This window comes from Felis catus, chromosome A2 (assembly GCF_018350175.1).
Source record: "Felis catus isolate Fca126 chromosome A2, F.catus_Fca126_mat1.0, whole genome shotgun sequence".
Taxonomy (NCBI): domain Eukaryota; kingdom Metazoa; phylum Chordata; class Mammalia; order Carnivora; family Felidae; genus Felis; species Felis catus.
The window spans coordinates 57558348-57619295 of record NC_058369.1 but is presented as its reverse complement, the minus strand read 5'-3'; the positions used below and the strand labels follow the sequence as shown (position 1 = coordinate 57619295).

The 60948-nt window shown below is 48.8% G+C and overlaps 1 protein-coding gene, 5 long non-coding RNA genes and 1 pseudogene across 8 annotated transcripts in view; 3 read left to right on the top strand and 4 right to left on the bottom strand.

Moving 5' to 3' along the window:
- Positions 1 to 263: 263 nt before the first annotated feature.
- Positions 264 to 1455, top strand: LOC101087720 (annotated as a pseudogene).
- A 1783-nt stretch (positions 1456 to 3238) lies between these two features.
- On the bottom strand, positions 3239 to 11654 carry LOC123383798. Its single transcript, XR_006594009.1, has 3 exons — positions 10708 to 11654; positions 5390 to 5509; positions 3239 to 4475 (listed from the first exon to the last, which is right to left on the bottom strand). It is a non-coding gene; the product is annotated as an uncharacterized LOC123383798 (long non-coding RNA).
- A 72-nt stretch (positions 11655 to 11726) lies between these two features.
- Positions 11727 to 13000, top strand: LOC101089681 (MAP/microtubule affinity-regulating kinase 3-like). The gene is made up of 2 exons (XM_006929034.5): positions 11727 to 12392; positions 12495 to 13000. Exons 1-2 carry the CDS (start codon positions 12030 to 12032, stop codon positions 12984 to 12986), a joined length of 855 nt encoding a protein of 284 aa, XP_006929096.2. The 5' UTR covers positions 11727 to 12029; the 3' UTR covers positions 12987 to 13000.
- Positions 13001 to 18931: 5931 nt separating this feature from the next.
- On the bottom strand, positions 18932 to 28751 carry LOC123383790. Of its 2 annotated transcripts, XR_006594000.1 has the most exons (3): positions 26337 to 28751; positions 25328 to 25423; positions 18932 to 19440 (listed from the first exon to the last, which is right to left on the bottom strand). It is a non-coding gene; the product is annotated as an uncharacterized LOC123383790 (long non-coding RNA). The 2 variants fall into 2 exon arrangements; XR_006593999.1 differs by lacking the exon at positions 18932 to 19440 and having other exon boundaries at positions 24862 to 25423.
- An 11257-nt stretch (positions 28752 to 40008) lies between these two features.
- LOC111558930 overlaps positions 40009 to 60948 on the top strand; it is a 47712-nt gene continuing 26772 nt past the window's right edge. The window contains exons 1-2 of one of the 2 annotated variants that reach the window (XR_006593995.1): positions 40009 to 41446; positions 43105 to 43288. This is a non-coding gene — a long non-coding RNA (uncharacterized LOC111558930). The remainder of the gene's footprint in view (positions 41447 to 43104; positions 43289 to 60948) is intronic. The other variant, XR_006593994.1, reaches the window with a different exon arrangement.
- Positions 43414 to 51081, bottom strand: LOC123383795. Its single transcript, XR_006594006.1, has 2 exons — positions 48159 to 51081; positions 43414 to 46973 (listed from the first exon to the last, which is right to left on the bottom strand). It is a non-coding gene; the product is annotated as an uncharacterized LOC123383795 (long non-coding RNA).
- Positions 54132 to 59694, bottom strand: LOC123383789. Its single transcript, XR_006593998.1, has 2 exons — positions 54724 to 59694; positions 54132 to 54354 (listed from the first exon to the last, which is right to left on the bottom strand). It is a non-coding gene; the product is annotated as an uncharacterized LOC123383789 (long non-coding RNA).

The window sequence follows — 60948 nt, the reverse complement described above, 5'->3', positions numbered from 1 at the left end:
ATTTTTTTTTTTAAAAAGACAGAATTAGGAATAAATGAAGCCTTTAGGAGAAAGGCAGGGGGAAGAAAGATCAATGGTGGATGATCTGAGGGGGACCCCTATGTTGGTAGGAACCTTAGAAGAGGTCATTGATGATCAAAGATGTGCCATTGTGTCTACATCTCTGGACTCAGAATACTATACCAGCATTCTTTCATTTGTAGACAACAGTCTGCTGGAACCCAACTGCTTGGTCCTGTTCAACCATAAAGTGCATGGATGACATGGATCCCCTGGTCACCGCAATGAAGGTAGAAAAGCTCTTCCAGGAGACCTATGCTGTTATTGGCGGGTTGGACAACCAAAGCCAGAAAATTATGGAATCTGTGAGTTTACTTTTGCTCATCCTGAATATTATTTTTAAAAATGGGTATGAGGCCCCTGAGAGAGTCATCCTTTTTTTTTTTTTAATTTTTTTTTTTAATCTGTATTTAAGGTTGAGAGAGAGACACACGCAGGGTGCGAGTGGGAGAGGAACAGAGAGAGAGGGTGACAAAGAATCCGAAGTGGGCTCTAGGTTCTGAGCTATCAGCACAGAGCCTGATGTGGGGCTCAAACCCACGAACCGTGAGATCATGACCTGACCCAAAGTTGGATGCTTAACCGACTGAGCTACCCAGGTGCCCTGTTCTTTATGCTTCACCTGGCACAGGTAAAACCTTACTAGCCAAAGCAGTAGCAAACCAAACCTTAGCCACTTTCTTGAGAGCAGCTGGCTCTGAATTACTCAGAAGTACCTAGGTGATGCACCCAAACTCATACAAGAATTGTTTCAAGTTGCTGAGGAACATGCACCATCCATCATTCTTATTGATGAAACTGATGTCATTAGGACAAAGAAAATATTACTCAAATTCTGGTGGTGAGAGAGAAATTCAGGAAACATTATTGGAACTGTGAAACCAGTTGGGTGGATATGATTCAAGGGGAGACATGCCAATTACCATGGCCACAAACCTAGTAGGAAATTTAGATCCAGCAGTTATCAGACAGGGCCACATTGGCAGGGAGAGCCAATTCCCTCTGACCAATGGAAGGACCAAGAAGTACGATTCATACAAGCAGAATGATGCTGGCTGCTGCTCCCATAAACCCTAGACGACTTGATCATAGCTAATGACCTCCTTGGTGTTAACATTAAGACAATCAGTACAGGAAGTAATCTGATGACCTTGAGAGAACATAGAATGAAAGTAACAAATGAAGACTAAAAAAAAAAAAAAATCTAAGAATGTTTTTATAAAAAACAAGAAGGCACCCTTGAATGGCTCTATGTTTAATGAACCACAGTTGCCTTCAAATAAATGATTAAGAGTATTCCAGGGGCACCTGGGTGGCTCAGTGGGTTAAGCATCTGACTTCAGGTCAGGTCATGATCTCATGGCTCTTGGGTTTGGGCCCCATGTTGGGCTCAGTGCTAACAGCTCAGAGCCTGGAGCCTGCTTTGGATTCTGTTTCCTCTCTCTGCCCCTCCCCCGACTCATGCTTTGTTCCTGTCTCTCAAAAATAAATAAACATTAAAAACCTTCTGGAAAAAAAAAAAAAGGAGTTTTCCAGCCCCTCAGAGAGATATGACTAGGGACGTGTCCCAAAGGATACATATTCCAGTTTATCTTTCTTATTAGCAGAACATCCTATGTACCTTTAAAAATGTTTTTTATTCAAGTATAATTAATGGACAGTATTATATTAATTTCAGGAGTATGATATAGTGAGTCAAAATTCCTGTACATTATAGGGTGCCTGGGTGGCTCAGTCAGTTGCACGTCTGACTTTGGCTCAGGTCACGATCTCATGGTTCGTGAGTTTGAGCCCTGCATCGGGCTTGCTGCTGTCAGCGCAGAGCCTGCTTTGGATCCTCCGTTCCCCTCTCTCTTTGCCCTTCCCCCACTCACTCTTTCTCTCAAAAGTAAACATTAAAAAAATTCTATACATTTCTCAGTGCTCATCACATCAAGTGTACTCTTAGTATTCTTCACCTGTCATCCTGTGTATCTATTTGAGCATGATGTATAGGATGCTCTTTGGGCTGCCTTCATCTTTTGGTCGTGTGCAATGTTCTCTTTCAAATAAAATGTGCCCTTTCTCAAAAAAAGAGAAGCCTGGGGCACCTGGATGGCTCAGTCGGTCAAACGTCCAACTTCAGCTCAGGTCATAATCTCACGGCTCATGGGTTCAAGCCCCACATTGGGCTCCATGCTGACGGCTTGGAGCCTGGAGCCCGCTTTGGATTCTGTGTCTCCCTCTCTCTCTGCCCCTCCCCTGCTCACGCTCTGTCTCTCTCTCAAAAATGAATATTTAAAAAAAAATTTAAGGGAGAGAAGACCAAGGCTTTACAACGGTTTTATTTTAAGAAATCAACAGTTACCCAGGTTTCATCAGTCTTGTTGCTTTGTCATCTTTAAGGAGTTGTCATCATCTAAATAGTTTAAAACTGATTGCCAACACATCCAATTCTAGCCAGTAGAAAGAGAGAAAAGGAGGTACACTCCTTATTTTTAAGATATGGCTTAGAAGTTTTTCACCCATTGGCCACCCCTAAGTGGCTTTATTCTGAGCATTCAGATAAAAATTTGGGAATACTATTACAACAAAAGAGACGCCAAGATATTTGCCTTCCTAGAGTTTATATTCTCTTTGGGGGACACAAGGGAAAAACAAGTAAGATGTCAAGCAGTGACAAATGCTAATAAGAAAACAAAAGCAGAGTAATCCTTCTTCAAGTTCTCCAGAAAGGCCTCATTGAGAGGGGGGCATATAATCAGAGATCTGAAGGGAAGTGTGTTCCTGGAAAAAGGAATAGCTAGTATAAATTCTTTGAAGTGGGAATGTGCTTGGCATGTTTGAGAAATAGCATGGTGTGGGCAGTGCTCCTAGAATTTGTTCAAGTCAGACAAGTGTAAACCAGATCAGGTAGAGCCCCGCAGACTAGGGTAAGAATGATTTTTAATTTGAATGAGATAAAAGAGCTCAGCAAATTTCTGTGTGACGTGATTGGGTTCATATATATATATATATATATATATATATATATATATATTTTTTTTTTTTTTAAGTTTATTTATTTATTTTGAGAGAGAGCCCACGTGAGCAGGGGAGGAGAAGAGAGAGAGGAAGAAGGAGAGAAAATCCAAAACAGGGTCTGTACTGTCAGCACAGAGCCCGACTCGGGGATTGAACCCACGAACCATGAGACCACCACCTGAGCCGAAATGAAGAGTCCGATGCTCAACTGACTGAGCCACCCAGGCACTCCGGGTTTATATATTTTAAAAGATCACTAATTTAGCGCGTAATAAAATCTGCACACTGTGGATCAAAGACTTAAATGTAAGAAGTAAAACTATAAAACTCTTAGTAGAAAATACAGGACAAGAGCTTCATGACAGTGGATTTGATGATGGTTTTATGGATATGAAACAAAAGGCACAAGCAACAAAAGAAAAAATAGACAAATTAGACTTCATCCAAATTTAAACATAGAATTGCCATATGGTTCAGCAACCCCCCTTATGGGTATATACCCAAAGAACTGAAAGCAGGTATTCACACAAATATTTGTACACCACTGTTCATAACAGTATTATTCACAAGAGCCAAAAGATGGAAATAACTGAATTGTCCATCAGTGAATGAATGGATGAACAAAATTTAGCATATGCCTACAATATTATAGAATATTACTCATCCTTAAAAAGGAAGGAAATTCTGACACATGCTAGAACACCGATGAACCATGAGGGAAGTACACAAAGCAAAACGAGCCAAAAAGATGAAAGAACAAATACTTTTTACATTGGGAGGAAGAATTCCTCCTTTACCCTTCTAGGTTCTTTGGCTGGTAAGTTGATATAAAACAGGTTAACAGGAGGAAAACATTTAATGACATACACACAGAAGTCCCGTCAGAATATGAGACCCAAAGACAAGACCATCAGATGAGGCTTACGTGCCATACTGAATGAAGAAATGGGATAGGGACCTGGGGCTTCAAAGGGAAAGTGGGTGACAGGACAATAAGAATGAATGTTTGCCCTGCCATCCACATAGGTCTTTCAAGTAAAAATTTATCTCTAATAATAGCTCTCTTTTTGGGCCAGGTCCCCTATCTAAATTCTTTTAGGTGATTAGGGAGAACTGAAAGTTTTTCTTGAGTCTGCCTTCAGCTCAAAATAACCCACAAGACAAAATGACATATTTTGGGGTCACGTAATTTGCTCTTCCCCTCAGTTCCACCTTGGAAACTTCCCCAAGAAGTTTGACAATCCTGAAGTTGAGTTGGTAGATGGCTCCATCTCACTGAACCAGTCTCTTAGTCCTGAGAATAAGTCTGTTCAGTTAAACAGTTGTACTTCATTTCAGGAGGTGTTGATTCAGGTGGGATCCCAAAGTTAGGGCTATGGTGCAAACAGTCAGGTATTTAACAGGCGGCATTTCTATGGAAACAAAAGAAAAACAATGACCAATGATTGGAGCAGACTGTTATCCCAGTTTCTGAGTTCTGAAGGCAGTGAGTCAGGAAGATTTCTAGATGCCTTGCTCAAAATATCTTCAGTTAGAGGCACTCTGATAGATTTTTCTGGTTTGTAGTTTGTCACTGGTGGTCTTTCTGAGGGGCCACACTGCAACAAGCATGAAGATTGTCCATACATGAGCAATTGTGGTGACTTCTCTGAAATTTATATCAAGTTGTCCAACTTTAGCTTGCATGGCTTTAGAAAAATGGCAGTTTTAGTTCTCAAGGATTCCATGTCAAAAGGGTGGGAGAAAAGCTGGAAACATTAGTCTGGAGATTTGTAGTCAAATATTGGAGGAAACTAGAAAAATTAGGATCTAGTCCAGTTTACAGATAGAAAACAAAATCTCAAAGAGAATTAACAGCAGTAGAATTTGATATCCACAAACGTGTGTTACTGAAACATAGTTTTTCTCTGTACAGTCACCCCTATTTTTATCAAAGGCAGTCACAACAAGGCTAATTCATCTGCAAATCAAGTCTAGTTTCAATCAACTTGGCCTCATTATTTACATAAGTGCATCAAGAATAGTGATTGATCATATAGGCTTCTTAAAATCTACTTTGCTGGAACTTTTCATAAGGAATCTCAGATTGGGGGCACCTGGGTGGCTCAGTCAGTTAAGCATCTGACTTTTGATTTTGGCTCACCTCATGATATCACAGCTCCGTGGTATGGAGCCCTATGTCAGGCTCCATGCTAATGGCATGGAGCCTGCTTGGGATTCTCTCTCTCCCTGTCTCTCTGCCCCTCCCCTGCTCATATGTGCACTCTCTCTCTCAAAATAAATAAACAAACTTAAAGAAATAAAAATAAAAACAAAGGAATCTCACGTTGAGTTTTTCAAATCTTGAGGTTGGGCACCTGGGTGGCTAGATGGTTAAGTGTCTGACTCTTGGTTTTAGCTTAGGTCATGATCTCACGGTTTGTGGGTTTGAGCCCCACGCCAGGCTCTGTTTAAAAAAAAAAAAACAACACGGTATATCAGTACATATCAGAATTTTATTAATTTGATACAATTTCTAAAATACTTTGTTAATAATATCAATAACATACAATATAATCTAAGAACGTTTATCATTACTTATTTGACAATCCTTCCCTTGTAAGTTAACATATCAAATAAACCCAATTAGTGTACCAGCTCTCTTTGTATAAGGAGAGAACGAATCTTTTGAGATATTCCAGGGACCCTCTAGAAATTTTCAAAACTTAGTTTGAGGTCAAAAAAGATTTTATTGAGAATTTTATTTTGGAAACTTTGTCAAAAATATCGAATGGTTTGAATACTTGACCAAATAGGATCACAGATCACTATGAAATAATACTTAATTATTTATTCAACTGAAGTGACAAAAGATTTTAAGGACAAATACAAAAATGGTATGCAGTTATGAGCAAAACCAATGAAAGATCTGATAAAGCACAGAAAATTATTTTGATAAAACACAGAATCTCTGCTTTCTAGGCAGATTATTATAAAAGGTAAAGAAACTTCTTTTGCAGTCTGTTATCAAAAACAAATCAAAAGTCCAAGAAAACTTTGCCCTTTTAAAAGCGAGAAACCCAATTCTAATTTTGCACCAGCTTACTTTTGATATTAAAACTCACTTAACTTGGGGCAGCTGGGTGGCTCAGTCGGTTAAGCATCTGAGTTCGGCTCAGGTCATGGTCTCGCAGTCAGTGAGTTCGAGCCCTGAGTCAGGCTCTGTGCTGACAGCTCAGAGCCTGGAGCCTGCTTCAGATTCTGTGCCTCCCTCTGTCTCTGCCCCTCCCCCACTCACACTCTGTCTCTCTCTCCCTCAAGAATAAATACACATTAAAAGAAAAGAAATTTAGAATTTTTAACACTTAGAAATCTTCATTTCTTGTGAGAACTAAGAGTAAGCACTAGTGAATTGTATTATACTAGCATTGTTTAGATTGGCAAATTTATGAATATGTTTTATAATCTATAGAAACATATGCTTCTTTTCTTTTAATGTTTATTTATTTATTTTGGAGAGAGAAAGAACGGGCAGGGGAGAGACAGGGAGAGAGGGAGACGGAGAATCCCAAGCAGGCTCTGTACTGTCAGCGCAGAGCCCAACACAGGGCTGGGAACCACAAACCGCAGGATCATGACCTGAAAAACCCAAGTCGCACGCTCAACCAACTGAGCCACCCACGTGCCCCTAGAAAAACATATGCTTCTTCACAGTATAATCTCAACATTACACAACACATGTTTACCAAAAGACCCAAATATCTTTAGTTCCTCCATAATACTATTTTAAAAACTCAGCTGAATAAGATTTGAACATCTAATTGGCAAGATTCATGAGTAGAGCAGCATCCAACAAGGTATATAAAATGGAAGGCTTTTATAGACAGAAGAGACAATTAATATTTGATATTTTGTCTTATTTGGAAATGACCTAGATATTTAATGACTATACATCATTTAATTTAACTTAGCAAAACCTCTAAAGTTTTAAGTTACCAACAAGATTTGGAGGAACTCTTTAAATAGACAAACAATAAAACATAAATATTGTTGAAAAGTTCATTTATAAATGTTTATCTTATATCTATGTAATTCACTTGTTCTTAACAATTATGTTTAGACTACTTGGGAAAATTTCCTGAGACATTAAACAGCTAGCCATCATCGTAAGTTATCTTTTTTGCTGACAAATTCTGTACTAGAGGTTACTTGAGCTCATTTGACTTTTGGTAAACCTAGGTAGAATAAAAGTCTTATATTTTATGCTGATAGCTATGAAGATATGCCTATTTTGATTAAACCAACAAACTTAAACTAGCTTTAATACCAAATATTTTTCCAGGGGTGCCTGGGTGGCTCAGTTGTTTAAGTGACCGACTCTGGATTTGGGCTCAGGTCATGATCTCACAGTTTGTGGGATCAAGCCCTGTGTCAGGCTCCACAGTGACAGTACAGAGCCTGCTTGGAATTCTCCCTCTCTCCCTGCCTCTCCCCTGCTTGCACATGTGCTCTCTCTCTCAAAATAAATAAACTTTATCAAGAAAGCAAGCAAGCATTTGGATTACTCTCTGTTATATTTCGAAGAACTATAAGCATTTAGTTTTCTGTAAGCCGACTAAATAAAGTTCTTTTACAAATTAATTTTGGTAATACCATTCACAGGGATAAAATGCTACAAATCTACAATATACATATATAGACACATCTAAAAATACAGACTGGGGTGCCTGGGTGGCTCAGTAAGTTGAGTAACAGACTCTTCATTTCAGCTCAGGTCATGATCCCAGGGTCATGGGATTGAGCCCCACGTAGGCACAGAGCCCCTCTGCTCAGCACAGAGCCTGCTTAGATTCTCTCTCTCTCCCTCTGCCCTTCTCCCTTGCTCATGCTCTCTCTCCCTCTCTCTCTTAAATTAAATTACAGACACAGAGAACTTATAGTTTCACTTTAAAACTTTAGCCATGAAATAGGTATGATAATGTAAAATTCACTAGTTATAAAATAACAATTGGAATAAGTTCTAGGTGTGTCTGCGCAGATGGCTAAAACCTTTTAGAGGTCACTTAAGATTTGTATTTCTTCTTTTTTTTAATTTTTTTTTTTTTGGTCTATATTTGAGAGAGAGAGACAGAGCATGAGCAGGGGAGGAGCAGAGAGAGAGAGGAAGACACAGAATCTGAAGCAGGCTCCAGGCTCTGAGCTGTCAGCACAGGGCCCAACGTGGGGCTCAAACCCACAAACTGTGAGATCATGACCTGAGCTGAAGTAGGATGCTTAACAGACTGGGCCACCCAGGTGCCCCAAGATTTGTATTTGTTCTTGACAAGTAATCTTCTTTTTTTCTTTTAAAATTTTTTTAATGTTTATTTATTTTTGAGACAGAGCATGAGCGGGAAAGGAGCAGAGAGAGAGGGAGACAAAGAAGCTGAAGCAGGCTCCAGGCTCTGAATTGTCAGCACAGAGCCCGACGTGGGACGCGAACTCACAAACTGTGAGATTATGACCTGAGCTGAAGTTGGACGCTCAGTCGACTGAGCCACCCAGGCGCCCCGTGTTCTTGACAAGCAATCTTAATGCAAGTTCTCTCAAGAACTTTGGCTTTCTAAGGTCAGAATTTTTGCTGTACTTGGGTTTCAGGATTGGTAAAAAGGAATAGATGGAGTTTGAAATGCTTTTAGAGCTATATTTCTCGTTTTGCAAAGATTTGTAAGATAAGGACAGTCATCCTCAATTCCTCAAAGAATTGGTTTATAGCCTGGATAATGAAGGACTATACATCTATATTATAATGTTTTTATTTTGTTTTTAATGTTTATTTATTTTTTTAATTTTTTAACATTTATTTATTTTTGAGACAGAGAGAGACAGAGCGTGAACGGGGGAGGGTCAGAGAGAGGGAGACACAGAATCTGAAACAGGCTCCAGGCTCTGAGCTGTCAGCACAGAGCCCGACGCGGGGCTCGAACCCACAGACCGTGAGATCATGACCTGAGTCGAAGTCGGCCGCTTAACCGACTGAGCCACCCAGGCGCCCCTATTTATTTATTTTGAGAAAGAGAGAGAGAGTGCACATGCACAAGCAAGGGAGGGGCAGAGAGAGAGAGAGAGAGAGAGAGAGAGAGAGAGAAAGAACCCCAAGCAGGCTGTGCACTGTACGTGCAGAACCTAATGTGGGGATTGATCTCACGAACCGTGAGATCATGATCTGAGCCAAAATCAAGAATCAGATGCTGGGGTACCTGGGTGATTCAATTGGTTAAGCATCCGTTTTCGGCTCAGGCCATGATCTTCTGGTTCATGGGTTCAAGCCGTGCTGGCTCTGTGCTGACAGCTCAGAGCCTGGAACCTGCTTCAGATTCTATGTCTCCCTCTCTCTCTTCCCCTTACCCCCTTGTTCTCTGTCTCTGTCTCTCTCTCAAAAATAAGTAAACATTAATTTTTTTTTTTTTAATTCAAGAGTCAGATGCCTAACTGAGCCACCCAGACACCCCTAGAATGTTTTTTCCCCGCTCTGGGTGCATAATTTTATTCTAGCTTAGGAAGGGCCTAAAAAAAAAAATTCCTCCTTTAAAATACAGGCATGCCTCGTTTTATTGTGCTTCACTTTATTATGCTTTGCAGATACCACAGTTTTTACAAATTAAAGTTTCATGGCAATTGTGCATTGAGAAAGTCTGTCGGCTCCATTTGCCCACTTCACATCTCTATTACATTTTGGTAATTCTTAAAATACATCAAACTGTCTCATTATATTTGTTTTGGTGATCTGTGATCAGTAATCTATGATGTTACTATTGTAATTGTTTGGGGACACCACAAAGTGTTATGTGTGTTCTAACTGTCCCGCTAACCAGCCATTCCCCCCCCATGTCTCCTCCTCTGATCTCCTCATTCCCTGAGGCACAACAAAACTGAAATTAGGTCAATTAATAAGCCTATACTGGCCCCTAAGTGTTCAAGTGAAAAAGAGTCATATGTCTCTCATTTTAAATCGATCAAAAGCCAGCAATGATTAAGCTTAATGATTAAGGCATGTTGAAAGCCACACTAGAGGCTGGAAGCTAGGCTTCTTATGCTAAAGTTAGCCAAGTTGTGAATGCAAAAGACAGGTTCTTGAAGGAAATTAAAAGTGCTACTCCAGTAAATGTGTGAATGATAAGAAAGCAAAACATCCTTATTTTGATATGGAGAAGGTTTTAGTGGTCTGGATAAGAGATCAAATCAGCCACAACATTCTCTTAAGCCAAAGCCTAATCCAGAGCAAGGCCCTGAGTCTCTTCAATTCTGTGAAGGCTGAGAGAGGTGAGGAAGCCACAGAAGAAACGTCTGAAGCTAGCGGAGATTGGTTCATGAGGTTTAAGGAGAGAAGCTGTGTGTGGTTACCATGGGATTGCTTTTAACATCCTAAAGTTACAACATTGTAATGTCAATTTATACCAGCTTAACCTCAATAACACATGAAAACTCAGCTACTTTAAAGCCCTGACCCCGCCTTCTGTCCGTTGTTAATGTCACAAAATCACATCTTTATGCATCTTGTGTCCAAAAGCATAGATGAATAATTAGGTTTTTAAATATATCAGTCTCTTAACATAGAGAACAAAAAGTAGAGCTACAGACCAAAGTCATAACAGTACTAGCGTTCACAATTGTCTGTCTGTTTACCTTTACCGGAGATTATCTCTTCAGAAGGCTTCGAGTTACTTGTTCAGTGCCCTTTCATTTCAACCTGAAGGACCCCCTTCACTGCAGGGCCGGTCTAGTCATCAGGGCAAGGCTTTCAGCTTTCGTTGATCTGGGAATGTCTTCATTTCTTCCTCATTTTTGAAGGACAGTTTTCCCAAATGTAGGATTCTTGGTTGACAGCTTTTTTCCTTCAGCGCTTTAAACACATCAACCCATGCCTTCTAGCCTCCAAGGTTTCTGATGAGAAATCTCCTCACAACCTTATCAGTGAAAATATGATGAAAAGCAATCTTCCTCTGAGCTTTATAGATGTTAATAATGAGCCTTATCGTGTTGTACACAACACAACATTTCCTTATATGTTGTAGCACCATTTTGAGACCAGGAACTGGGTATTTTAAGTGTAGACATTATGAGGTCTATACAAGCCAAAATTACAGTTTTCTAAACTTGAAGTGAAAGGCCACTGAACCATCTTATAGATTTTGATTTCTAACAAAGTAAATATCAATCTTGAAAAGCCCACACAAACAAACAAAACGCCCATTGGGGGTCTTTTTTTTGTTGTTGAGTAAAGGGGTTTTGGGAATAAAAAGTGAGGAAACCACTGGGGTCTCAGACATCCCCAGCCATGATCGCATAATTGGCCCATTTCTTGCTGTGCCCTCACATGTGCCTTCACATTGTGAAGTCATGGCAAGACCTGTCTATATAAGACCCTGGCTCGGCTGGGTGTTTGGTCTTTACAGCCCAGGAAGCTTTGGTGACCTGTCGGCCTTTGACCCTAGCTAGTTGGATTTTGACTTCTCTTTTTTTCATTTTGTTTATTTTTTTATTTTCATTTTTCTTTTTTCTCTACTCCTTTTCTCTCCCAATTTTTTTTGCCTGTTTCTGTTTTTACTTTTTCCTTTTTTTCTCCTTTTTTAGTTTTTCTTTTTCTCAATTTTTCTTCATTTCCTCCCTTCATTTTCTTTGTGTGTGTGTGTGTGTGTGTGTGTGAGTGTGTGTGTGCGCGTGTGTGTGCGCGTGTGTGTTTTTCATTTGTTTTTTTGTGTCAGCGTTTTAGTACAGTTAGTATAGTTCATATTGTTAGTATAGTTCATAAGCATAGTATTGTTAGTATTGGCAAATTTTGTAGGTTGGTATTGTTGGTTAGCATAGTCCGTGTAATTAGCATTATTTAGTGTTAGTATAGTTAGTAGGTCACCATCCTTCAGGGGCGTAAGGCCATTACCGCTGGTGAGGAGGACGTCTGTATTTACGAGATCCCCGAGACCACCAGTGAGGGCAGCGTCCCCACGATGAAGCTGACCCAGTACATCCTAACCGGGAAGCAGTCTGATGTGAAGTTCATCAGGAAAACCCAGGAGGACCCCGCTGGCCTCCGGGGACTTTGTCGTGAAGTCCAGAATATGAAGACCTCAAGTCACCCAAATATTGTCAAGTCACTCGAGGTGATCAACAGGAAGAAATCGTTAGTCCTCCTTTCAAAATATGTAAGCAGAGACAAGCTGTGTGACGATTTTACGCACCATGGCCAAGTGACGGAGGAGGTTCCAGACAAATTCTGCCAGCTGTTATCGGTTGTGGAGTACTGCCACCAACAAGGTATGATCGGCGGGGATCAGAAGCTGGAGACACTGCTTTTTGACAAGAAGCTGAAGGTAAAACACACGGGGGTTGGACTGAGCATCCGGTTTGCTGGCTACAAACTCCACACTTTCTGGGACAGCCCCCCTTATTCTGCCCCGCGACTCTTCCTGCAGCAAAGGGAGCACACCCCTTCCGCAAACACTTGGAGCCTGGGGGTGGTTTGGTACTGCTTGGCCACCGGGTTTGAGCCGTTTGAGGGGGAAGTCTTCTGGGAAGCGGAACGAAATATGGAAAACAGGGAACACAGTGCTTGGATTTTCATGTCCCTGGGGAGTGAAAACCTGTGGTACACGTTGACAACCATCCAGCCCAAGATCAGCACACCAACCACAGTCCGCTCCTGGAGCTCCATCGCAACCTGTTCCAGCACAGGCCTGTCCTCAGAGCAGAGTAGTCTGACCTCCGAAGGGACCAGCATAGGGACCACGATCAGCGGGCCCAGATGCAACTCACCAGCCACAAACTCCGACACCAGCAGTGAATACAGGCAGCCAGGGAGGATGTCCCTAGAGCCAAAAAATCGGGTTCTCAAAACTCTTGGTAAATTCAAAAATTTATTCAAAAAACACAATAAAATAGAACCCCAAAAAACTGCAAATAAATGAGAGCCATAAGAGAGCCACGTGTCCGTGCCTTTATTTTATTTTGTTTTTTAACTTTAAAGGGACTTAAATGTTTGTTTTGAAACAGAAGGGACAGTGCGAGTGGGGGAGGGACAGAGAGAGAATCCCAAGTCTACTCTGTGCTATCAGCTCGGAGCCCGACGCGGGGCTCCAGCTCACAAAACAGATGGTGGGGACCAAGAGTGGGACGCTTGAGCCACTGAGGCCCACCCAGGAGCCCCGTCCCTGCGTTTTAAGTGCAGGGAACGATGCTGAGCTCCAGGAAGCCCGGGGACATGGCACAGGAGATTGGCCAGGGCGACGGGTGGGACCAGATCAGCTTCACAGGCTGGAGGAGTGTCGGTGGGATAGTGACCTGCTGGATTTGGAGTTGTAGGAAGCACAAGGTGGAGGTGGTGAAGTGTTGGAGTGATGGGGGTTTCGTGGGTCTGGAGCCGATGGCCAAGGAAGAATTCGTGAAGAAGTCTTTGGTGCAAAAAGGTGATTTTATTAAAGCATGGGGACAGGTCCCATGGGCAGGGAGAGCTGCACTGGTGTCGTGACGGTTAGCTCATTATATACCCTCAGGTTGGGAGGGGGTTAGGGAGAGAGCCAGAATTCCTTGGAGACTTACTCTAGGACTCAAGGTTCCAGGACCTTGAGGGGCTAGGTGTGGCCAGGAAAATGCCATTTCTTGCCGTTTAATGAAACCTCAGCCATGAGACCCTTTAGATGGATCTGGGCAGGCCATAAGCGTGGAGGATGATTGCCAGCCTATATGTTGCGGGGGTTGAGATGAAGTAGATTTGCAGGGTCCTCGAGGTTGGGATCATGTGAAGCTAAGGTTCTCTTTTGCCCCCACCAAAATGTCATCCTGTCAGGCAGCTGAGCTCCTAGAGGGAGGTCACTCTGCCTGTTTCATGGACTTGTCAATGGGCTGCAGGCAGTAAGGGAATTTACGTTTTCATTTGCCTTAGTTTCCCACATGACCACGGCAAGCATTTAAACCCCTTTCCTTTGTTCTTGGGGAGCCAGGAGTGTCCAAGGACTAACACACACATTCCACCTGGGAGGGACGGTGCCAGCCTGGATTTTGCCCTGAGCCTGCCTTATGCTCCCTCATCATATCCCCCTGCCCCCTGAGCAGTTTTGACCCTGGAATCTTTAGGGTTGCTGCAGGCGGAAGGTCTCATCTTCTGTAGCTTCTTCCTGTCGAGCAAGGGCGTAGAGTTGTCCCTACCTATCTCGGTCAATATGGGTCAGTCAGGGAACATAGAGGGGAGTTATAAAAGGCAGAGGCAGCTGAATCCACCGTGGCAATGTGTAAAAAGGATCGTGTGTTGGCTTGAAGTGATTGTAGTGATGGAGTCTTGGTGCCAGGCAGAGAGACATGGGAGAAAAAGCAGAACAGAATGAGAACCACTAGAAAGATCAGCCCAAATGGAAGTCCTTTGGTAGCTGACGCACCTCCTCCAGTCCAGGAGTTTAACCAATCATTACAGGAAAGGGATTGTTTAAAGCGCCAAGTTGGAGTACTCATGTCAGTGAGAAATCCAGAAATGTTTCTGTGGTCATCTGGAATGTACACACAGCATTTTGTTTTGATGAGAGTATAAGTTGCACCTTGTGCAGCAGTTAGCACATATGCCGTTCTATTTTCTAGAACTGTTTTCTGCATTCGAGTTATGTTCGTATTTAACACTATAATGGTATGTTGAGAGTCATTTAAGTCCTTAACTGTGTAACAAGTGATGTATGTACAGCCATCCTGTAGACTCTGTTTGGTTCAGTAAGCAATCAGCTAATTAATCAGAGGTACTCTTCTGGAACCGAGAAAAACAGGGGTGACTGGTTAGAGCAAATCACAAACTTAGTGTTTCCCAGTGCTGCCAGTGAGATGTTAGACGTCGGGCGGGAAGCATCCTCAGAGGAGAGTGGGAAGAGGCAGCAGGAATGAGGTTGGTCTTTCTGGTTTGTACCTCAAATGTCTGTGGTGGTCCTTTTGAATGGCCCATTGTAAGAAGGACTTGTTAGTAGAACTTGGGGAAAGAGAATGAAAAAGAAAGTTGCCATCATCATAAGAGGTGTGAACAAGTGTTCCACAGGTTCACAGGAAGAAGAAGGCACATTCGTGTGCTCATGGATTTCCTGCAAAAGGGGGTACAGGTTTCATTTAGATACGGGAGCCCGTGAAAAATGCCCCTGTAACTTGACCGCAGCCCTTTTATTTTGGAGTCCAATCCCCTGTTGTATTCGACTTTCCATCCTTTGAATAAACCAGGTCTTTTGGGTTTCTATGGGGTAGGTTTCTAGTAACCTCCAGATCAGGTTTAGGAGGGACATGTTTGCATGCTTAGAGATTTATGAATTAACCCAGCCTCAAGTGACGGATGAATAAACCACTAGCCTCTTTGTCTATTGATAGGTGAATCCATCCCATCTTCCAGTCGTTTAAATCATATACCCATGGGGTTATTATTCCCGCAGAATAACAAGCAAGAAGATTGTCCATACCTGTGCCTCTGTGACAAAGTTTACCTCGAGTTGTCTAGCTTAGGCAAACAACAAACTTTTAAAGACAATCATAACTAGGATTTACCATCCCTAATGATGTGTTCTTGAAACATAGTTTGTCTCTGTAAAAACCCTCATTTCCAGGGATGGCCAAATCGAGACTAATTCACTCGTAGGACAAGTCCATCTTTAACAACCTTGGCCCAATTGTTTCCATAAGTTCAGCAAGAATAGTGATGGATCATAAGGATCTTTTCAAGTCTGCTCTGCTGGAACCTTTTATCAGGAATCTCCAGACTGAACTTTTTGTAGCCTCTCCGGGCCAGAAGCCAAGCCAGTTACTTCTGTCAGACAGGCCTGCAATATCTGTGGAATTGGGCGAATTCCTCTTCACGAGGTCCCCGAGATATCCTGAGGTTCCTGCACCTGCCAGGAAGTGACATTCTTGACTCACCTGGGGAGGCTACTGGGAACTCTGGAAGCAAGGTATCGGGTCAACATTTCAAGGGGCTGTATGGCTCCATGTTTCCCAAAGTCAACCTTGGTCCCTTGGAGCTACACGCTCACACCTCTGAGTCTGTGCATGGCTCTCAAATAGGACGTCCCAGTCAAAGCCTTGGTAAAAATAACCAGTATTTCCAATGGTGTCCTGTTCCAAGGACTTACGCAAATGAGTACGATTGTCACGAGAGAAAGGATACTCACTGGGAGGGTGTGAATGTCAGAGGGGTTAGGTAGAGAGAAAAGATAAACGCTCCCGCTCACAAAGGAATGCTTGATGACATTTCCGTAGATCACAGCTATCTTAAGAGGAAGTTTCCTTCACCAGAAAGAGCAAACAGAGAACCAGCAGCGTCTCTGACAAGAGTCCCAAAACTCTGATCTTCCTCAGTTCGTTCAGTCCCACGTTCCCAACTCTTGTTCAGTTTGATTGCGGCTTTTTAATTCTGAATTCTGGACATTCTTACCCGTTTTCATGTTCATCTTAAAGACATCAAATACCCGTGTTTGTCCACAGAGCCCTTTTTCCGAATCGAGAGGTCCTTAAGGATGCAGCTGACGAGGAAACTCAGTTATTTCTGCGACACATAACACTTCAATAGTCAGACTATCAAGTGAGGACCTTATGCCATAACACTGAAGACTTTAGGATTTGAGTGTAGAGTGGGGGTAGTTGCAACATTTACCCGCGCTGTACAGCCCAAGGTTTACCATCATTTGATAGAGCTTTTCTGAGTAACTTAACATACCAAATGAAAAGGCCTACCTGGTCAGAAAGACTTCATTTACAATTGAAATCTTGGGAAAGTCTGCTAAAACCTTAGAAGGTTATGAAGCCTGTCCCAAATAGGATTGCAGGTCATTACAAACCTTACAACTTTATTCAACCAAGGTTGAAGGTGGCAATGAGAGACCCTACAGGCAAACGTGTAGCATCATAGAGCTGTTAGCAAAGCCTAGCTCCTTTACCAAGGACACGTTTTCACTTGAGGTCATCAAAGACCTGATCTTTAGAAAGCTTTAGAAAGCTTTGGTTCTCCTGACAGACAACTGAGAAAAAGAACCTTGTTTCCAAAGCAGACAAACCTTATGTTTAGGAATCAGTGCTTGAGCGCTCGGTCCTATTTGGAAAAAAAAAAACCTAGATGTCCAATGAACTTCATCTCCTTTGTCATGCAGACTTGAAAGAAAACTTTAAAGTTTCAGGTTACTGAGGCGCCTGGGTGTCTCAGTGGGTTGAGCGTCAGACTTCGGCTCAGGGCATGACCTCCCGGTCTGTGAGTTCGAGCCTCACGTCAGGCTCTGTGCTGACAGCTCGGAGCCCGGAGCCTGCTTCGGACTCTGTGTCTCCCTCTCTCTCTAGCCCTCTCCCGTTTGCTCTCTTTCAAAAATGCATAAATGTTAAAAAAAAAAAAAACAGCAACAATGAAACCTTAAAGTTTCATGTTAGCAAAGACTTTGAAAGCTATCCTAACCTGTGACAACTTTGAACCAGGCACAACTAACCATTATTTTAAGTCATCTTTGTGCTAACAAATTGCAACCGAGATAAAATGAGCTTCTCTGACCTTTGGTAAACCTTGGTAGAAAAAACGTTTTCTATTTAATGCTGATAAGTCTAAAGACAGGTCCGCCAAACTTAGGTGAGTTTCAACACTGGATTGTTTCACCTGCGTCCACTTAAAAAAAGAAAATCCGTTTGTTCTCCCGGGATGCCAGTGGGGGGGAGGGGGATCTGGGGCGGGTGGTCCCAGGGGTGCTCTGGGCTCCTTGACCTGGAGGGTAGGAGAAGGAGCCGGCGGTGCCCGAGGCACTGAGGATGGGATAGGAACCGGGTACTCAGGCCACCCCCAAGGTGGTGCAGAAACAGGAGGAGGGGGAGGGGAAGGCAGAAGAGGTGAGGTGCCAGCAGAAGGCAGACAAGGACAATTTCCTGGTTCCAACCTCATCAGCTCTGTCAGAGGCACAGATGCCATGTTTTCTGTTCCCCCAAAGTGGAAATGGGTGATCTGGGTCAGGCCAGAGAAGAGGGGGAAACAAATGGAGTTTTAGCAGCTGCTCGGGAATATTCCTTCAAGTCCCCGTCCCAAGGAAGACTAAGCACACGTGGCTCTAATCATAGCTGTGAAGCCGGGAAATAAATGAGGGAGAAGCCCTCACATCTAGTAGGAGGAGGAACAGAGAGAAAGAGTCCGCGTCCCCTTTGTCAGGGATGGCCTGTGTTTCCTCCCCTAACCTGGGTTCTCTTAGGAGGAAGGAGGCCTGTTGAGACAATTATCATCCGGTATATCAGGAGGGAGTTTCCTGACCTGGTTCCTGAGCACGTTCCCCAAGGGGCCCCAGGGTCCGGGTAGCATGAAGGCCTGGAGGTGGGTACCTCTGTCTGTTTACTAAGGCCACACAGTGTTACAGGATCAGTCCTCTCTGCATTTTGCAAGCCCAGTTGTTGCCAGTGGGTTACAAAGGCATCCCAAGGGAGAATCTTTGGAGACTGAGGAGAAGCCCCCGTGCTCCTCCCAGAGAGAAAAGTCGAAAGGAAAGAGAGAGAGGCTCCGTTGCCGCTGACCATGCCCCCGACTCCTGGGTGGCACCCCATGCACACGGTATGTCAGAGCTTCCTGGTGTCAACGCTCCCTGAGGCGTCCCTCGAATAAAATCTCCATGACTGCCAACTGGCCGACTGAGGGCTCTTGAAGGAGGGATGCTAGCGTCCCCCCACTTCCCCGTTGCATTCTAGACTGCAGACGGGTGCCTGGCGAATGGACCGAAATACCTTACCCGGAAGGCCGTGCCTGAAAAGGGCCCTGATGGTCATGTCCTGATTCCCTGGTCTTTGAAGAGCATGCCACAGAGGCCAGGCTCCAGGTTCTTGAAGAACCTGCCGTTTGTAACCCACGGAAAACACAACACTAGAAAAGTTTCACAAGGGGGAATCAATTGCCCAGTTTTGTAATTTCAGTAGTAGTTAGTAGAGGACATTGACAGAAAGCAGCACAGGTGGAAATCCATCATGGTCCAAGTGACAGTCCCACCCATAGAGTCTTCACAAGCAACTCCCCTAGGGAACGGTCCCCAGTTGGGTTTTAATTCACTCAGGTACTGGTTCCCGCTGTCTCCCAGTGGAGCTGTTGCGGCCAGAGGTGGCTAGTCCAGAGTTGTGGAGGGGATCGCCTTAGACCCCTGACGAGGAAACCTCACTTGGGAGTCTTAGGCTTCGTGGCTTAGGTGGCTGTCCCATGCCCTACGCAGACAACGTTGTCTAAGGACAGGAGTGAAGACAGGACATCAAGTTTCTGGATCTCATTACCATCCCGGCCAGGGTACCAACTTGCAGCCAAAGGGCAGGCGCTCTCCTCCCCACAGAGTGGCCGGGGCTAGAGGGTGGCAGCCTGCTCAATCGACAGGAGAGTGTTCCAGTAAGACCACACTCCCCGAAAAGCCCCTGAAATGAGAGTAAAGGAGGAAAAGAGAAAAGTAGAAGCTTGCAGGATGATTGCCAGCTTCTATCTTGGGGGACTTGAGAGAAAGGAAGCAGACTTCCTCGAAGGAAGGATCCTCGAGGATCCTCGAGGTTGGGATCATGTGATCCAAAATGTCATCCTCGGGGCAGCTGAGCTCCCACAGGGAGGCCACTCTGCCTGTTTCAAGGACTTGTCAACGGGCTGTAGGCAGTAAGGGGATTTCTTTTCCACTGGCCTTACTTTCCACACATCACCATGGCAAGCACTTAAACCCCTTTCCTTTCTTCTTGGGTAGCCAGGACTGTCTGGGGTTATCAAACATATTCCAACCAGGGGGGCGGGAGGGGTGCAGTACCCGCCTGTATTTTGCCCTCAGCCTACCTTATGCTCCGTCATCACAGGGCACACCATCATGGTAAGGCCCTCCCGTTTTGCCGACTCCCACAGCCACAGTCCTTCCCCAAACCAGGAGGTACAACAGGTCAGTGGCAGGACAAAAGACTGCTCTTCAAAGAGAAGCCGAGGCCCGAAGGGCACCAGGAGACAGAGCACAAGGAAAAAATGCCAGACGGTCTCCCAGCCAGCCTAGAGTCCAGGATCCCCAAAGGGAGCCCAGCCCCCTAGCGGAGCCCTGGAGCCTTCTCCTCCAGCTCCAGTTCAGCCCCGCCCCGCGCCCCCCCCCCCCCCCCCCGCCACTGGAGCTCGGGCACATCATCCGGCAGCAACACCCCCAGCACTAAGCTGAGCCCCAGAGGGAACCGACGGGGCCCAGCCTCTGTCATGGGGAACAAGGTCCACTGCCAGTGAATACTGGGAGCCATGGACAATGACCCCAGGATCCCGATTTGGCAACACGAGCCAAAAGGGACCGGTACGAAGGTTATTCAGATTCTTAGTAACAGCGTTTTGCTATGTGACACCTAAAAAAGGGAATAAAATCATACCCCTTTGACCTTAATAAATATCATCAAATAACACCATTTGAAACCTACACTGAAGGAAGACAGGAAGCTGCACCGAAGGAAGCAGCTGAGCCACAGTCCATGTCTTCATTTTGTTCTTTCACTTTACCTGGGTTTCATTGTATTTGATTATTCTTTTTATCTGTTTATATTGGTTTAATCCATGCCCATTGTAGTTTACAAAGTGAAAAGACAAGTACCTTTGTATGCAATATACAGACACAGCGTCGCACAGTGGGGCCCAGGGGCGGGGCAGAGGAGACCACTTTCCCTGGGAACAGAAGTTCTAATGCCAGGAATGGATTTGGGTAGAAGGCTGGGCAGCCAGCCATGCCAGCCCCTGCTTAGGTCAATTCCCATTTCCTGGGTCTCCCCTCTCCCCGCAACTCCTAAAAAAGAGCCCCAGAGATAACACCAAGGACGGGATCCTATCCCATTGGGCGAGTGCCCACGTCAAGAGAAGAAATATACACCCCTGAACACGTAGCACGTGGGAAGGGATACCGTTTCAAAAACTTAAATAAATATTTACTTAGAGAGGGGCAGTGCTAGTGGGGGAGGGACAGAGGGAGAATCCCAAGTCTACTCTGTGCTATCAGCTCGGAGCCCGATGCGGGGCTCCAGCTCACAAAACTCTGAGATGGCGACCTGAGCAAGACCAAGAGTGGGACGCTTGAGCCACTGAGGCCCACCCAGGTGCCCCGTCCCTGCGTTTTAAGTGCAGGGAACGATGCTGAGCTCCAGGAAGCCCGGGGACATGGCACAGGAGATTGGCCAGGGCGACGGGTGGGACCAGATCCAGAACAGCTTCCCAGGCTGGAGGAGTGTCGGTGGGATAGTGACCTGCTGGATTTGGAGTTGTAGGAAGCACAAGGTGGAGGGCCACACCATCATGGTGAGGCCCTTCCTTTTTGCTGACTCCAGGAGCCACAGCCCTTCCCCAATCCAAGTTCCAGCCATCTGGGGCGGGGGGGGGGGGTCTTCTGGGAGGCGCCAGGACAAATACCGAGCGGGGAATGCAACTATGTTCTAGTATTTGCGACCCTCAAATGAGAAAACCTTTGGAGGAAATTGATGAGCGTCCACCCAAGCAAGAGAGCAGAGTTCAAAGCCGTTATGAAGGACCGATGGGAAAATATAGGGCAGGAGGAAGGACTCAGTCCTTATGTGGAGCCAGGCCATGACACCGAGGACCCCCCCGGCTGCCTCAGGTAATGACAGAGCAGAAGGCAAAACGTCCAGGCAGTCTCCCACCAGCCTAGAGCCCAGCCCTCTCCTGGAGCCTCATTCCAGCCTTCTGCAGCTCCAGCATATTCTCAAAGCGGAGCCTTTTGACTTCTGTAGGAACCAGCATCATGAGAACCATTAGCCCGGCCAGGTGTGACCCATTCACCACAGACGCAGACACGCACGGCGAATGCTGGGAGCCAGGGAGCACGTCCCTAGAGCCAGAAAACCGCTGTGTAGAAACTGCATACAGATTGAAAAAAAAGAGTTTTCCAAACAATAAAATAAAACCCAAATGAGAGAGCCAAGGCTCCGTGCCTCCATTTTATTTTGTTTTGTTTTGTTTCATTTTCGAAGTTTAAAGCAACTTCCATAAATACTTGTTTGAAAGAGAGGGACAGTGCAAGTGCTGGAGGGGCAGAGAGAGAACCCAAGCAGCCTCTGTGCTATCAGCTCAGAGCCCGATGTGGGGCTCCAACTCACAAAACCGTGAGATCACGACCTGAGCAAAAGCACGTGTGGGATGCCGAGGGACGGAGGCCCACCCAGGTTCCCCGTCCCTGCATTTTAAGTGCAGCGAAAGATGCTGAGCTCCAGGAAGCCCCGGGACAGGTGCAGGACACTGGCCAGGAGTCGGACCCAAACCCACGCGGGTGTGTGTGATGCAACGTGGGTGCACCGTGTGGACACAGTGGCCCGGGCAAGCAGATACGGTCCTGTGGACAACGGGAATGTGCACACCCCTCAGAGTTCTCTGCAGTAGATTCCCATCAAGAGGGTATCTCGTGTCCGCGGCCTACAAGAGGAGAGGCCACCCGAGCTGCGGGTCTGTCCTTCTGTCCCCAGCTGGGTGAAGCTTTAGAGACTGGGCTGCTTTTCCTGAGGCATCTCTCTCCTCCCCTGCTCTTGTGTTTTTTGTATGGGGAGGAGGGAGGCCGTTATTCCAGATCTTGTAATGAAGTCGATGCCGCAGAAAGGTGTATCACAGATACTCTGTTTGCATCCTCGCCGCACAGAATTGGGGCCGCGCATGTCCCGGTCGGAGGAGTGCGGAGTGATGTAGTCCTAGGGAATTCACCAGAACAACTAAATGGAAAAATCACCTAAGGGACTTGTTGTGGGAGTATTGCAGGGCAGAAATGCAGACTGTGGAGGGGCCTGGGTGGCTCAGTCGGTGAGTGGCCGACTTCGGCTCAGGTCACGATCTTGCAGTTCCTGGGTCCGAGTTCCTCGTCGGGCCCTGCACTGACGGCTCGGAGCCCGGAGCCTGCTTCAGATCCTGTGTCTCCCTCTCTCTCTGCCCCTCCCCAGCTCTCACTCTGTCTCTGTCTCTCTCAAAAATAAAGAAATGTTAAAACAAATTTTTTTTTTACAGAAATGTAGAGATTGTGGGGCGCCTGGGTGGCTCAGTTGTTTAAGTGTCCCAATTTAGCTCAGGTCGTGACCTTGCAGTTTGTGGGTTCGAGCCCCGCCTCGGGCTCTGTGCTGACAGCTCGGACCCTGGAGCCTGCTTCGGATTCTGTCTCTCCCCCTCTCTCTGCCCCTCCCATGCTCATGCTCTGTCTCTCTCTGTCTCTCAAAAATAAATAAACATTAAAAAAATTAAAAAAAAAGAAAGCAATGTAGAGATTGTATCCTACCTTCCTACACTAACATTGCCCCACATTTTCAGAAGCGCCAAGGGGAACATTTAGGTCCCGTGGCCTATGTTGCTTATGACCAAGACTTCACAACAGGGTAACAAAGTCCTGAGAACCAGCCTGTGTGGGAGTGGAAATGGCGTGGGGGTGGGCCCCCAAAGTAGCTTAGGGGTCCCAAACGTTGCAGCTGAGTCTCCACTGTAATGCAGGAGTCTAGCTTTTCCATGTCCCACATGGGGAGGGATCCCCCCCCCCACCACAGGAACCTGGAGGGTTTGCACACCAAAGGAAGCTGTGCACATACAGGACAGAGGTGGGGGGAGGCAGGCAGGGGTGGGCATTTGGAGCAGCACCCCTTATTTCCAGGACCACGCCCACTAGTGCATTTTGCTCTGCATCCCCAAACTTGAATGTCCCCTAGCTCAGGGCCTGGGAAGCAGTCTGCTGGGAGCATGGGATGCTCCACCAATGAGACTTTCTCCTGTGAGCTCAGGGCCCCTGGCTGCCTCTGGTCTCCTTAGTCCAAGCGGGTTCTCGGGGACAGTCTTCATGTTCTAAAGAGTGGGGACCAACGTGACGACTTCCGCGACACAAGACACCTTTGGCTGCAGGTGCACAGTGGGCTCTGGGTGGGGAGCTTCAGAGACAGTCATCGCGTCCCTCAGCGATTTGACACCCCTGGTGGGTTCTCACCTGCTTCCTGAATTATGAAATTACTTCATGCAGCTTGTGTGATGAACAGTCTCTCGTAAAACATGAACTCAGGGTAGAGAGCGGTCAGTGCCGAGAGAGGACATTAAAGGGGATGTGGCAGACGTGTCCATGTGGCTCCCGGTGGCATTATCCACTACTTGGAGTAACCAGACACCGGACTCTGAACTGCGCATGTGGCCGCCCAAGACCCTAGGGTTCCCGGCATCCTCTGCGGCAGGGCCGGTTGAGTGACCGCACTCTCCCCCCTGGATGGGACGGGAAGCGATTTGTCCTTCTGGGATGTCTCCTAGCAGAGAACCAGGCCCTTTGTGCTTCTCTCCCTATCCTGCTGCTGGGAACGCAAACTCCCACCCTGGCCCCAGGGCGGCTCCTCTGGGATGACAGGGCTTTGGGGAGAGGAGCTTCCTGGGGCAGCCCTGCCAGGCCAGCCCTGGACCGTCTGCCTGTAGACCGAGCCGGAGAGAGATGCAGACTCATGCAGGGCACCTCCGTGACAGCAGCTGAACCTTGTCGTAACCAGGACAGCAGTCTTGGGGCAGATTTTCCGTGTGCTTCCTTTGGGCCAGGCTGCTCCCAGAACCACAGCCCTCCGAAATTCTCAGCCCTTCCTTCCGTGGGGTGAACAGCCAAGCTCGGCTCTAGCCCTCTCCTCTCCAGGGGCTTCCCTGGAAATGCAAGAGGCTCCACGCTCCCAACGTAAGGAGTCCACCTCGTATCTTCAGGGACTTCATCCTCTTCCCTCCCACACCGTGCATTCCCACCCTCCGCCAGAGAGGTAGCTGGCTTTGAAATAGGCTGTGCTGACTCTCGCCCCGCTAATAGCTGCGGATTCTAATTAAATAACTCCGGGAACAGGCCGTCTCGCGCACGGTGTAACTTGATTATTGCTCGAAAGATGAGTTTGGAGCTGACAAGTTCCCTGCGAAGCTGACAAGCTTAAAAGCTGAATTTGACAAACCGACCAAACAGCAATTGCGCACGGTAGGAAGGTGGAGCCCGGGACTTGGGGACGACTGGGCCTGAGCTCTCAGTCTGGGGAGACAGATACCGAGGACTTCGCAGGTGCCTGGTCTGCTCAGGGTCATTTCCTATACGCCCTCCGCTCTTACGGAACCTGCCATTTTATGGGGGGAAGGACTTCTAATAACATTAACTTTGCTGAAGATGTCATGACAACGTATACAGTCCATTTGTTTGTTACTCTTAATTGTCTGCAAAGGGTCTGGTAGTGCTGCTTTAAAATAAAGTGTATCTAGAGAAAATCTGAGGTTCAGTAAGGCCTACAGATCAGGAGACGATGCCTTTGAGAAGAGTTTGTTACTCACGGTTCCCAGGAGGAAGGGGCACGCCACACTGTGCAGGGCCATGTGAAGAAACCCCAGGAGGAGGGACAATTGTGACAGGCGCCTTACTTGTGGTTTCTGCAGGAGGGAACAAGCAAGGCAGGTGACACGCTTAGGATTGGGTAGTGTGGATAATTTCAGGACCCTGGGGCCTGGGTGGGGGCTGTCCCGAATGATCTGGTACCTGGCCCGGGGGTGATTACGCCAGGTAGACAGTGGCCCGGAGTCGGAGAGTCTGACAGCCTGAAAGGAGGTGGGGGGGTGTGGGCTCTGCGTTGGTCGTTTCTATTTGGCGAGTGGGCCCCTAGAAGGAGGATTCTTCCTGGGGGCGGGAGGGGGTGGTGACAAGCCAGAGAGGTCAAGTCAAAGTGACTCGGCACGCGACCTGTCAGGCAGACAGACGCACACACACCGGCCTCATCTTACATGTCACCTTCTCGGAGGAACCATCCCCGCCTACCCAACCCCCAGTCACAGCGCCCCCCACCCCTAGTCTCCCTTGCCATTACCAACTTCATCCCTTCGGGCCATTCAGGGCTCCACCCCTGCTCAAGCACCCAGGCACAGCTCCCCCATCCGGAGGAAGAGTCCTCATGCACAAGGGCACCAGGTCCTGTGCAATCTCTTCTCCCGTGATTGTTCCCCCACGCCCCAGCCGTGGCTGGCCCCCAGCCTCCTCCAGCCCCACCCTGGCACTTCTGAGCCTCCTGACTCCTGCCTTTCCTCTGCCGCGCATGCCCCTTCTAACACAGTGTGCTCACTGTCTGCCCTCCACAGTGTCTTTGCCTCAGGAGCAGGGCACAGAGGCATCTGGGGGTTGTTGTTTGTTTGTTTGTTTGTTTGTTTGTTTGTTTGTTTGTTTTGTCTCATTCATTGCTGTGTCTACGCCTAGGTCGGTGCCAGGCACACGTAGGAGGTCAATAAAGGGTGAATAAACAGCCCTCAGCACTACCCAGGACATTCTGGTTTGTGGTCTACAACATTCACTCACCCGGGGCACATTCACTGAGGCCCTCGCATGCCGGGCTGGTTCCGGACACCAGGGCACAGCGGTGGCTCAAGCCAGCAGGGGTCTCCATTCTCATGTAGCCAACGGTCTAGTGGGAGAGATGGAAAAAAAAAGAAATGACGTGTACGCGAAATCAGGTGGCGGTGTATAGAGTGGAGAAAAATAAAATCAGGAAGGATGTTGGACGCAGTTCCTAAAGGTGTTTCGGGAGCAAGTGATGCACTGGGCAGAGTTCCAGGTTGCGAGAGGAGCAAGTGCAAAGGCCCTGAGGCCGCAGCGGGATGCCCGTGTCTTAATTATTAGTGTGGAATCTTAGCTTTGTCTCGAGTCTGTATTTTGTGCATTCGGTACTCCTTGGTTTCACCTTTCTAGCTAATTAGCCCGAGTCTGCGTTATCAATCTGTTGAACTCAGCCAACCCCCAGGGGGCAGGTACAAGTACACGTGGGGATACTGAGGCCACCCTGGGGGATGTTGCTAGGAATGATGAGCAGTGTCCCGGAGCAGAGGACAGAGCAGGGCTCCCATGCAGCCGGCTCAGGCTAGGTGTGGCAGGGAGAGGGCCATAGGGACAGGTGTGTGGCAGTTATCACACTACAGCCCTCCCACTCAGGGTGCCTCGCGTTTCCACCCGGGCCTGGGCTGGCTGCTCCTCCTTGCTCTCTGTTGGATGGGCACCCATTTGTTCATTCGTTCATTCGTTCATTCACTTACTCATCATCATGTGTTCCCATTGCTTCCCTGTGGCCAGATGATGGCTCATCCTGGGAGACCCTCCTCCTCGAAGCCCTTCTTGATTCCCACCGCCTTCCACAGCCCCCTCTGGCCTCACCGAGACCCCCTCCGGCACAGGGCTGTGATCACCCTGGTTCCTCTCCAGTCCGTGAGCTCTCTAAGGGCTCTGGGCCAGATGCAGAAACGGGCTGAGAAAAATGTGATGGTAGATAGAATACTGAATAGACACAGGCCACCTGTGGGTCAAGCCCACCTCCTCCCTCTCTCTAGGACCAGAAGGGCTCCATCATTAATAGGAGCTGAGGGACCTTCTCTTACTTCCGTGCTCATTTACACCATTAACAGTCTGGGGTTTTTTTTCCAACTTTAATTTATTTTAAACTTTGAGGACATGTCAGGATGGTACCTCTCGGTAATGAGAAACTAATTATCACTTCAAGGGCGGGAATCCATCTGTTGTGTCTGAGCCAAGACAGGACAGTGTGGAAGCTCAGGATGCTGAGGAGACGGCTAGGGGGCCGGGCCTCGGGGCAGGAGACAGATGGAGACGTGGAGACAGGGCTGCCAGGACGTGGGTGAAGCCGGGAGGAGGGGGGAATCTGGGGGCTTCCACACATGGGGGTGAGTGCACCCAGCGTCACCTTCTGTCCCACCTCGCTGCTCCTGCCTTAGCATGCGAGCCCTGTCGCCCCCATTGCATCCCACCCCTGGGCCTTTGCACAAGCTGGGTCCTCAGCACCTAGCAAAGCCCCTCCCCCTTCAGGACTCTGCTCTTCCGACCCTGCCTGCCCACTGCCCACGCCCCACCCTGACACACTCACCCCATCTATACTCAAATCACCTGATTGTAACTGCCTGATGACCAGTCTCCTGGGGACATGGTCTGCTTTTTGAGGGGCAGCTTTATAGACTGGCAGACTGAGGTTCTAACCCCTATTAGTGTGCATGACCTCGGGCAAGCCCCTTGTCTCCCTGCAAGTGGGCCTGGCCACAGCCACCTCACAGGATGCTGTGCTATACATGAGCACATGTGCCATACATGAGCTATACATGCCAGAACTGGAGCGTTGGGCCGGGCGTCTGCTGCTGTGTGCCCTCAGTGTTGACCTTGGGACCACAGACACCCGCTGGCTGGGGTCTGCAAATGCCTGATGGAGGGCCGTATGAGGGACTGTTAGGGTGGATCTTGGGAAGTCAGAAGCCGTGGCATACCTTGGGGACACTTCCCAGAGCCCTTGTTCCCAACGCCTGGCCCACCTCCTCCCCTTCTCAGCTGCCTCTGCAGGGCCGGCCTTGAGGGCTACCTTCTCAGCCCATTGAGACCCCTGGCCAGGGACTGGGGCAGGCTGACATGGCTGTGGCTCATGCCCAGATGAGGAGGTGAAGCTCCATGAGGCAGCAGGGAGGACAGCAAACTCAGATGACTCCAGGGGCCGAGTCTGGAGAGGCAGGGGGAGCTTAGGGAGCAGTGGGGACTGTGGAGGTCTGGGGACACAAGCTCTGTCCACAGGATGGCTCCAGCTCAGCCCCAGAAGAGAGCGGCCCGGAGGGAATGTCCCCCAAGCGTCTGGATCTTCTTTTTTTGTTTATATTTATTTTCTTGACTTTATATGCAAGTTAGCGTATAGTGCAACAATATAGATTCCTTAATGCCCCTTACACATTTAGCCCATCCCCCCTCCCACAACCCCTCTAGTAACCCTCTGTTTGTTCTCCAGGTGTAAGAGTCTCTTATGTTTTGTCTCTCTCCCTGTATTTATATTATTTTTGCTTCCCTTCCCTCTGTTTTGTATCTGAAAGTCCTCATAGGAGTGAAGTTATAGGAATTTGTCTTTCTCTGACTGACTAACTTCACTTAGCATAATACCCTCTAGTTCCATCCACGTAGTTGCAAATGGCAAGATTTCATTCTTTTTGATTGCCGAGTAAGACTCCATTGTATCTATATACCACATCTTTATCCATTCATCCAGAGATGGACATTTGGGCTCTTTCCGTACATTGGCTATTGTCGACAGTGCTGCTGTAAACATCGACGTGCATGTGTCCCTTCAGAACAGCATACCTGTATCCCTTGGATAAATATCTAGTAGTGCAATGGCTGGGTCATAGGGTAGTTCTATTTTTAATTTTTTGAGGAACCTCCATACTGTTTTCCAGAGTGGCTGCACCAACTTGCATTGCCACCAACAATGCAAAAGAGATCCTCTTTCTCCGCATCCTCGCCAACATCTGTCATTGCCTGAGTTGTTAAGGTTAGCCATTCTGACAGGTATGAGGTATTCTCTCATTGTGGTTTTGATTTGTATTCCCCTGATGATAAGTGACGTTGAGCATTTTTTCATGTGTCGGTTGGCCATCTGGATGTCTTCTTTGGAGAAGTGTCTATTCATGTCTTTTGCCCATTTCTTCACTGGATTGTTTGATTTTTGGGTGTTGAGTTGGATAAGTTCTTTATAGGTTTTGGATACTAACCCTTTATCTGATATGTCATTTGCAAATATCTTCTCGCATTCTGTTGGTTGCCTTTAAGTCTTGCCGATTGTTTCTTTGGCTGTGCAAAATTTTCCTTTTGATGAGGCCCCAGTAGTTCATTTTTGCTTTTTGTTTCCTTGCCTCTGGAGACGTGCTGAGTAAGAAGTTGCTGTGGCCAAGATCAAAGAGATTTTGCCTGCTTGCTCCTGGAGGATTTTGATGGCTTCCTGTCTTATGTTTAGGTCTTTCATCCATTTTGAGTTTAGTTTTGTGTATGGTGTAAGAAAGTGGTCCAGGTTCATTTTTCTGCATGTCGCTGTCCAGTTTTCCCAGCACCAATTGCTGAAGGGACCGTCTTTGTTCCATTAGGTATTCTTTCCTGCTTTGTCAAAGATTAGTTGGCCATATATTTGTGGCTCCATTTCTGGGTTCTCTATTGTGTTCCATTGATCTGAGGGTCTATTTTTGTGCCAGTACCATACTGTCTTGATGATTACAGCTTTGTAATACAGTTTGAAGTCTGGGATTGTGATGCCTCCCGCTTTGGTTTTCTTTTTCAAGAGTGCTTTGGCTCTTCGGGGTCTTTTGTGGTTCCATACAAATTTTAAGATTCTTTGTTCTAGCTCTAGGAAGAATGCTGGTGTTATTTTGATAGGGATTGCATTGACTATGTAGATTGCTTTGGATAGCATTGACATTTTAGCAATATTTATTCTTCCTATCAAGGACCATGGAATATTTTTCCATTTCTTTGTGTCTTCTTCAAATTCTTTCATAAGCTTTCTATAGTTTTCAGTGTATAGATTTTTCACCTCTTTGGTTAGAATTATCCCTAGGTGTTTCATGGTTTTTGGTGCAGTTGTAAATGGGATCGATTCCTTGATTTCTCTTTCTGTTGCTTCATTGTTGGTGTATAGGAATGCAACTGATTTCTGTGCATTCATTTTATATCCTGTGACTTTGCTGAACTCATGGGTCAGTTCTAGCAGTTTTTTGATGGAATCTTTTGCATTTTCCATATAGAGTATCATGTCATCTGCAAAGAGTGAAAGTTTGACCTCCTCCTGGCTGATTTGGATACCTTTTATTTCTTTGTGTGGTCTGATTGCTGAGACTGAGACTCTCAATACTATGTTGAATAACAATGGTGAGAGTGCACATCCCTGCCGTGTTCCTGACCTTAGGGGGAAAGCTCTCAGTGTTTCCCCATTGAGGATGATATTAGCATTGGGTCTTTCATATATGGCTTTTATGATCTCAAGGTGTGATCCTTCTATCCCTACTCTCTTGATGGTTTTTATCAAGAAAGGATGCTGTCAAATGCTTTCTCTGCATCTATTGAGAGGATCATGTGGTTCTTGTCCTTTCTTTTATTGAGGTGATGAATCCTATCTATTGTTTGCAGATATTGAACCAGCCCTGCATCCCAGGTATAAATCCCACTTGGTCGTGGCGAATAATTTTTTTAATGTATTGTTGGGTCCTGTTGGCTAATACCTTGTTGAGGACTTTTGCATCCATGTTCAGCAGGGAAATTGGTCTATAGTTCTCCTTTTTAGTGGGGTCTCTGTCTGGTTTTGGAATCCAGGTAATGCTGGCCTCATAGAAAGGGTTTGGAAGTTTTCCTTCCACTCCTCTATTTTTTTTGGAACAGCTTCAAGAGAATAAGTGTTAACTCTTCCTTAAATGTTTGGTAGAATTCCTCTGGAAAGCCATCTGGCCCTGGACTCTTGTTTTGGGGGAGATTTTTTATTACTAATTAGATTTCTTTACTGGTTATGGGTCTGTTCAAATTTTCCATTTCTTCCTGTTTCAGATTTGGTATTTATATGTTTCTAGGAATTTGTCCGTTTCTTCGAGAGTGCCCATTTTATTGGCATATAGTTGTTCATAATAATCTCTTATTGTTTTTATTTCTGCTGTGTTGGTTGTGATCTCTCCTGTTTCATTCCTGATTTTATTTATTTGGGTCCTTTCCTTTTTCTTTTTGGTCAAACTGGCTAGTGGTTTATCAATTGTGTTAATGTTTTCAAAGAACCAGCTTCTGGTTTCATATGATCTGTTCTACTGGGTTTTTGTTTTGTTTTGTTTTTTTGTTTCGATAGCATTGATTTCTGCTCTAATCTTTATTATTTCCTGTCTTCTGCTGGTGTTGGGTTTTCCTTGCTGTCCTTTTTCCAGCTCTTCAAGGTGTAAGGTTAGGTTGTGTATCTGAGACCTTTCCTCCTTCTGTCAGAAGGCCTGGATTGCTATGTCCTTCCCTCTTATGACCGCCTTTGCAGTGTCCCAGAGGTTTTGGGCTGTGGTGCTATTTTCATTGGCTTCCATGTACTTTTAAATTTCCTCTTCAACTTCTTGGTTAGCCCTATCATTCTTTAGTAGGATGTTCTTTAGTCTCCAAGTATTTGTTATCTTTCCACGTTTTTTTCTTGTGGTTGATTTTGAGTTTCCCAGCATTGTGGTCTGAAACTATCCATGTTATGATCTCGATCTTTTTGTGTTTGTTGAGGATTTATTTGTGTCCCAGTACATGATCTATTCTGGAGCAAATTCTGAGCGCACTGGAGAAGAATGTATATTCCGTTATTTTAGGATTTAAATTTTTTTAACGTTTCTTTATTTTTGAGACAGAGAGAGACAGAGCATGAATGGGGGAGGATTAGAGAGAGAGGGAGACACAGAATCTGAAGCAGGCTCCAGGCTCTGAGCTGTCAGCACAGAGCCCAACGTGGGGCTCAAACTCACGGACCACGAGATCATGACCTGAACTGAAGTCGGACGTATAACTGACTGAGCCACCCAGGCACCCCGTGTTGCTTTAGGATTTAATTTTCTGAATATATCTGTTAAGTCCCTCTGGTCCAGTGTGTCATTCAAAGCCATTGTTTACTTCTTGACTTTCTGTTTAGATGATCTGTCCATTGTTGTAAGTGGGGTGTTGAAGTCCCCTACTATGATGGTATTATTATCAATGAGTTTCTTTCTGTTTGTGATTAGTTGACTTATATATTTGGGTCCTCCTACATTTGAAGCATAAATCTTTACAATTGTTAGGTCTTCTTGGTGGATAGACCCTTCATTATGATATAATGCTCTTCTTCATCTCTTGTTACAGTCTTTATTTTAAAGTCTAGATGGTCTGATATAAGTATGGCTACTCTGGCTTTCTTTTGTCAGCCATTAGCATGATAGATGGTACTCCATCCCCTTACTTTCAATCTGAAGATATCTTTAGTTCTAAAGTGGATCTCTTGTAAACAGCATATACATGGATCTTGTCTTCTCATCCATTCTGTTACCCTATGTCTTTTGGTTGGAGCATTTAGTCCATTGACATTTAGAGTGAGTACTGAAAGATATAAATTTATTGCCATTATGTTTCTTGTAGAGTTGGAGTTTCTGGTGGTGTTCTCTTGTCCTTTCTAGTCTTTGTTGCTTTTGCTCTCTCTCTCTCTCTCTCTCTCTCTCTCTCATCCTTTCTCCCCTCAGAGAGTCCCCCTTAAACTTCCTTGCAGGACTGGTTTAGTGGTCACAAACTCCTTTAATTTTTGTTTGTCTAAGAAACTTTTAATCTCTCCTTCTATTTTGAATGACAGCCTTGCTGGATAAAGAATTTTTGGCTGCATATTTTTCCAATTCAGCACATTGAATATATTCTGCCACTCCTTTCTGACCTGCCAAGTTTCTGGTGATAGGTCTGCTGAAAACCTGACCTGTCTTCCCTTGTAGGTTAAGGACTTGTTTCCCTTGCTGCTTTCATGATTCTTTCCTCGCCTGAGTATTTTGTGAATTTGACTGTGAGATGCCTTGTTGATGGTCAGTTTTTGTTGAATCTAATGGGAGTCCTCTGTACCTCCTGGATTTTGATGTCTGTGTCTTTCTCCAGATTAGGACACTTTTCTTCTGTGATTTGCTCACTTAAACCTTCTACCCCTTTCTCTCTCTCTTCATCTCCTGAGACCCCTATGATTCTGATGTTGTTCCTTTTTAATGAGTCACTGATTTCTCTAATTCTTAAATCGTGCTCTTTTGCCTTGGTCTCCCTCTATTTTTCTGTTTCATTATTTTCCATAAGTTTGTCCTCTATATCCCTGAATCACTTCTCTGCCTCATCCATCATTGCCACCATGGCATCCTTTCAAGATTGCAGCTCAGTATACCATTTTTTATTTCATCCTGACTAGATTTAACTTCTGTTATCTGTGCAGAAAGGGGTTCTAATCTATTTTCGACTCCAGGTAGTATTCTTATTATCGTGATTCTAAATTCTGATTCAGACATCTTGATTGGGTCTGTGTTGGTTAAAGTCCCTGGCTGTCGTTTCTTCCTGCTCTTTCTTTTGGGATGAATAACTTCGTTTTGTCATTTTCAAGGAAGAAGAGGAATTAATCACGTAAAAAATATAAAATTAAAAATTAAACACACACACACAAAAATCAAAGAAATGATGCTAGATCCTAGGTGTGTTTTGTTCTGGTTCTTGAATGGAGATTGATAGATTGGAGGGAAAAAAAAGGGAGGGAAAGGAAAACATTTGAAAATTTGAAAAAATGAATATAGAATGAAAAATGATATAGAATAAAATGAAATGATGGAAGTAAAATAGAATTTGAAAACTTACAAAAAGTAAAAAGTATAGTAGAAAGAAAAATTAAAGAAAAATATTTTAATAAAAATTGAAAATAAATGTTTTCTCTTCCTGTAGTCAAGAAAAAGAAAAGAAACAAAAAAAGAAAAAGAAAATGGAATAGATGGACCAGCAAACAGCCTGAAATATGGTTGAAATTACATCCTTTTTCCCTAGAAGTCAAACTATGAAGCACTTTATAGTCCATAAACTAAGCAAGCAGAGAGACTTTTGGTGTTCCTGAAGAGCGAGGTTGGCCCAGTTGGGCAGGGCTTAGTGTAACGGCTCCAATCTCCACTAGATGGCGCTGCTTAGCTTACTGGGGTGGATTGTTGTGGTGCTTGTAGGTATGTATGCTCATGCGCGGGAGGGGTGAAAATGGCGACTCCCGGCTACCTAGTCTCTAGTATGGGAACTCTGCTCTCCCCAACCAGCAGTCGTGCACCTGTCCTTTGTCTCCGGCTTCCATTCACTGCCTGCTTTTACACTGTCCTGACCAAGCCGTCAGGTTGCCAGGCGGCACCTCCCTCCTGAGTTTTATCTCAGATGCAGTGGTGTTTCCCGACCCCTTACTTCTGAGGGTCTCTGGCTTTGACCCGCTGAGACTTTCCGCGGGAGAGTCTCACTGAGCAATGGCCAGGTGCCAACCACACCCAGGAACGTTCATGGGACCGTGCTGCTGCTGACGCGCAGAGACTGCGACCGGGTGCCAGCCCGCCCCAGAAAAAGTTCACGCAATCGTATAGTGGCAGCATTTCAAGGATTATGCAAAATCACAACACAATTCTGGCGCCAGGCTTCACCCTTGACAACCTTGTTCCAGCACTGGCGAATATGGTTGTTCTCCGGGGTCTGCTGGTACCTTTGCCTCTGTGGGGGCCGCAACGCCTCTACCAGATGTCCTCCCAGCAGGGGAACCGCCTCTCCCCTGTGGCTTGAAGACCCTCTGGACTTCACTCTGCTCCTGAGGATTTGCCCTTCCCACCAGAGCACTGCCAGGTATTGAGTTGCGGACTTCCAGGCTCTGTGTTCCACCTGTTTATAGCATCTTAACGGAATTTAAGCCTTCTCCTTTCTCCTTTCTCCTTTTTTAGTTCAGTCACTGTGGCTGTTTCCACTTTTTCACTTTCCCTCCAAATGCTTTTGGGGGGGGAGTGCTTTTCCCGTACCTCACCCCCCCCCGCCTGTGTCTCTATCCTCTCTCTACATGCAAAAACAACTCCCTGCCCTCCGTGGCTTCTCTCCCCCCAGTTTGCCTCTCCGTGTCGTGTACCTGCTGAGTTCTGTGGTTCAGGTTGTGCATGTTGTTGTGTTAATCCTCAAATCCGTTTTCTAGGTGTGCAGGATGGTTTGGAGTTGATCTGGCTGTATTTCATGGATGCAAGATGCAAAAACAACTTGCACTCTCTCCCTCCATGTTGGCTCCTCCCCAGCTAGATCTTCTCATGTCAGATCACACAGCCACAGCTAAAATCGCCACACCTGGGTTTCCATCTGAACTCTCCCAATGTTGAATGTGAAAATTAATTCTTTCAAAGTCTGGATTTGGCCCCTGAGGCCTAGTTCCTGGCCCTTGGTTGAAGTCGCTTGACTAGAGATGAGCTGAGGGCCAGGAGCCCCGAGACAGGGTCCAGATTCAGGATATGCACAGCCCCTGTGCCCCCACCTGGTGGCCTCCTTGTGGACATGCAGGGGCACCCCTTCACCACCACAACCACCCCAAAATCAGCCTCCTGGGCAGGGTGCGGTGGCCTGCAGGCTGCTAGGTCTCTGCCTCACTGGCAGAGCCGCCTCACTGCCTGGAGCTGGCTTCGGATTCCGTGTCTCCCTCTCTCTCTGGCCCTTCCCTCGCTCACGCTCTGTGTCTCTCTCTCTCAAAACTAAATAAAAAACGTTAATTAGGAAAATTTTTTTAAAAAGTAGTTGCTGATTTCAGCACTATGGGGACAGGAGGACTTGGTGACTAACCCGGAGACAGAGCCAGGATTCAAACCCAGCCTGGCACCCAGGAGACGTCCCTGTCCTTCCTCCCTTTTATGACTGCCTGGTTGTTGGGCAGGGATGGCTCCCAGGGCTGATAGCTGGTACCTCTCCGAGGGACACTGGCATGTGTCATGATGGCTCCTGGGGAAGTAGAGAGGGTGGGCCTGGGCATCAGGTCTGCATCAGACCCCAGCTCTGCCCCTACCTGCTGTGTGACCTGGAAACTGCCCTGGCCTCTCTGTGCCCGGCTTTCCCAACCTGACTCGTAGGGTTGCTGTGCTTGGCACGCAGTCGGCTCTCCATCGAAGGACAGAAGCCAGTGCTCCCAAAGGGACCTTCTCTTACGAGCTGAAAGGTGACACACGTGGGCCATGTGTCACCCAGAGCTGCTCCTTGACAGGCGAGGCTAGTGTGACCCAACAGGTCCTCCTGCCCGCACACCCCTCCTACCTGAGGCCTTTCCCTTGTCACTGACAGTGATGAAGAGCAGGTCACATTGTCCCAGGAAGTCTGAACTGAGTTTGTGTGACCGGGGTGAATCCCCCGTCTCCCACGACTGGGTTTCCTGGTCGTTTGAATAAGGGACAGAGCGCCACTCACTTGGGTCTTAGCTGCAAGGCCCCCAGGGGCACGATTTACTAATTGCCCCACTGCTTGGGGGCCGGGAGGTATGGATTCCAGGGCACATGAGCCTCTGCCCGGGGACTTTAGGGGACTCCAGGGGACTCATGCCCAGCCAGCCTCCTAGAACAGGGTTAGCGATCCAAGGCCAAGTGCAACTTGTTGGGAAAACAGCCCTGCCCACCGCTGAAAATGTGACTGTGACACATGGCGGGTCCCAGGTGCCTGAACCCCTGTCACCCAGAAAGCAGAGCTGGAGAGTGTGGCCTACCTGTGGCTAAGGTTTGTTTTGCACCAGAACAGCAGAGCTGAGGAGTTGTGGCAGACACAAAGGCGGAGTAAAATGCTTTATGGAGAAAGCATTCTGACCCTGCCCTGGAAGACAGGGATCACGACAGCAATGATAGCGTGTCTGGGAGCACACTCAGCCCCAACCAGCTCCCGAGCTAACCCGGTGTTACCTCGCTTAATCCCCCCCCCACCCTAAGAGGGAGGGCTTTCAAGAGTCCCAGTTTACAGATAAGAAAACTGAGGCTCGTTTTCCTTTTGATGACTAAGCGATGGAGCCAGCTTTGAATGCCAGTGTTCCTATTTCAAAGCCACGTCTCGCCACCTGGTTTGGAGAAGGGGCGGGTCCAGGCGGCTGGGACACTCCATCTTTCACACATACAGCCCCCCTCCGGGGCCTGCCGTCCCGGAGGCAGCTGGATGAATCCACTTAATCGATTTCCTCTAAACCCACTCAATCCCTGGCGGCAGCTCTCCTGCCGGCCTGACACTTTGCTGGCTGAGGTTTTCTGGGTGAATCCTCGGCGCCCGCCCACCCGCCCTGCTTGGTCAGACAGACCCCTCCCAGCCTTGTGATTCTAAACCCTCCGCTCAACGTTTTACAGAACTGCATGATAAGAGGCCTGCTGGCCTGTGTGCGAGGGGGAGTTTATTGGGGTGGCCTCTTAACACTAAAGTCAACGCAGGAAGGGAACAGAATTGATGTGCATAAGGGGACTCAACTTGAAGCTCAGAAGCTGTGGCCCCAGAAGAAATCAAAGCTGAGGCTGAGGGCTACAAGAGAGCAGGATTGGGGCTTGACTAGTGGGTTCTCAATGTGCCATTTAATTTAAAAAAATCAGCCCCCTGGATGATACCAGCTTGCCCTTTAAGGCCAGAATTGGCTGACCTAGCAACCTGGGCACCTGTCCATCCCAGGATGTGATTTCCTGGAACAGAGGGCCTTCATTAGGGCTGCTGCCCTCTCAGACACGGGCTGGACCGTGAGGGCCTCCCCCGCGGTGCACCTGCCCACCTGGGCACCCCCTGGACCGTGTGGTCCCTGCAAGAGCAGGGCATTCTTCACACTCGGCTCAGAGGGCCCCAGGGCATAACGGATGGATGACACGTTTATGGGGTCACATGTGTGCCCCTCTGCATGGGTGAGCATGGCACAGAGCAGAGCCCTCCTCCCTCCCCTCCCCATGTCCTTTCCCTTCCCATCCTCTGCACCCCCCTGGTGGAGCGCTGGAGTGAGCAGGAGTTCTGAGGCCCTTGGGTTTGTTTAGCCAATAAGCAAACTTCCTGAAGTCCTAAAGTCATACATAGTATGGTGGATGGGGAAAGGCAGAGGCTCTGGGGTCACACCCTACCCCACACCTCACAGCAAGCCCCCACTCACTTCCAGCCTCTGCTGTCTTTTCTGGAGAGTGGGACACAGTCAGCCCCACCCTCGAGCTGGGGGCATCCTGTGTACATGACAACACCAGGCACTGAGTCATTTCAGGCCCCCTGGGGCCTCCGGCTGGAAGCCAGGCTGAGGGCAGGTGGGACCGGTGAGGGCCACAGGGTCGCGGATGTGACACAGTAGCTGTCTAAAGGACCAGGCTGAGGGTGTGCGTTCTAATATCCAGAAACAGGTAGCTGCCACTACCAGATGCACGAGTTAAGGTCATGTTTGCTCTCTCTTGTCAATTATAATCATCCGTTTGAATAGAGGCCACCAGAGTTTTATTAGCGACATTATTGGCTGTCACAGAATGGCTCTACTCCGTTCCTAAAGTGTCCGTACAAAACTGCAATTTCCCCTCTGCTCCCGCACTCACTCTCATGCTCAGCGTCTCCTAGGAGCTCCCCATAGCCTAAGGCCTGCCCCACTCCAGGCCTAAACTGGAAAATGAGGGCCTGCCCACCTTTCCCAGCTGTGCTGTGTTCCCACGGTAATGAACCAGCAGTAATCCCGAGCACCCAAGCTGTCCCCACACCTCTGCACCTCTGTGCCATTCCTTCTGCTCTCCACCCCCTGTGCTTTGAGCCCTCAGCTCCCTTATCCACTTGTCCCTTAGAGCTGGATGGTGTCAGATGCTCACATAGTAACCTTTGTCCAGCCCGCCCTGCCTTCTTCCTGTGGATGCTCCACTTGGAGGAATCAGGGTTGGTCCAAGCCAGTCACGGCAACCACTTTTCCTGCAACTGGTGACTGGCTGAGGAAGGGGCTCGGGACCCAGTTCTGGCCAATGAGGTATTAGAGGAAGTCTTTGGGGGCTTCCATGAGAGATTCTCCTTCCTGAGAAGAGGTGGGCAGCGTTCAAGAAGGTGCCCCCTTGCTTCCGACTTGAGTGCTAACTGTGCAGATGTGACGGAGTGGAGGCAGCCACACGGCAACCGTGAACCAGTGACACCAATATTTTGTTAACGGTAGAACGGAGAGGCAGGAGGCACCTGGGTCACTGATGACATTGTGAGCCACCAGACCACCTCTGGACCTCCCATCTCTCACATCGTCATTAAACATTCAATGTTAGATGCCTTCATAGTTTAAGCCATTCTTGGTAGGGTTTTCTGTCACTTCAGCCAAACACATCCAACTGATACAGCCTTCTAGTGTCGGTTAAAATGTCTCTGTTCTTAACTAGTTCCCCAGCAGACTTGGATCTCTGCCCCTGTCCCTGTACTCTACACCCATGAGCTACAGTGCTCTGTCTGTCTGGTTGGCGCATTCATGTTTGGTCTGTGAACACCTCTGGGACAAGCCTCTGCCTTTTCCTCTCTGGCCAACCTGAGCCTGCACACAGTGGGCCTTTGGGTCACCCCAGGGACCTCACCACACCCTCTCCTCCCCCATCATGGCCAGAGCCTCCAGCCATCATGGAGCTTTCCAGTTCACTTTGGCCCAAGCACTGCTTCTGGACCCCAAGGGCTTCGACAGCCTCTTCAGTGTAAAGCGTGAGGTCTTTCCTAAATAGAGCTTTCCAGCTGTCAGCTCTTGCCTCGTGTGTCCCTTCAAGTGCTAAGCTGTTGATTTCTTGTCAGCTTGGCCTCTCCTGTGGCAGGCACGGGAGGCCACAGTGCACAGAAAGGAGTGCACGAGTGAGACATGGAAAGTGCAGTGATGGATACATCCCATTCCAAACCGAGTGAGACTCTTGGCATGTTCTGGAAAAGACCTTGGGTGTGCAAGTCGGGCGTCAGGTTCCCCAAGGCTCCAAGGAAAGAGATGTCCCAGGCATGATGGAGGGGTGAAGGCTCTTGGCCTCCCTTGTAGCAGCTCCCAATGCCGGCTGTGAATGGGGGACTGCCCTGTTGTCACAGGAGCAGGACTCTGCCAAGGAAAGCAAGGGAAAGAGAGGGATTCTAGTCTTCGGGGAACTGGGAAGGTGTGTTAGTGCTGGGGAAAGAAGGTCCCTGCCTGCCTTCAGTGCACATTGCTTTTTTGAGTCTTGTAACAGGCACATGACAGTTACCAAGTCTCAGGCACCCACAGAATGCCAGGCGTGGGGCCAGGTGCCCTGACACACGGAGAGGCCATACCATGAGGCTTCTCAGGCTGCACACAGCAGAATGCAGGTGTGCAATCTGGGCTCCACACTTCCAAGCTATAGCCCTGTCACCTCCTTTCTCTGAGCCTCCGCCACGTCCTCTAAAATGGGGTCATCAGTTGCTACCTTAACAGGGTCGGTCCTATGAGGATTAGTTTGGGTAATGTGACTGGCCCAGCCTATGGCAGGCCGCCAACAGATACGGTTTGAATCCATTTGGATCTCCAGGTTAGACTGTGGAGTTTTGCACTGTTATCTCAAAGTCCCCCTTGAACCTAGCCTAAATCCATACTGTCACAATTCCAGGATGCTCCATTTAGACAACTTCAAGGAGCAATTGGAGTTGTTGTTGTTATTGTTGTTGTTGTTGTTGTTGTTGTTTGATAGCCACTGAGTGACAGAAAAACCAAAGCGGCCTAAACAAGCAATCAAACGAGGCAGGAGAGAATGATTTACGTCCTAAGAAGGCTAAGGGCAGACAGTTTTAGGCAAGGCCGTAGCTGGGTGCTTGATGACATCAGTAGCAATCATCTTTCCCGACCTCTTGGCCTTGCTTACTTTCCTCTGTGCTGGTGTCATTCTCAGCTGGGCTTTTCTGTTAGGAAAGCAAGATGGCCCCCAACAGTCACCTTCAGCCTCCCAACAGAAAAAGAACCCCTCATTCCCTATGATTCCAGCCCTAAGGTCAGGACCCACTGGGACCTAACTGGCACATACCCAGTGCTGAGCCAATCACTGTGGCCAGGGAGGATGGCCAGATTGAGGTCGTGTGACCACCCTCCCTAAGGAGACTCCCGAGCTGTTCAACCTGTTTTCCTGTGTGGGAGTGAACCTGAGAGAACAGAGGTTAGTGTCCAGTTGCTGCCTCCTCTGTGCTTAATATCCTGGGTTGCACCTGCTCTTATCCTCTTCCCGCCTCCCACTGTCTTCGTGGCAGCACTTCTTCCCTTCCCCCACTGCTTTCTTCCGTACCATTTCACCCGTACCAAAAAGGACCACGACTTCCTGTTTGAATTCAGGATCCGGGGCCCACGCCCAGCTTCAAGATTTGTTTTTTTGCGTCCCGGTATAATCGTTTATTCAGTCAACCAGTGTCCACTGAGTACCTACTATGTGCTCCCGTGAGTTTTTTCAGGGTCTAATTATTCTGGGTTTCTGGGGGCAAATCCCAGGAGCCTTCCAAGGAAATGAGTTTTGTCTGAGCAAGCTTCTAGAGGCTAGCTTCCAGTCCCTCGGTGCCACCCACTGTGTGGCCCTGAGGGAAGTCTTTCCCCTCTCTGGACATGTGCTTTCTTATCTGCAAAATGAGGCACTGGGAAAGTTGAAATCCTAGAGCCCTCTCAGCTCTGACATCCTGTGTGGCTGGGTCTTAGAACAAGCCCCTCCAGCTGAGTCAGCCTGTAAGCACCATGGACAGTGACCACAACACTCCCTCTGCTGCCACTAGGAGCATCGTGGTTGCTGTCCCCGTGGGTGCGCTGAACTGAGTCCACAACCACATAGTTCTGTGTCTGAACCTTCCACTTCTTGGCTAATGAGAACACCCAGGGCAGAGGAGACCCCGCGGCTTTCTGTGCCTGTGTGGACCCCAAGGCTCTAAGTTCCTGTCAGGTGGCCTAATGCTGCTGCTACAGAAATTCTCTTTTGAGGTGTTTGTGAATCCCAAGCCCTCCCACCACTGAAAGTCAAGTCTGGAACTCTAAAAGGAAGCATAGGGAGGGAGGCCACATGGAGGAGAGGAGAGGATCCGATAGAGGTTGCTATGTGTCCATGGAGCCCATCCTTCCTCTGCCTCCCTGTCCCTCCCTTCTTCTTCTCTCACCCACTCCCCTTTCTCTGTTATAGCCGAAATTGGTCGTAGCCCCGTGGAAGAAGAAAGATGCCTGATGTGTCACTAGGGAGGCGAGGGATCCTTTTGAGGCATGCCCAGTGGGAGGACTTTCTTTTTCTTCCGGTTGAGTCTAGTTTCTCTTCACCCTTTGAACACTTGGAGACATGAATTAATTCCCCTGGTCACTGTGTCACTCATTGGTCACCTCACTCGGCTGCTCACCCCATCTGTGTCTTCCCATCTTTATTGAGCTCAGCCTTTTTTTTTCAAGCAAGAAGGGAGATTTCTTAGGAGAACATAGACAGCCCAAGGACAAGCAGAGAGTAGAGTAGCTGGTCCTCCCCAAAGATGGGAGCCAGCAACTGTTTAAGACATGAGAAGCCAAGCCTGCTGTATCTTTTCGCCATTCTGGGGTCACACATTCACTCACCTCTGCTCCTCTTTGTACATCACTAGACCCTTCCATCTTTTCAATCTCTTGGCTTCTCTCCATTTCCACTGCCATGACCCTAGTGTAAAGTACTTTCCTTTTTTTTTTGCCCGGGAAACTGAGGCAGCCTCCTGAATTTTCTCCCGAATCCCACCCTTGCCCACTTCCAATCTGTGTCTCTCACTACAGCCAGAGGGATTTTTAGAAATGAACAGTTTATTCAACAGATTTCACTGATCCTAGGAAAGACGTCAAACTCATAAGCACGGTGTGGAACTGGATTACCACTCCCCCACATTCGGTGCCCTGTATCAAAGTGCCCTGCTCCTTTGGAAGATTATACAGCACGGCCCATGTTGTCCTCAGGCATGGCAGAGGGGCTGCTGAACAGTGAAAACAGATGTGAGCACACGCGTGAAGAACCAGGGTGAGTAATTTACCACTTTTCTTTTCCTTTTTCCACGACAATGGCAATATTCCAGATAGAGACAGACTGCTCTGTCAACCTGAGTCCAGAGGGGAGAGGAGACGAAGGAGAGCCACATGTGCATGTAGTCTGAGACATAAAGAAACTTTATTGTAGGCCACAGAGATTTAGAGGATTGTGTGTTACGCAGCGTAACCCATCCTAACCTAACCGATACGCATAATCCATGAACTCTTGCCCATCGCCCCATTGCTTTGCTGAGGCACCACTGGCCTTTCGGTCCTTACACAGGTTGCTCCCTCCCTCCTTACAACATTTGTCTGTGACTCTCTCTCTCCTGGGAAAGTTCTTCACTCCCACTGTTGGGCAGTTGACAGTTACTCACCAGTGAGGTCTTGGCTTCGCTGTGAAGTACTCAGGAAAGGATTGCCTGGTCTCTGTTCAGAATACCTAGAATTTACCTTCTTTGTCATTAGAGCTCTTTCACTACACTCTAAGTTGGAGGAAAACAGAGCCCAGGGATTTAGATCATGCTTCTTTGAGGCCCTACTCCACCCCCCACCGATGTGCCCGGGCCCATGCAGAGGGGCTGGAGGTAAGGGGGTACATCAGCCCTGCGCCCTGCTCCCACAACCTGCCCCGTGACGGGGGAGATAGGTGTGCAAGCGGCAGCATTTGAACCCATTATGATCGTTCTAGCAGGAAATTAGTGTAAAGAGGCCAGCGAGAAGGCCAGGAAGAGGGGGAGTCAGAGATGGCTTTGAGGAGGATTTGGAGGTGTCCAGGTCGGGGGAGCTTCCTGGGAGAGTGGGCGATGGGGGGATCTGACGGAGGGATTGTAGGGCAAGAAGTGGTGCCCAGAGTTTCCAGGACTTGAAAGAGGATGAACCCAGGAGAAGTTGGAACCAGAAGTAAATATCTGGCGTCTGTGTGTATTCCTGGGAACACAAGTGAGCGTTCCTGTTGGAGTGCCTTTGCAAGCTCATGGTGTTGGCTTCCTGGGGTCGAGGGATGGTGATAATGATGACAGTGGGTTCCAAGCCCTTTCACACCGTGGATATCAGTGGCAGGCTCTGATCCGAGGGTGTGGTGGGCGTGTGTGGGCAGCTGTGTTCCCGGACACAGCAGCGGGAGAGACATCTTTGTCTCCACTCTGCTCATTGGACACGTCTGGATGCCTTAAATTCCTGACTTTGTCTTCTTCTAAGAAAACCCGCCACGGCTCTTTCTAGTGAATCAAGGCTTCCTGTGTACACAGCCCAGTAGTCATTTAAAACGTGTGTCAGGTGAACAAAATGAAAGAGAGACGAATCGCCGAAGCATCACGTCCCTGGGTATGATGTCTCTCCGCGTGATCTTGTTGTTAAAAGAATCCGCAGGGACCAGGATGAAACCAGATGCTCCATGATTAGGGGCTGTGGTCACTCAGCCGGCCCCTGCTCTGGGAAAGTGAGGTGTTTCCTGGGGTTTGAGGGCCCTGATGGGACATGACAGAAAAGCTTCTCGGCCTCCCAGAAGGTAGGAGGGTGGGCAGTGATGCTGGAAAAGTCACCCCCCTCTGTGGCCCTTGAGTTTCTCGCTGTTGGAATAGGGAGGGAGGTACCATTCCCCGACTGCCAACCTCACTGGCTGTGCGGCTGAGGCAGTAGGTGGACAGTTCTCGGAGAAGCCCATTGATTCCAAGGAATTGTGGCTGTTTGATGGTATTATCTTCATGCGGGTGTGAGGTGGACCCTGCTGGGCTCCCCATACTGGAGGGGACAGACACCCACAGAAACTGGACCAGACCCAGCACACAAGCTCTCCTCAGGAAAGCTGACCTCTGTGTGGTGCTTGTCTAGAGGAAGGGACTTCAGCACTCACTGGGGGGGTGGGGGGTGGGAGGTAGATGGAATAGCACTACCAAGGAGGAGTCTTGTGAGCTGGGACCATAAGGGGAGGAAGAGGGGACAGGCAGGGGCGGGGGGGGCAGGTAGGGAGGGGAGCAGAGGAGCAAAGGCCTGCAGGCCCAGGCAGGCCTAGGCGGTGGTGAAAGGAACGCCATCCTCCTGCCTCAGAGAGCTGGTTGAATCTGGCACAACAGGGCCGCTTCCACGGCTCTCTGGGCTAGAGGGTGAAGCTGAGCTCCTGCCTGGCCCTCCGCCCATCTTGCCGTTTTCAGGTCCAGCAGAGCTCACCCGCAGAGCGTAGACATGAGCCTGCCCACCCGACGGATGGGAGCACGGGCTCTGGTCAGATGATGGGGGGGCCAGGGGCCCTCCCGCGGCGGACCGGAGGCCACAGGCGTGGGCAGTGTAGACGCTGAGGCTGCACGCTGCCAGGGTCCGGCTAGGGTCAGTTCCAAAGCCAGTCGGCTCCTCCCTAGGGCCCCTGCCTCTCAGACTAGCTAGTGCCTGCTGGTGAGGCTTCAGAACCTTCCAGGCCACAGCTGGAGGGATCTGGGTCTCTCCAGATCAGCACGTAGGTATCACTTAGTGTGCCCTCTCAGACTGGCATCCCCGGCAGCCTGCAGGGCCCAGCTGCGGAGCCCAACGCTGCGTGTCTGTGCTCCATGTGAAACAGTGCTGCAATCCATGAGTAGTGTCCGCAGCGGGTGAGGAAGGGGAGGCCTGGGTTATGCACGCCAGCCATTTGGCACTCCTGGTACACCCCCTCATTTTGCATATGGAGAAACTGAGGCCCAGAGGGAAGAATGCCCTCGTCCAATTGCCTGTCCTTTCACTTCCCGCTCTGGCCTCTCGACGGAACTCTTGGGACCCCCCGTGACACCACGTGAAAACAGTCAACTATGTGTGTGACAAGGAAATCATACTGGATGTGTCTGGACCCACACCATGTTTCTCTTCTTGTTTTTCCCCTTTGCCTCTGTTCTGTTTTAATACTTCGTGTGTTTCGTGCATTATGAAGGATGGTGGGACAATGAACATCCGTGGGCCCACAGCTCAACTCCAGAACTAGAACATTCCCAGTCACTTCCATCTTCTCCTGGCCTGGAGGTCACCCCTCTCTGCAATTTGGTGTTTGTTTGTTTGCCATTCTCTTGCTCACAGGCCGACTGAATAAGCCTAAACATTAGATTGCTTCTTCGTTCTCAAGCTCTAAAAACTTGCTCTCTGTACGTAGATCTCAAAAATTTGCATTTTTGTACTCAACATTTCCCTCTCTCTGAGCTTGAGCTGTGCTGCTGTGTAGCTGGAGTTTGCTGTCACCAGTGTGGAAAGAAATTGTGTGACCGTGCTACAATTTCTTTTTGCATTGCTCTGTCAGGGAGTATCTGGGTCATTTCCTCTCTCCCCCTCCTCTTGCTAACAGTGCTGCGACGAACTCTTCTTGGGTGTGCCTTGTGTGACTCCTGGGAGTGGATTTGCAGGGTGCTAAGGCATGGGACTGGTCAACCTAACAAGAAAAGGCCAAAGCGGTTTTCAGTGTGGCCAGACCAGGTTTCACACTCATCAACCGCGGGTGCCAGCTGATCTCCATCCTCTCAGACCCTCGGTGCTGTCAGATGTCACATGTCTTCCTCGCTGTGAGCCTGATGGATGTGAAATCTCTCACGGGGACCTTACCTTGCACTTCCCTGCATCCTCGTGACATCGGGCAGCTTTTCCCGTGTTCATCTGTGCACTCCGTTTCCTCCTCTACGACATGCCTGCTGTGGTCTTTTTGCTCATTGCCTCTCTTCTTCCTGTGGATTTGTAGGACTTCTTTATGTATTCTGGATACTGATCCTTTCCTAGTTGTACATATACTTTTAGTGATTTGTCTTTTCACCCGTCATTTGGTGAAAGGAAATTTACATTTTACTGCAGTCAAACCTATCGATTTTTTTTTTATGCTTACTGAGCTTTTAACACCTTGGTAAAGAAATTGTTCCCAACGCCAAGTTTGCAAAGATATTCCCCCACAATATCCCCCTCTTCAACTTCTCTCTTTCAAATATAGATTTTTAATGTGTCTGGAATGGGTTCCGATGTCCCAGCACCGTTTACTAACTGGGCCGCCTTTCTCCAGTCACATGTCAAGAAGCCTTTTTAAAACTCCTAAGTACTGAGCTCTTCAGATCTCTGATCATTTGTAGCACACCTGCAGTCATTCATGCCTGCTGTCCGCGTGTTCTCCCCTCTCCCTCTTTCTACCATTGCGATCCCTGGTACGTGCAGGTGCCCCAGGAGGCCCTGTGTAGCCATGTATGGATTTTTTTTCTATGTTTCTTTCTTTATCATTTTTTGAGAAGGAGAGAGAGAGAGAGTGGGGAAGGGGCAGAGACAGAGAAAATCCTAAGCAGGCTCCATGCTGTCGGTGCAGAGCCCGATGTGGGGCTCGGTCCCCTGACTGTGAGATCGTGACCTGGGCTGACAGCAAGAGTCAGACGCTTAACCGTCGGAGTCACCCAGGCGCCCCATCCATGGATGTTTTTGTGAGGATGAGGAAACAGGAGCACAGAGGAGGGTTGAGTTTGTAATGGCCACACAACGACCGTGTTGGGTGACCCCAACGTGGAGTCTGTCTCCAATTCTCTGAAGGCGGGTTCTGTGTTCCTTCCTCTTGGTGTCTGGCTGTGCACAGTAGGGCTGGTGGGTTGGGACCCAGGACCCTGGGGCTGTCAGTGGAGGGATCGGACATGACAGCCTGCCTTTCCGTTTCCATCCTATGGGCTCCCCAGAGCTGGTGTGAAAGCCATTTGGGCACATTGTCCCTGGGGGCCTGAAAACCTCCTGCCACCTCTGCTTCTCACCCCTGCCTCATCCCTCCTGCTGTCGTTTTGATGATGAAGCAGCTGAGGTTTAACTCCTGCCTCTCACTCCCCACCGGCTCCTTGCCCGGTAAGGGGAGGGAGAGCCCTGGGAGCAGTACCCCAGCTCCCTCAAACCTGGAACAGAGTCGAATCCTTGCCGGGAAGGCTCCACCCTTGCTCTGAGTGATGCAGAGTCATGGCCTCTGATGATGTGGATGACAACTCACTTCTGCAGCATTTGTGATGTGCCGGGGCCCGGTCTGAGCACTCCGTGGGGTCCTCGCCACCCTGTGTAGAGACACTGTTTTTACACTCATCTTACAGATGCGGAAGCTGAGGCTCAGAGCCGTTATGAGGCTCCAGATTCCACGCTCTTTACCACGAGACTGCATGGTTCCCTGGACCCCGACCAGGCCCTAGCTCTCCCTCCTGGTGACTGGCCCAGGACCCGGGGATGGGTCTGCCATGGGGCCCCTCACGGAGTGCAGAAGAGCTTTGTCCCTGAACCCTGGATCCATGGTGGGTCTGGGCCTGCCCTGGGTCTCCTGGAGGCCCTGGAGGGTGCCCTCCCCGGCTTCTGAGGCTGAGCCAGGCCAGCCGGTGTTGCTCCTGTTTGCGGCCAGGGAGTCCCAGCTCCAGTTAGAGACTTCTCTCTTTTGTAGGCTCTAGAAACTCTGAGAAGGGCCCTAAATGCTGGGCCCTCGATTAAGGGGTTTCAGAAGGCAGGAGCCCCAGGGACGCCTTGCTTTGCAAAGCCCCTTGTGTTCCAGGAACTGCTCTCTGTGGCCACCTCAAGACGAGGTGTTTTTGACAAACATGTGTCACCTGCATGACACTTGTAAGCAGTTATGCCATGGCCATAAATCTGGGCTTGTGCTGCCGAGTGCGATACCGGCTCCTACATGTGGCTGAAGCACTGCCAACGGTGTCTCTGCTGGTTTGTCTGGCAGTGGGGGGTGCCAGGCTGCTTCAGGACACATCGGCTCCCAGCCAGTGGCTGTATGCTATGAAGGTCCCAACGCCGACGTCTTTCTCAGCATCCCACTCCCCCTTCCTGACCTTCCTGGCTCCCACTGGATGTCTCACAATGTGGACACTTTTGCACCCAGTCATGCTAATTGCTCTGAAAAGAAATAAAGCGGGAGGAGTGTGCAGGGAGTGACGCAGGCCATTTGTAAGAAAGATCTGTGATCTCCGGTTTGTTTAACAAACCTACTGGGTCAGAGCCTGAAGGAAATGGGGGGGAGCCGTGCGGGTATCCGGGAAGAGCATGCTAGTCAGGAGAGCTGCACATGCAAAGGCCCGGAGGTCAGGTTGGGTCTTATGGGTTGGAGGCAGGTGTGTCTGGAGTGCAGTGAGAGGCGCAAAGCTGGGAGCAGGGTGGGAGTAGGGAGCATCGTGTGGGATGGTGAGGCATTTGGCTTTCACCTGGAGTGTCACGGAAAGCGGCTGGAAGGCCCTGGGTAGGTCCAGGAAACCGCAGAGGAGGCCAGATGGCTTAGGCGCAGCCGCTCCCGGGCCAACTAGACCTTGGTCGTAACTGTGCTGACTGCAGATCCTAGCTGTAGAGCAGAACCCAGGTGACAGCAAACATGAGGGCCAGGTGACGTTCCCGAGGCCACCAGTCCATCTGTCTGCAGCCAGGCCTCTGCCTATAGATCCTGCAGCCTGTGCATCCTGCCCAGAATGCTGGGATGCCGGGATCAGTTAGTTTCTGCTGCGGAATAACCACCCCGAAATGTAGCGGCTTGCACCAACTGTTGACTTAGCTGGGCAGCTAGCTGCTCGGGCAGGTCTTCCGGGCTCCCTCAAGCATGTGTGGTCAATGGCAGGGGTCGGCTGATTGCCGGCTGGCTGTTGGCCGGGGCGACTAGGGGCGGTGGTGAGTAGGCTACACGTGTCCCATTCTTCCAGGAGGCCGTCTGGGCTTCTGCACATGGTGGTGCCAGGGTCCCGAGAGGGTGGGCACGCAAGGCCACGAGGCTCTTTGAGGCCTACGCCTGAAAATGGCACGGCATCATTTCCACCACATTCTGTCGGCCAGAGCAAGTCACGGAGCCAGCGCAGATTCAAAGCGGGGGGATCTAGACCCCACCCCTGATGGGAAGAGCTGCCCCATCATAGTGCAAAGGGTACGGAGACAGGGGGGTGGAGGAACAGAGCTGTTTAGGGGTCAACCGCAGTGTCCCGTGTTCTGGAGAGAGGAGCAAGGCAGGAGCCAGGGCCCCAGAACAGTCAGCCATGGCTGTGTCTCTGTCGCCCTGAAGAAACCAGACCCCCAACAATCCAGGACTAGGCAGAGGAAGCTCGGACCATTTGTTCCTTTGTCACCAAATGCCACCTAGCCAGTAGCGATAGACTCAACAGTCCCCATGGAGGTGTCTTTCTCTGGGATGCTTACACCCAAGGACTGTGGAGATCATATGGAACATCACACACCTTTGGCACCACCTCTTCCAGGAAGCCCTCCAGGCTTCTTCTGGGCTCTCCCAGGCTCACCGCCCTGCCCCCGTCACAGAAGACAGTGTACTTGTGTCCCTCATTGGTGCACGTGTGTGTCAGCCTCCTGAGTCAGAAAGGCCAAGGCCTGAGGACGGGGCTGTGTCTCACTCACCCCGAATCCCTACTCCTAGCTGGGAGTGTGCACTGAGGATGAGGCTGGCAAGGTATGGGTATACTGGGGACCTGCGTTCAGGGCTGACTCACAGTTGATGTCTGCAAGGGAAGGGGAGGGTCACTGTACCTGGTAGCAGGCCCCAGATGAGCTCGTCCTGGAGCCGGGACGGGGGTTGCTGGAACGCATGCTGGATGCAGGCGGCAGCCAGAGCTCAGCGGAGCAAGGGCAGAGACCACAGTCCTCTTGCAGACAGAAATGGGTCTCAAGCTCTGGGCGCAGGCACCAAGGCAGGAAGGCAGCCCACAGGAGAGCGTGCAGAGAAGCCACTCCGGGTGTTCAAGGCCAGCACTGGGCAGATGGAAAGGCAGGCAGGACCTGCCAACCCCGAGGGAAAAAGAAACATCAGCCACGTTTGGCTATAGTCAGCTTTCGTTTACTGGAGTTTCCCTTGCCTGAGATACACTGTACCCAAAATCAATATTATTAGCATTAAAAAAGAGAAGCCAACTAGGAGGTAGCAACCCCGAATGCACTGTGGTTTCGGTGCCATCCCAGCGCAGGAGAAAAACCTTCATCACCTTCTCATGCATACCAGAGACAAGGGAGGGAAGAATGGCGGCGGGGGGGGGGGGGAGCGGTCTTCACGAGGCCTCCAGGAGTGCCTCCCTGGGGCTCATAGTGAGTTAAGCCAGCCAGGCCTGCGAGTGTGCCAGCTCGTCCTGCCCACCTGGCGTCAGCACCATTGCCCCGGGCTGGGCCGGGCCGTCTCCCGTGGGGAGAGAGCTTGAAGCTTTTGCAGTTTGTAGTGGTCTGTTGTATTTAGAAACCCGAGCATCCCAGGGTCATAAATTACCTTGAACTAGTTTGCTAACCCTTGTGACTCGGTACAGCGCCTTCTCAGAAGCGGCCAGTTATGTCACGGACTGAGTGAGGCGTGGCCCAGTCCCCGCAGCGAGGCAGCGTGTGCCAGGCCTGGCGTGGATGGTAGCCACCCAGGACCACGGGGACGATGCAGGGAGGTGCCGCAGGTCTGTGCACGGCATTTCTGTGGAAATGCACTCCAGAAGGGAGAAGGGTCTGTGAGTCCATGAAGTGGGATTCTCACTCCCGGCACGTGGTCGTGAGAGCTGTACCACATGGAAGAGGCAGAGGGCACCGTGTAGTTCAGCATTCCTGTTACGTCCCTGCTGGAGGATCAGCTCCTGCTGGCACCTTCCCAGGGATGGGGGCTCATCGCTGCCTGAGACATTGCACACTGACAGGAAGTTAGCTTCCCGCAAATTCCAGCTCCATCATCTGGGTACATGTTCTGAATCGGTGCTTGCAACAGCCTGGACAGAGTGGGAGGCCGTTGCAAGGCTGCTGGCCAGCTAGGACGGCTCTCCCAGCCTTTCCTCCATTGCCACAGCCCTCTGGCCACAACAGGTGCTAAAGGGCCCATCTGGTTAGACATTCCGAGTGTTACCCCTGCACTGCAAGTTCATTGGCCACGGCAATGTTGACATCAAGAGAAACACGTGTCATTTTCTCATCTCTAGAAAGAGCTCCAACCCCCTCCCCGTTTTTGTAATCAGAAAGCAGAGGGGTGACCCACACTTTCTGGGGTCATGGGGAGGAGATTCAGGTGTGAAGGGAGCATCTGCTTGTAATGTGGGATCCAGTTCCAGGATCCCCTGGCGTTCCTTGAAATTTGCTGGAGAAACAGAACCCATTTGATGTGCAAAACCAGGCTTCCAACAGAATGGGACAGCTGAAACAGCCCAAAAATGGACAAACCGCATGAAACAGGTTTTGAAGGCTGCAGCCTTTCTGGCAGTCTGAGCCTCCCCGAGCAGCAGGGAACGGGTTTTGCCGGGAGACGCCCGTTTGCGATGGCGCGCGTGCTACTTTTCCCCCGGGCGAGACAGGTGCAAACTCAGATGTATTCATTTTCCACAAAGGAAACGACTCGGTTTTGACCATGTTGCAGACCTAGGACTTGGCTCCCTTGTTCCCGGGGGGTGTGTGTCTGGTTTTCACTCCATTCCGAAGGAGCCTGTGCAGGCTCCCAACTTTGAACCTTCTAATGATAATGATTTACTGGTTTCAGGGGGTTCGGGGTGGGGGTGGCGGGGGGAGGTGGGACAAGAAGAGTGATGCAGAGTTTGGAGTCTGAAGGAATGATTAGCTGCGTGGGGGGCCCGGGGCCAGTGCTGATGCTGTAGTTAAGGCACAAGGACTTTCCGCAGCACCAAAGCATCACCTTTTGCTTCTCATCAACCCCTTGAAACGAACTCAGTCATGTTCACTGATAGGAATCAGTACCACGTAATGAGTGTCCGCCATGGGTCGGGGCCTCACCGCACCTGTACAACCAACCCCACCCGTTCAAGAGGGTTATGGTGCGCCCCAGTGTTTGAGCTCTGGGAGACTGGGGTAGAGAAATGCTGAACAGCTTCCCTAGACAACACAGCTTTCAAATGCAGATCTGAGACTTCCCACCCAAAGCCTTTCCAGGTCCTGTCCTTGGTGCCTGTGGAAGGTACAGATTTCCAGGCCCTGTCCTTGACGTGTCTGACTCGGTAGGGTCGGGGGGCGGGGCCCGAGACTCTGAATTTTGCCCCCTTCCCGCGTGATTCCAGCAGGCAGCCTGGACACCCAGCCTCTGTCCAAGCAGGCCAGCGTCCAGTATTCGGCTGTGCCCAGCTCACCAGTGTGAGCTCAGAAACACCGAACCAAGCAGTTCCCGTAGATCCCCCCACCCCCCAACCCCCCACCGTTGGCAGAAGAATCCTAAAACCCTGACTGGCATTTTCCAAAGGTCCCAGCAAGCTTCTCGGGACCCTGAGCAGCCAGCCAGTGAAACCTGAGGACTGCTTGTTTGGGGAGTGTGGGGGCTGCTTCTGGAGAAGGTGGGCTTGGTTACAAGTGTTGTCTTCATTGGAACGAGGACGTGGAAGGGAAAGCAATGAGTCCAAATTAATCCGTTTTCCTGTGAACGTCTCCCACCACCCCGTGCCAAGGCGAGGCAGCCTTTGTAATTAACTGACTGGGCCTTTTCTCCCCCCAAACCCAAAATGGGAGCGTGCGATTTATTTTGTGTGCGAGGTGGTATGAAAATTGCCAAAGTTGGCAGATGAGGCTGGGATGTTGGTGGAGCTGGGTCAACAGGGCTGAGCTGTCTGTCACCTCCAGGTCGGAATGGGGAGCTGGCTCCAAAGCAGGGACAGGGGCCGGGGCCACGGAGGTGCTGTGCGTGCCGAGGGCTGAGCAGGTGGCCTTGGGAGGAGAGCAGAAACTTCTTAGCACTGTGGATGGGAGTAGAGGCACTACAGTTCTGAAATCAAACCCTTCTCCTCGTCCTACCCTGTGTCACCACGGACCAGACACTGAACTCTCCAAGCGTCAGAGTCCACGTGGGTTCAGCGGTCTTTACTGAGTGCCTGCCGTATGTCGTGGACCCAAGTTCATCTGCCTGATGCGCATAAAGACCATCACTGAGACACGGGGTATAAAGCAAAGCAAGAGTTTATTCCAGAGGCAGGAGGGCGAGCCTCACATCCACCTCCCTAGAGGAGGAGAGTCAGGGGTACTTAGTGGCGAAGGAAAAAGGTCAGGGTACAGAGTTGCGGCTGCTAGCCCTTTGGTTACCCTTTTCAGTCCCCAGGGTCTTTTGATCCGTCCTCATTCTTGTGGGTATTGGGACCACGACCCGGCCGCGGCCGTTACTTCCTGCTGAGGTGGGGTGGAGACTGGGGTTAGACAAGGGGAAACTTTGGGGTGGAAAGGAATGGCCTGCATTACCGGGATTTTTGTACTTTGGTCAATAGTTCCTGTACCATGTTGTGTCTAGGGCTTTAGGGGTACTAGAGAACAACAGGCAGCATGTTGTCCTCGTGGCTTGATTCCCTTGGACCAGTTCCCCCACGTCGGAGGTTCAGGTCCGGCAGAGGCTCACTGGTCTGAGCCGGGTCCCTTTCGACCTCCTCCCTGCTGACAGGTGTAGGGAACCTGTGGATTCTTGTCATTCAAGTGTGAATCCACGGCTCAATTCCCTGTAGTCTCCGGGGAGTGGGGGGTCAACGGCACCTCGCAGGGTCTGACCTGTCCAGTGAGGCTGGAGCTGGTCCTCTGGGCTCCCGCTCTTCAGGTCTTTAGTGACATCTTTAGTGACACCTTTGGATGTCACCAAGGGATTCAGGCAGCGTGAAGACACATCTGTGAGGTACATCAGCCTGCCGGAAGCAAACTCAGGCCCTGGATGTACCTGATAGTATCCAAATCGCTGGTGGGAGCCCCGCCAGCACCTCCTAGGTCACGAAAAGAACATAGAAAGTCTTGCATATAACATTCCACAGGGGCTTAAACCAAGCCCTCTTCTAGGGACCACTCTTTCCCAAAGCAGGGCAGATGGCACGGGTTGTTCCCAAGTGAAGTGGGTTTCTTGGCAGAGCTTTGCCAAAGTTCATTTTTTTCCCTTTTTCCACTCTCTCGGTGTCTCCAGGAAGCGTGTGATTTCCACTGAATGCCCAAGGCCTTGGACGCTGTGGTTGTCACTCCATTGTCACTCTGAATTATTAGCGGCAGTCCAAACCTAGAAATGATCTCGCTTCAAAGCATTTTGACCACTCCCGAGGCCTTCTCTGAACAGCAGGGAGGAACCTCAACCCCGTTGATAAAGGTGTCTGCAGATACAAGCAAACCCCGAGAATTTCCCATTGTTCTTTGCATTCTGGGAAAGGCTGCGTGCCGGTCTTCCCCAGGTTTGGGGCGTCTCAGTTGTATACCCTTGAGAACTTGTGGGCACCCAGTCTTAGGATTGTTTTTAGCACAAGCGTTGCCTTTTGTAGCATTTCGCTGAAATCGGAGCCCGCAGTATACTTCTGGATCCACTGGAGAGGGGCATCTTTCCCATAACGGGTGCTTCGAGGAATGTGGCTAATTATTTCTTTCATCAGATGCTCTAGGGTAAGGATTCCTTCTATTTCCAGCCGGTGTCAAGGCCAGCACGGTGTCCAAACCCCCACTCCTTACTTAACTCCTCTTTGGTCCTCCAAGGGACGTTGGGGTTGATATGTAGTTAAGTCTATCTTTGGCACGAGAGCTCTTCCAGAGGGTCTTGGAGTCTTTGACGGGCTGCCAGCATGGTTCCCTTGGGCAGTCGGTCCACTTTGTGGCGTCTTCCGCAGCGGACGGTAGCTGATGGGTCACCACTGCACCCAGCTCTTCCTTGTCTTTGACCCGTGACACGGTCCCCATCCGTGAACACGTCCACGTCTGGATGCTCCGATGGCAGCTTGTCCAGTCGGGATGGCTGCGATCAGCTTGTTCAGCTCTCCGTGTGTCTCTGGTGATCTTTCTGAGTGGCCCTTAGGTCACCGGGCCACTTTTCTCTCACGTGTACCTCGGCTGGCCTGGCTTCGGTTTGCGGGGCTTCAGGGAAAAGCAGTGTTCGTTCTCAGGGCTTCCAGTCCACACGGTGGGAGAAAACTGGAAACCTTAGTTTGGAGAGTCAGGGTCAGATATTCAAGGAAACCAGAAGAAGTCAGGACCCAGCCCAGGTGTATAGACAACCAACGAAGCCTCCCAGACGGCTCATCAGAACCATGATCTTACATTTTCACAGGTGTGTTACTGGAACAATCTCTCTCTCTGAAACCACCCTCATCTCCACCAAAGAGAGCCAGATTAGGACACGTTTGTTTGTGAAATTGTCCAGTTGAAGCTGGGCCTGTTTACACAAGCGCCATCACAACGGTGATTGGTCATATAGGTGTTGGGTTTTTCAATCTGCTTCGCTGGAACTTTTCGTAAGGAATGTCAGATTGAACTTTTAACAGCCTTGTCAGGCTAAAGAAGCCAAGCCAAATACTGGCCATCAGCCTTTGCCTGCCATACCTATAGGTGTGGGTGGCTCCCTCTCTTCTCGAGATCCCCCAAATACCCTGAGGTTCCTGCACCTGCCAGGAAGTGACGACCTTCCTTATTCACCTGGTAGGGCTGCTGGAAACTTTGTAAGCAAGGTACGAGGCCAGTTTTCCAAGGGGCTTCATTGGCTCGGCAAAGTCAACCGTAATTAGCTCCTTAAAGCTCTCTGATTGTAGCTGAGTCTAGGCATATCTCCCTCAACTATGACATTCCAGTCAAAGCCTTGGCAACATGACCAATGTTTCCAGTGGCGTCCTGTTGCAAGGAGAACGGATTCGTATCGAACTTCTGCAAATAAATACACTGCCGTGAAAATACGAGAATACTCCCTGAGAGTTTTGAATTCTGGTGATACCACGTAGGGAGAAAGGGATAAATGTTTCCTATCTGTGTATGAAGAAATTATTTACCCAACGTCTGCCAAATGTCATAGGCAGACTTAAATTTAGAAGAGCAAACATTAGAGGACCAGCAATGTTTACACAAGGGTCTGTTTGAAAGCAGTTTCCCCATTAGTTCTGGGACTTCTTACTAAGCTTAGCTTTATGATCCTGAAGGGATCAGAGAGCTGTATTTGTCAATGCAGTGCAGCTGGCAAGGAGATTCTGTGACACACGCTACTTCAGTAGTTAGTATTACAAGCGATGACGCTATACCAGGACATATCAAACCCTTAGGAATCTTATAAAATCTCTAGGACACTTAGAGCAATCACCCATACAACAAAGCCTAAGAAGGTTCCTCATCGCTTATTTGATGATGCCTCCCATGTCATTTGACACACCAGGGAATAAGCCTAATTCGTCAAAAAGACTTCCATTCACAAGCTGGGTTTTTGGAAGTTGGTGAAATACCAGAAGGTTTCAAAACACGTGCCTAAATAGGATTACAGATCACTACAAAACAGGATACTTATTTAGCCGGGATGGCAAGAAGAGATTCTCAAGGTAAATGCAGACAGCAAGGTAAATGGAGCTGTGAGCAAACCTTAGCTCTCTTAACACTGAGCAGATTCAACTTTCTTAAGGAAGCAAAGACCTAACAGAGACAAGACATAGAAACTTTGTTTTTCTAGGCAGCTTAAAGATAAAGAAAAACCTCTGTTGATAATTTAGACCCATCATCTAAGAAGCCTCTGTCACATGAACAGCGAGAAAACCCAAATTCCAGTCTTATACCGCTGTACTTTGATATTAAAACTCATTCGTTGCAACAAGATGAATTTTTAAAAAGATATGCAGTCCCTTCTTTCTTCCTCCGTGTCACCTCCCACGTTGATACATACTTATTTGGACAAGGACATCCAGGGCACTGCATGGGTCTGAGTTCTTGTGGCGGGTGTTGGGATGCGCTGACCAGAATGTCCGGCAGGAACCCAGGTCTCCCAGCCATAGCAATGCTGCCTACAGCCTTCGACGCTCAGACATCATCAGGGATCGCCGTGACTGTAGGCAGCGGCCTTGCCAAGGGCATTGCCCGCTGCCCAGGTGGTCACATCCAAAGACGCTTACGAAGAGCCAGCCCCTTCCACCTAAGTTTGGATGCTTCCGAAGGGCAGTCCAACTTTCGGGACGGCTCAGAGAGTCGGCTAAGGCTTCCGTTGAAGTGTCACTGCTCAACTTCTGCCTGACATCGTTCTCTGCCTCCCCCTTCTCTTCCCCGGGGGTCGATCGCTGCCCTCATAAACTTGTTTCTTACATGCGAAACTCCAGAATCTCGGCCCCGACCATGCATAGCATTTCTTTCGAAAGATTCCCTTCTCGCAAACCTTCTGCAATTTTCCCTTTCGCATTCCTTCAGATTTTGTCCTACGTTTTCCCCTCTTTGTTTTTTTTTTAAATTTTGTTTGAGAGAGAGAGAGAGCACAAGCGGGGGAGGGGGGGAGAGAGAGACACAGAGAGACACACACAGAGAGAATCTCAAGCAGGCTCCACTTGGAGCCTGACACGGGGCTCAATCCCACAACTCTGGGATTATGACTTGCGCAGAGGTCAGGAGCGGGATGCTCAACAGACTGAGCCACCCAGGTACCCCAAGTTTTCCCTCTTTGAATAACCAGTCTCACTTTCACTAAATACAGAATTTTTTCCCTTATTTGGTCAAGTAGCCTTAATTACATTTGTTAAAATTATTTACATCTGTCTGTCTGTCCTTCGCTTGCCCGTAAAGCTTCAGAAGCCATTGGACAGGGCTCTAACGTCTTTCTCTTTTCCATCACATTTTGTGACAGTCACAACGCCAACAGCTGGTTTGACTTACAGTAAACACAAGCAGAGTGAAACTATCACATTTAATGTTGGCAATTCTAAAGACTTATGTCCATTTTAACTAAACAAACATCGTTACATTAGCTTTCGAACCAAATATCTTCCAAGATCACTTGAACTTGAAAGACACCTGGGGTTAGTTTCTATCTTTCTGAGTTTTAGAACGCCCAGTTCTTTTTTTTCTTTTAATTTTTTTAATGTTTATTTACTTTTGAGAGAGAGAGAGAGACAGACAGAGACAGAGCGTGAATGGGGGAGGATTAGAGAGAGAGGGAGACACAGAATCTCAAGCAGGCTCCAGTCTCTGAGCCCTCAGCACAGAGCCCTACGTGGGGCTCGAACCCACAGACCACAAGATCATGACCTGGGCTGAAGTCAGACGCTTAACCGAGCGAGCCACCCAGGCGCCCCTAGAACACCCAGTTCTTACAAGCACTTGCCTTCAAACCAGCTAAGTAGAGCACTTTTACAAATTAATTTTCACAACCACCACCCGGAGGTAGAGAAACTATCTCACATTTACAACATACATAGACACACGTACCATTCCACAAACAGGGTGCAAGCAAAACCTTAAAGGCCCAGTTTCCTAATATCTCCCTTTTACCAAACACAGCTAAGTGCGAGATGGTCTTACCATTTATGGATCCCTTCATCGGTCGTCTTTCTCAGGAGTCTGATGAATGTTGTGGTGGAGCAGAGTTGCCAAAACAAACGATGGCCTCGTTTGGGAGACTCCAGCCCATAGGGCTGGATGTGCAGATAGATTGTCCTTTCCCAGTGTCCAACGAGGACATGGCTTGTTGTATTCAAAGATGCCCAAAGCAGTCAAAGCAGCTGACAGACCAATTGAAGCCCAGGTTACCTCCGTGAATTTTCCCCTCCCCACCCCACCCCCTGCCCCGCTTCAGCTGTGTCCAGTCTGCGGTGTGGCCCATCCGTTGTGGACGGAGGCTCTCAGAAGAGGTCCATAGATGTTCAGCCTGATTCTGGAGACACTGCTGGTCCTCTCTTTCCACAGACAAGAGAAAGGTCTCTTTTGTCACTGAGAAAATAACTCATCTGGCTGGATATTTTAGAAAACTCCTCTGGTGACTGTCTGGAAGGTGGCCCAGAGATATTTAGGGTGCATCAAATCAATGCCGGCCTGATAGAATTAGTTGGGAAGTGTTCTTTCTCCTGAATTTTTTGGAAGAGTTTGAGAAGATTGGTGTCAATTCTTCCAATGTTTGGTAGAATTCACCAGTGAGGCTGTCAGATCCGGGGCTTTTTTTGGTCAAGTGATCTTCGATTACAGCCTCAGGCTCCTCCCTAGTTATGTACGAATCTCTTCCGATTTTCTCTTTCTTTGTGATTTAGTCTTGGTAGGTTTTCTAGGTCTAGAAATTGGTCCATTGTATCTGGATTCTCCAATTAGCTGGAATACACTTGTTGATAGCACTCTAACCCTTTCTACGTCTGTAAGGAGTCAGTGGCAATGCAGTCATTGAGTCTTCTCTGCCTCCACCGGCAATCCGGCTAGCAGTTTGGTGTTTTCAAAGGACCAGCTCTTGGGTCCATTGATTATCTCTTTCGTTTTTCTAGCCTCTGTTTCATTTATCTCCGCTCTAATCTTTATTATGTCCTTCCCTTTGCTACCTTTGGCTTTTTCTAGTTTCTTAAGTTGCACGTCTATGGTGTTGATTTAAGATCTGTCTTGATGTTTACTGTGAGCGTTTACAGCTATAAATTTCCCCCTCGCCACTGCTTTGTTGTTTTCCAGGAGTTTTGACGCGTCGTGTTTCATTTCCCTTCACCTCTACGTATGTTCGCATTCCACTGTGATTTCTTCTTCGACACATTGGTTCTTTGAGAGTGTGTTTTCAGTTTTCACAGCTTTTTAAATTTTCCACTCTTCCTTCTGTTACCCATTTCTGACTTCATCTTCTTGTGGTTGGAAAAGATACTTTGTATGATATCTATCTTGTAAAATCTACTGAGACTTAACTCGTGACCTAATGCAAAGACTGTCTCAGAGAAGGTCCCGCGTGCCGTTATTGTTGGGTGGGGTCCCGTGCCCGTCTGTTAGATCTGGCTGGGCTATGGTGTTCTTCAAATCCTCTGTGTCCTTACTTACCTTCTGTCTGGTTGTCCT

Coding starts and splice junctions, on each gene's coding strand:
- LOC101089681 (XM_006929034.5), top strand. CDS start 12,030: ATGAAGCTGACCCAGTACATCCTAACCGGGAAGCAGTCTGATGTGAAG. Junction 12,393..12,494: donor TTTTTGACAAGAAGCTGAAG/GTAAAACACACG, acceptor CTCTTCCTGCAG/CAAAGGGAGCACACCCCTTC.